The sequence below is a fragment of the Brassica napus genome, chromosome C4 (genome assembly GCF_020379485.1).
Source record: "Brassica napus cultivar Da-Ae chromosome C4, Da-Ae, whole genome shotgun sequence".
NCBI classification, from domain to species: Eukaryota; Viridiplantae; Streptophyta; class Magnoliopsida; order Brassicales; family Brassicaceae; genus Brassica; species Brassica napus.
The window spans coordinates 56,101,561-56,162,036 of record NC_063447.1 but is presented as its reverse complement, the minus strand read 5'-3'; the positions used below and the strand labels follow the sequence as shown (position 1 = coordinate 56,162,036).

The 60,476-nt window shown below is 39.3% G+C and overlaps 3 protein-coding genes, 1 long non-coding RNA gene and 2 pseudogenes across 4 annotated transcripts; 4 read left to right on the top strand and 2 right to left on the bottom strand.

The window, feature by feature from the left end:
* Positions 1–7,380: 7,380 nt before the first annotated feature.
* On the bottom strand, positions 7,381–12,432 carry LOC106427695 (annotated as a pseudogene).
* Positions 12,433–16,871: 4,439 nt separating this feature from the next.
* Positions 16,872–17,893, top strand: LOC106427693 (glycine-rich protein 23). The gene has a single exon (XM_013868409.3). It carries the CDS (start codon positions 16,969–16,971, stop codon positions 17,584–17,586), a length of 618 nt encoding a protein of 205 aa, XP_013723863.1. The 5' UTR covers positions 16,872–16,968; the 3' UTR covers positions 17,587–17,893.
* Positions 17,894–28,610: 10,717 nt separating this feature from the next.
* On the bottom strand, positions 28,611–30,537 carry LOC106427632. Its single transcript, XM_048754963.1, has 4 exons — positions 30,342–30,537; positions 29,694–30,265; positions 28,979–29,618; positions 28,611–28,897 (listed from the first exon to the last, which is right to left on the bottom strand). Exons 2-4 carry the CDS (start codon positions 30,186–30,188, stop codon positions 28,800–28,802), a joined length of 1,233 nt encoding a protein of 410 aa, XP_048610920.1. The 5' UTR covers positions 30,189–30,265; positions 30,342–30,537; the 3' UTR covers positions 28,611–28,799.
* A 5,126-nt stretch (positions 30,538–35,663) lies between these two features.
* LOC125574963 (receptor like protein 24-like) lies at positions 35,664–39,910 on the top strand. The gene has a single exon (XM_048754962.1). It carries the CDS (start codon positions 37,113–37,115, stop codon positions 39,756–39,758), a length of 2,646 nt encoding a protein of 881 aa, XP_048610919.1. The 5' UTR covers positions 35,664–37,112; the 3' UTR covers positions 39,759–39,910.
* Positions 39,911–44,095: 4,185 nt separating this feature from the next.
* Positions 44,096–46,213, top strand: LOC125585606. The gene is made up of 2 exons (XR_007322587.1): positions 44,096–45,866; positions 46,062–46,213. It is a non-coding gene; the product is annotated as an uncharacterized LOC125585606 (long non-coding RNA).
* Positions 46,214–47,365: 1,152 nt separating this feature from the next.
* Positions 47,366–51,148, top strand: LOC106427633 (annotated as a pseudogene).
* The last annotated feature ends 9,328 nt before the right edge of the window (positions 51,149–60,476 follow it).

Genomic DNA, 60,476 nt, shown 5'->3' with positions numbered 1-60,476 from the left:
TGATGAACACAGTCCTTAACATCCAAGGTAAAACGAAGGATAATTTGAAGTCAAGGTTGGATTTAGTCGATATTTGTGATCGTTCTGAACTTCACGTTGATGAGAACGGTACGCCCCTTTTCCCATTTATCGGCTAGATGGTGCTAGAAAAGAAGAGTTCTTTGATTGGATTACAGATAAAGTGAAATTTCCTGACGGATATGCATCAAATTTGGGGAACTGCGTTGATAGAAGCGAAGGAAAGTTTACTGGCTTGAAGAGTCATGATTGTCATGTAATTATGCAGCGCCTCCTTCCGTTTGCCTTTTCAGCATTATTGCCACGTAATGTTCATGAAGCAATTGCAGGGATTAGTGTTTTTTTCCGTGACTTATGCAGCAGAGTATTGACTGAAGAGGGTATTAATAATTTGAAGACAAACGCACCAGTCAGCATGTGCAACCTTGAGAAGATATTTCCTCCATCATTCTTTGATGTAATGGAACATCTTGCTATTCATCTCGCAAGAGAATTGGAACTTGGTGGTCCTGTGCAGTACAGATGGATGTATATTTTTGAGCGTTATATGCATCATCTGAAGAAGATGGTCAAAAATCAAAGCAGGGTGGAAGGATCTATAGTGGCACAGGTGATCAATGAAGAAACTGCAATCTTTGCTGAAAATTATTTTCCACCAGAAGTGCAAACAAAACACCGAAGACCTGCTCGGCATGATGATAGAGGGGAGAGAGCAACATATCATGTTACTGTCCCAAGCATGTTCAAGGAAATAGGACGACTTAGTGGAAAATTCACGAAGCGGAGACTTACGGACACTGAGCACGCTCATTTGCAAACATATTTGCTCACCAACTGTGAAGATGTTCTACAATATGAGAGGTAAAAATATTTATTCATTTATTGTTAGATTAATATTCAATAAATTTATTTCATATTGATAATATTTTTGTATATAGTGTATATATGGCGGAGTTGCGTATGACTCACAGGCATGCAACAGAAGATGAGCTTCGACAACTTAGAGATAACGGATTTGCTGCGTGGCTTCGTAGTTATGTGAGTCATATATCCTATTACCCTATGCAAATGATTAGTTTAAATTTAATATATATAAACTAATTAATTTTGCAATCATATATGTTTTTTTTTATAGGTGAATGATGGTTTGGCCAGAGGTCTTGTGTTCGATGATTGGATACGCGAATTTGTGCAGGGACCAAACTATGTGGTCAAATCATATCCTAAATTTTGTACGCGAGGATATGCATTCACAAGGAAAGGTCATTCTAAGACAACATATGATGCTGGTGTTTCATCTTCTTCTGGTGACGATGTCTACTACGGCAACATAAAAGAAATATTGGAAATCCAATTTCCTGGAATGGTTGGATTGCGTTGTGTAGTATTCTATTGTGATTGGTATGACACCACCCCAGATAGAGGAGTGAAGATTGATGCGTTTGGTGTTACATCAGTTCATTCGCGGCGGAAACTTCAATATTATGATCCCTTCATTCTTGGTTCGCAAGCTGATCAGGTATGTCAATCTATTCATAATTTTTTACCAATATAATTAATTAATGTTATATATTGAACTAATACTTTGTATAATTGATATGTATAGGTGTGCTACATCAGTTACCCTCGGGTGACGTACAGAGACGATCCATGGGTTACTGTAACGCAAATCAACCCAAGAGGACGAGTGGATGGAACTTCTGATGATGATGAACCATTGCAACCAGAGTCTACCAGCAACGCCCAGGCAGTTGAAGATTTGGAAAATGTTCAACTCGTTGAGAATTTGACTGTGTTTGGACATGATGCTGTCGTACATTCAGAGCCGGAAGCCGAGGTTGGGGAGTTTGATGAAGATTCAGAAGATTCTGATTAGTTTTTTTTTTTTTTTTTTTAATGGTCCGTCGGAAATCCCTCGCAATATACCGACGACATAGCGACGACAACGGGTTTCATTGAAAATTGGAAAGATCGTCGGTATTTCGTCGGAAAATACCGACGACATTCCGACGAACTGGACAAGTTCGTCGGAATGTCGTCGGTATTTTCCGACGAAATACCGACGACATGTTTTTCTATAAAGTTTCAATCATAAAAATCTATAAATTTAGATGCCAAAACTATGAAAACAACACATAATAAGTGTTTAGTATAGTATTTGATCTCAACCGTTCAAATATAACAACTCATTAAAATATTTATGTATGCATATCATTGTTTTCATAATATCTCATCTTAACATTATATACTTATACAATCATATTTATATAAGCTTACACTACAAAAAATATTGTTGTGTAAAATCGTGTTATAAAACATTTTTATTGTTAAATCTTTATGCAAATACTATATATATTATCAAAGATTTGGATTTTGCATTTAGAAACTTGAAAAGAACACCCTAAACACTAAGTCGTCGGAATTCCGTCGGAATATACCGACGGAATGTGTCTGTCGGAAAATACTGACGGACACGTTCCGTCGGAATTTCAATTAGCCCGGGAGAACCAAACCGCTTGAAAATTTTCGCGAATTGGCATTTGGTATATTTTAAATATACCGACGGAATACCGACGAACCCGAGTCCGTCGGAATCCACGGAAATAAAAACCCTTCTCCTTTTTTCTTCGTTATCTCCGCGGCCTCTCTCTCTCTCACAAACTCTCCGGCGATTTCGGCGATTTCGGCGACTCTCCGGCGATTCCGGCCTCTCTTCACCGGCGAATCCTCTCCTCACCCTCCTATCTCTTCCCCAAACCCCAAATCATGTAAGAATCATCCCAAACCTTCTTTTTTATCAATTGTTTAGGGTTTTGGAAGTTGATCTCGGATTTTAGGTTGTTTGATTGAACATTTTAGGATTGAATGGATAGTTTAGGATATATAAGTTAGGATTGTTGTTTTAGTTTTTTTTGGAACATTTTTTGATTTTTAAAAACGTTTTTTGATTTTTTAAAACGTTTTTTTTTATTTTTAAAAACGTTTTTTGATTTTTAAAAAACGTTTTCTTGTTTTTTAAAACGTTTTCTGATTTTTTAAAACGTTTTTTGATTTTTTAAAACGTTTTTTTTTATTTTTTAAAACGTTTTTTTAAAAAAAATATAAATATTTAACACTATTATTCGTCATTTATAAATTTTAACAACATTTTTTTATATTTATAAATTTTTTATAATTTTGTATACATATATATATATATATATATATATATGTAAATCATGTATAGTAAAAATTTTAAAATTTTTTATATATTTTTTTAAGTTTCCACTAATAAACTATGTATAATAACACTTTTTTTTTTAAAATATAAATATTTAACAACATTTTTCTTCATTTATAAATTTTTAACAACATTTTTCTATATTTATGAATTTTTTATAATTTTGTATACATATATATATATATATAAAAGGTTTAATAGTTTTTTTTAAAACGTTTATAAAACCTTTTGTAAATATATAAATGAAAATATGTTTGATGGGTTAATTTTTTTTTTTAGGGCCGAGGATGAAGCCCGCCCCGCAGCCCGTCTTCGACGTAGTTCGGTGAGCGGTTCCCGTGCATCGGTATCGTCTCATGAATCGGTTCCCACATATATTCCCGCTCCAGCTCCCTCTGCCCCTCACGTTGCCACTCACGCTGCTGCTCAACAGGATCCGGGGGTCATGCCGGTTCATCTATTGGTTCAACAACCAGGTCGAGAGCATCTCCCGTTTCTCGAACCCAACCCACGACGAGGCCATAGCACTTGGTTAGTATTTTTTTTTATTTGTACCGTTATATTTTTTCCTTTAATTAACTTGCTAACTTGTTTTTTTTTTTAAAGGTTCACCAAGTCGAAAAATGGCATTAGCCGGAGCATCAACCAGATGATGTACTCCATGCTCCGTTTTGGATATCCAAAGTGGAGTGTGATCCCTTCCGACGAACGAGAGTTGTGGTTTCGTCAGTTTGCGGTATAGTAACTCTTCATTTTTTTTAAAGTTTTTACATTTTTTTACATATATTTACTTATTAAATTGTGTTTGTTTTGTAGCAAGAGTTCAACTGGCACTCCGATCTTACGGAAACAGTCCGTAAGAAATTCAACGAAAAGGCCATGGACTCTTACACAAAGCAGATAAACGCGTGGAAGACAGTTTGGCAGAAGAACAAGAAGCCACGGTTCATCAACGGGACGGTGTGGGAGCAGTTGATAGCTCATTGGGAGAAGGAAGACACTGCAGAGACGTCTTCTAGGAACTCCAGGAACCGGAAGAGCGATCGTGGCGGGAAAGGTATGTATGTGCACAACCTCGGCGCTTGCTCCATGTCTACTAAGGAGGATGAACTTGTAAGTTTTTTATTATTATTTATCTTTATATTTTTTAAATAAATATTTTATATATTTCTTGGCTAATAATGGCGGTTTTTTTAGATCGAAGCAAATGACGGTAATCCCGTTGATCGTCTCCAACTCATTAAGGTGGCTCACACTAACAAGACGACGGGTCAAATTCAGGACCCCGTGATCAAAGGTGTAGTTGATTTGGTGGAAGCTGAGATAGTTTCTCAATCTCAGCCTCTCTCTGATGACGGCGACTCCACGGGAGCTTCAACCAACCTGTCTCTATTGCAAATCAATGAGATGGTTGAAAAGGTAATTTTTTTTATTAATATATTTTTTTAATAATGTCGATTACTTACTTGTTCCTATTTACTTACTTTAAATATTTTTGTAGGCGGTTCCTAAAAGGAAAGGAGGCCGTTTAGTTGGGTTGGCCCGTCGTGCTTCTTCGTATCCGGCATCTTCTTCGCAAGCTCCGTATGCCGATCCCATGATTCTCGAGGAGCTACATGACAAAGATGAACGGATTGGGGCATTGGAGGAGCAGAACACCACTATCCTTTCGGAGAATGCAACTATCTGTTCGGAGAATGCCACTATCCTTGCTGAGTTGGCATCCCAGAAGAAGTTCAACACCGAGATTATGCAGAAGCTAGATCGTTTGATGTCTTCGAGTTCATCTTAGTTTATTTCGGCTTTATAAAACTTTCGGAATGTTTTTTTTTTCTATTTCGGTTTGTATGAATGTTTTTTTCCTATTTCGGTTTTTATGAATTTAAATTTTATAATATTTTTAGTTTTAAATTTCCAATTTTTTAAATTTATTAATATCAAAAAATATATAAAAATGAAAATAAATTTGTAAAAAAAAATGGGTTTATACCGACGGAAACGGTCGTCGGAATATACCGACGGACATATATCCGTCGGAATTTACCGACAAACCATTTCCGTCGGAATATACTGACGAACGGGATTCGTCGGTATATTCCGACGAGCTCTGTCCGTCGGTAAGTTCCGACGCCCAAAGTTCGTCGGAATAAACCGAGGAACAAGGTTCGTCGGAATTGTCCGACGACCCTTCTTCGTCGGTAAGTAGTTTTCCGATGAACTCTGGTCTCGTGTATCCGCATCGTAATATCGTCGGAAGTTCGTCAGAATGACATTTCTCGGTATTCGTCAGAAAGTCGTCGGAAGTTCTGACGAAATTCCGACGAATTTTTTTTTCCGACGAAACGATACCGACGGACGGGTTCGTCGGAAATTCGTCGGAATCGGTCTATTCCGACGAATTTCCGACGATTTTGGCCATCAGAATCCCCCTGTTTTCTTGTAGTGTGTCCATGTTTTCAATAATTTCTCAAAACGCGTTCCTGCTATTTTTACTATACTTAATTTTTTCACATTTTCAAAATTAATTTCAGTTTCATCAATCCTCCATTTTTGTAAATATGAACTATCTTTTGGGTTTGAAAAATAGGAGAAATGGAGGTGATGATCTGGAAGTCTTGTGGCCGTGGGTTCTATGGTCGTTATGGAAGTCAAGAAACCTTTTGTTGTTTGAGGGAAGAAGAATTAATCCATCAGCTACTGTGATCAAAGGGAAACAAGACATGGAGGAATGGAGGATGGCATTAGAAGTGGAAAAAAGAGTTGATGAGATTGGAGAGGAGGTAAGGGTTACAAAGCAAAAGAAATGGTATCCTCCTCCACCAGGCTGGCTAATGTGTAACATAGCCTTTGATTGGAGTAAGTCTTCAGGTAATTTGGGAACAGCTTAGGTGGTTAGAAATGACAGAGAGGTGGTTCTTTTCCATAGTAGAAGAGCCTTTTCAAATATCAAATCCAAAGACATGGCTAAAATGCAAACAATCTTATGGGTTGTGGAAAGTATGAGGAGCATGAGATTAGAGCTGTTTGGTGCGATTAATCGTCCGGAAGCTTGGCCTTCCTTTCTTGCTCAAGTTGATGAAATTAATTTGCAGGCTCGAGTTATAATGGAGTCTAGATGGAAGGTGGTGCCTAGAGATCAGAACAGAGGTGCAACTTTCATTGCACAGAGCGTTATCAAGCAAAACCTATGGCAATCTTATGTGGCTAGTGGTCACCCGGTTTGGTTTTTTGAGCTTTTTGTAAATGAAAGTCGTGGTCTCTAATTTTTTGGAGTTACTTGAGGTTAGTGGCTATCTTGTTATATTTTGCTACTCTCTATTTTTGTTAAACAGAGGACTTGAGAGATAGCGGGTTTAGGAATTGTTGGTTTAAAAAGTTGTATCTGGTGACTAAAAGTTTCATGAATATATGGATTTTCGAGGGGAAAAAAATTAATTTCAGTTTTTTTTTATGTTAAATCTATATTTAAAGAATCAAAATATTAATAATCGAATAATATTAGTTTTCAGCGTTTTATAAATATTCTACAAAATGTTTATTCATTTATGTTGTACAACTATTATATTATAACCTGTAAACACAAAATATTGTTTTTTCTTTTCGCATGTGCGTTTACTTTTTTAATATTTACATTTAAATATATCATATTAACGTCACGGTTCAAATCCCAATAGGATGTAAGAAAACGTACACTCAATATTTAGACACGTTCAAAAAGAATTAAATTTGTCTTTTAATTTTCTCCTGTCAAACCCACTTTCAAGTGGAAGGAGTCGAACTCCTTTAGGTGCGAGGGGATGACAATAGTGGATCTCTAAATTAACAACTAAAGCCTACCAAGCTTGCAAAACTTAGAGCCCATTCATCATTAATGCTAATGTCAAAGTTATAACATAGTTGGTGTAGTTACAATGTGTGTGGAACAAGTATGTTTACAACGTCTGTGGAGTAAGTGTGTATGTCTGGAAGTTCTTTAGTCCAAGTGGTTTAGCTGTTCTTTAGTCTAAGTGGTTTAGCTGAAGGTTCATTAATGTTTCTACACCATGGAGTTCGGATTTCGAATCCCAAATGCAAGTAACTCCAATCAAAAGTGGATTTAAGACGGTTGAAGATGATGTAGTCTAACATAAATCCAGATAAGATAGATAGAAATAGAATCCGCTGTACAAAAAAGAGTTACATGTGTATGTTTACATTTTTGTGTAAAGGCCTTGGAACAAAAGGGGTTTAGTTGATTGAATATAGGACACATCTCTCTGAATCACTTTTAAACACTAGATCACAACAACAACAAGAAAACAAAGAGAAAGCCCAAAGAGAGTAGGATCATACAACAAAGATTGTAACTTTATCATAAGTCTCTTTGCTTTTTTTGATGCAAACAAACCCATTAAACAACTTATTGATGTGAACACTAAACAAAGAATTAGACTCAAACATAGTCCTGAGCTCTGCTTTTCTTTTTTACGTTTTTTTCTTGAAGAACGTAAAAATTTCTACTTCCAAATCTTCACGGATTTGTCATGACTTGCAGACGCCATCATTCCCGTCGAAGGTGACTGAGCTAAGGCAGAGATCACACACTCATGAGCCGGTATTGTCATACATTTGTTCTCCTTTGTATTCCACAGCTCCAGTGACTGCAACAGTTTCGTTTACCAAAAGTTAAAAGCAACTCTTAACAAGAAAATCATCACATCACGCAACATTAGAGGCTGACATAAAATGGTAAACATAGATTCGTTCTAAGCTGAATAAATTGTAACTAAGCTAATACCTGGTAGCCACCAATGGACCAAGAGATTGGGATAGCAAGGGTGAAAAACGCAAGAGTGGAACTTGTTTCCACTAAAACTGAGCTCGTGGATGCAATCCCCTGAGCTCGGAGACCATAGTTTAATAGAGTTTTCACTAACAGAAGCTAACAACTCCCCGCTTGTGTTCCAACAAACAGAATTCACATTTGATGAATGTCCCTGACAGAACAAAAATTAGAAAATCAAGCCATGACTCATGAGACATAAGCTCACTCCTGCATAGGTATTTTGACATCTAAGCATTGGATTTTGTCATACAAAAAAAAAACACATTGGACTTGAAAGATGCACAAGTCTTAACAATAGAAAACAAAGTCTTATGTGGAGTGAACCAGGGAGTTTAAACAAATCTTCGGCTTTTACCTTTAACAAGTGGACCCGTATGTCTTTTTCAACATCCACAAGTGAAACTGTATTATCCGAAGCTGCAGCAAGAAATTTTCCACTTATTGGCTGGAACCGTACTTGCGTGCTAGCCCCCTGTGCTTGGAAAATTCAAAAGATCAGAAAACAATAGTTCAATTGTTGGAGAAGCCATACGAGAGTACAGGGGGCTTGCCTTTGAAGCACGAATGTAATTAGAAGCGTTGATGTTCCAGAAGCGAATATCACTGTTGCCATCACAAGAGCAGAAGATCTCGGTTTTATTGGGGTGAAAATCAAGGGACATTACAGGTGCAGTATGACCAGAAATTGTTCGTCGGAAGTAACCAGGCTGCACAGCAAATTGGTAGTAGTAGTAAGTCGCAACAGAAGACAAAAAAAAATGGCTGCAACTAAAAGAGATGAATTACTATACATCAGAAGCATCCCAGATTTTGATAGTTTTGTCAAACGATGACGTAGCCAGTTGAGTTGTATTAGGTCTGAAGCGAACATCTGTTATGATATAACCATGCTCTTCCGGTGTGCTCTCAGTATGTAGTGTTTCCATGTTCCAGATAAAAACCTACTGACAAAAACACATTATCTGCTTTAACCGAACAAGAATCTGACATACCTATTAACGATCTACAGATGTTAAGGTCATGGCAGGTTTATAAAAAAACTGTATGTACCTTCTTATCATGCCCAGCGCTAGCCAACAACTTCCCATCAGATGAGAAACTACAGCAGATGACCTTACTAGCACTTCTTCTTATAGAACTAACCTCACCGAAACTAAACCCTGAAAAATGAAAAAAGGATCATGGTTACTATATCTGGTTTACTAGTAGCATGACGGGGCGAGAGAATACCCTTTGAGGTTTCTGCATGCTCAGAAGGGTGGTTCCGCTTTAGGGTGTTAAATATGCTTCCTCCATCTCCATCATCTTGGGACAAAAACGATTCTACATTATCTTCTAGGGCTCCCACATCTCCAAATGGTTCCATGTCATCCTGCAGCTATTGATCCTTGTCATAAGAAAGTTGAGTATAACACTGCTCCATAGGCTATGCAAGAAAATACTAAAGCCATTAAGATTCTTAACACTGGAACAAAGCTAGATTGTTGGTAGCATACTTCCGAGGAAATTTAAAAACATACCAGTTGGTTTGCTGACGATGCCAGACCACTTATTCCATCAGAACCATACATCATTGGCCCTTTTGGCATATTATTCACATGCTGCATGTTACCAGCTATAGCAACTCCATCGACAGGGGTATGCCTTGACGGAGTTGACGGCTGTGAGTTGGATGGGCCGACCGTGTTTCCTGTCCCTGTACTGTTAGCAGGACCAGAAGAAGAAGGTCCTTTTCTTTTGCGGTTGTTCTATCAATGACACGAGAATGAAGTTGTGTGGCTCAGTCATCTTACACACTGAAGAATATACTAATTTGAACGAAACCACATGATCCACATAAATGTACCTGCTGTGATTGCTGAGATAGTAATGGATCTTGTTGCTGTGAGGAAGATTGTTGTACTGGTGGCATATTGATATGCTACAGACCAACAAATAGCAACGGAAAAAGGGAAAATCAGAAAGACGTGCACAAAAAATTCTCAATAGAGGGGAGCGTGTGGTTAGGAACCAAGTTGTGTTCCCTAGATAGATCTACATTAGGATAACAGAACCACATTACCTAACAGGCTTTTCAAATGACAAGTTGCATGACATCATACACTAGCAATTACCGAAAAATGCATACAAAGACAGACGTATTGATCAATTTCACCACCTAACGAACAGATAGGCGAAACTTTTGATCTGAGAGAAGTCTTACTTTTGAAGAACTTGACTGCATAGGAGAACCTATGGATCCATCATTGGCATTTTGCTGGCCATCTTTCGAATTCAGGTTCCCTCTACGTAATCCTGTAAATCTTCGAGGGTCCATCTCGCCATATAGGTTAGTCATATTTCCTTGGTTCAAATTTCCTTGCCCTTGAACCTGAGCCAGGATCTGTTGTTGTTGCTGCTGTGGTGAGAGCTGAAATTGACTTTGATTTTGAAGGAAAGCTTTCTGAACTTGAGGGCCTAAACCTGGTCGGATTGTATCAATGCCCTGTAACATTTATCAAAAAATCTTTATGAAAGAAAAAACTGGGCTTAAAATGACAAACAGATAAACCCTGCAAAAGAATCCCAGTGACTTACAGTTAATGGTCATCCCTTTAAAGGAAGAGCACCTACTCCAGGGTTTAATCCTTCAGAACAAAATAGGGACGAATATGTTAGTTTTGGAGTCCAATGTCAATTAATTTCCATGGCGAGTGTATACTACGCATTCCCCATCCCAGGCTTTGATTGCAGAATTCCCTGGCCATAAACTGTAGACGGATCCACCGGCAGTTGTCTTGGAGATGCACCGAGATTCGATTCAATTTTGATTTCCTGCAAGTTTAAATGATTTAGATGCACACACAAAAAATTTGATTGGATACTTTTCTATAAGAAGATTTGGAGAATCATCAAGTAAGTTAATTACAGGGGCCTGCTGACTTCGTGGTTGAAGTTGCTGCAATGCTGCTGAAACACCTCCTTGATGATTTCCCTGGACCATTTGACTGTTTTAAGACAGAAAAAATAAAGTGTCTAACCGTGTGAGGACCGGAAATATGCCTGCAAAAACGAAGCTGCGACAATTTATACCCATGATGGTTCGCTCCTGACTTAAGAAGAGCCATCCTTACACCCATATGAGGTTGGGATGTCTCAGTGTTCATTCCATTTGGCTGCTTCATATGTTCCTCGTACATTTTAGCAGCGACTTGACTGGCATTTGACTGCCCAAGCATTGCTTCAGAACCAATACCATTCATTGGATTTGGACCCCCTAGAGAAGGATGATTGAATCATCTGCATTTGCTGCATTTGAAGTTGTTGCTTCTTCGCTTTACCTTGTTGTGCCTAAAAATCACAAAGCGAACTGGTCACCTACCAAACTCAGAATAAAAACATATCTCCAGAGTGGTAGATAGCCCACCTCGATATAAGCTGCAGCAGCCTCTGAATGTTTTTCATTAGTCCTTGCAATGAAAATGTCCCAGAACACAGACCACCACTCAAAAAGAAACCCTCCAGGCGCATCAATAGCTACATTGGAATAATCACATAGCTTAAAGCGCAGTTCCCAATGAAACAAAAACGGCTTAAACTCGGATCATTAATAAAAACTATATCCAAGAGCGAACAGGACTAAAAAACTCTGACAAAACATAAACTTCAGCAAATAGATAATTACTTACCAACAGGATCAGGAGAGACTTTGCCTTCAGTCATAAAAGACTTGGCAGTGTTGTGCAGTTTCTTCTTCACCAAATAATCATATATGTAAACGTCCAGCCTATATAGTGAACCAAAAAAAACTTTTAATTTTCTACTAAGAAATACAAATATGGGTGATTGAAAATGTTCTCACTTTTAAACTCAACTTCACTTACATCTTATCAGCTTCCCAATTACTCTGCGCCATAGCTTCAGCTCGAGCTCGAGCTATGAAGTAGTTAACTTAAAAGTGAGTCAATCTCGATTCAGAATGATTTGACTCTGAATTTCGATGGTTTGATTAAAAAGTAAGCTAACCTGAATAAGCCCTAACAAGTCAGAATCTTTCAGGATCCGTATCTTTAAAGATGAAGCATTTCCGCTGCACATACAGTGAAAATCAAGAATTGAAATCAGGAAAATTAAATCACTTTACCACGACTTGAGCGATTCGTGGAATTTAACATAGAAGTGATCCAATTCATAATTAAGAAAACAAAAATCAAGATATTAGGGTTTGGAAAAATTTACCAGTGAATTGTTATTCACCTGGAGCTCTGAGTAAATCGATCATGAAAGAAGTTTTGAACAGTTTATGAGAGAACAGCTGAAGTATTTTTTTTTTTTTATAACGCTGAAGAATTTAGAAAGAAATCTTTCATTATGCTTTTGGGTAAGCTTAGGATTCAGAATATTTTGTTTATTAATGGCCCTTAGTATTCGAGAGCTGACTAACAGGCCTCATATTGGGCCTTTTATCGATTTAAGCTTCAGGCAGTGTAATCTGAATTTCTATGACTATCGGTTCAATCCGGATATCGGTTCGGTTTTTTTTGGTTTTTCGGTATTTCGGTTAGAAAATACAACTATCATTCTAAATCCATATTTACTTCTGTTCGGTTCGGTTTATATACCGTATGTTTTCGGTTTATTCGGTTTTATACCAAAACAAAATTATTTAGTTTGAGATCATATTATATAAATTTTAGAATCATATTGTCATTGCCGCCATTTATTGAAAAATATTATATTTTAAAATAAAAGAACAAAAAATAAAAACGCTTATACCTTCGGATGAAATAATCAAATCTAGAATTAAAATCAAAACTCAAAATTTTGAAAATAAAAATAAAAAACAAAAGAGAAAAGTATGAAAGAAAAGTTTTTTCCACTCTTTCATATTTAGTGTTCATCAAAGTCATGCTTCTTCGAGTGAAACTCTGTTCGTTTATAAATAAAAAAAAAGTTGAGAATATTTTTTCTAGTTATTATCCATCAAATTTATAATCTTCACTTCAATTTAATCAATGCTAAAAGAAAGCAAAATGATTAAAAGAAGAAGCCTAAGTTTTGATAAATTGTTATTTAATTATATTTTAAGTGTTTTTGAAATTAGGATTCTTTATTACTATAAAAAATATGGTAGTATTTATTAACAAAAGAATAACTTATATAACAAATAGATTTTCATGTGACGTTATAAAATATATATGTACATATTTACATGTTTCTACTTTTGATTGGTTTTGTTCGGTTTATTCGGTTTAATCGGTTATAAACCAAACCATATCCAAATCCTACGGTTTTTATAAAATCATATCCATTCGGATTATATGGTATATACCAAAACCATATCATATTGTCTATTTCGGTTCGGTTCGGTTTTGTACGGTTCGGTTTTACCGTATTGGACATGCCTAATATAATCCCTTATATATTAATTGATAAACATTACAACATTGTTTGTTTTGTAGTCACGTGTCACCATGAGAATGAAATTAAGATTTCTTAGAGAAATCGGTTGGTCCATCTTAACTTATATTATACTTTTTATTAAACTAACTATTAAATTGATAAATAGTGTACAAAAGAATACTCTCGCATTTTCCTTAAATAAAAGCTACAGAATTGCCTAATGTGATTAACGTATATATGACAATTAATGATTATGAATGATAAATATTTGATAATAATTTTTGTATTTAGATATTTTTTTTTTAATTTTATATTATTAAAAGATATTAAACAACCATTTTAACCATATAAGAAAAAAATACATTTTTTCTTATATGTTATATTTTGAATTTTTTAAAACGATTATAAATTATTAAAAACGTTAAATATCTCACACTAAAATTTTGTGATCAATGGTTTATTTTTTTTTGTAATAACAAGATACAAATGATCATAAATCGTATGAAGTTTCATTTACTAGACATTCATATTATATATTGATATAGTTTAAAATTAAAATATATAACATAGAAAAATACTTGAATATGATAATTTCTAAATTGTATTGAAAAAGTATTGAAACCTTAATATTTTAATTTTGAAATTTTCATTAAAAAAATCGCGCATTAGAAATTGTGTGTTTATCATATGAGTATGAATTCTCAATAATAAATATTTATATTAAAATATACTATGTATCTATTTCCATGTCATTGAAATTTAGTTATATACCATATAAAATAAATAAAATGATTGCTTTGATTTATTTACCAAAAATATATCGTAAATAAAAAAATATATTGTTTTGATTTATGTCTTTACTCTAATTTAATTATATACATTATACGTAAATAAATACAAATATATAATAATAGATTAAAATTAGTTTTATATATAACATTCCTCCCGCTCAATTGCGCGGATCTTAAGTTAGTTGAGAGATAATTGGCATGCATAGACACATATATATAACAATAATTAGCAATTTACCATAATGGTGACCAAAATTATTTTGTTTCCAATTTTACCGTTCTAGCCTATGACCTAACTCCTACGCACTGTCGATAAAGTGTCAGTCTAAGGAGTCAGCAAATCATGTCTTTATCCAGCAAATAAACTAGTTAATTTAACTCTTCTATTTTTCTTGAAAAAAACGCAAACATTAGGCAAATAAATCATGTTAGTAATTTGAATTTGATATCAACTGATTTAAAAATATAATATTTAAATCTTCACTATTAAAACTGTTAAAAGCATAATAATAAAGTTTAACATGGTACATTGATAGATAGCTGATAATCAATTACTACATCCAAATATAATTTATGTTCCGATGGAAAACAACATGAGAATTAACAGCTAATATATATGTTACGTGTAAAAGAAAATATTATATCTATGTTAATATGTAAGTTTATTATATGTGTTACATGAGAAGTAACATTTAATACATATGTTAACAATTACTCTATTTTGTAAATGATAAATCAATTATTAACAACCTATAATAACAATCATTGCCTGTTAACTTTGATGTTTTACTCGTTAATTTAAATTTTAGTAACTAATTTATCTATTACAAGATGAATACTATATTAGATTAATAACTAATACTAAACTATAAAAAATGTTATTATGTTATTGATTTGTTTAACACGCTACAAATAACACTTAACTCAATAATCAAATAAGTATTTTAACAGATAGTATATAGTGTTAACATTTTTTACCTTTATAACATTTCTATAAACATATGGTAATACATGTGTTCTAATCATGATTCACAACTAATTTAAACATAAGAAAATTACTGAATTTCACTATCAATGAAATCATTGTCATGAAATTCAGTGGTTTTATCTAGATTTGGTATTTATTCATCTTTGAATTTTGCTGGATTTTAAGAAAATTAACATCTAAATTTTTTATGTATTATGAGAAAATGAAGAATCAATGAATATATTTGAGAGATTGAGAAAGTGAATATATCAAAAAAAGAACAAAAAAAAACGATGAGAATAAAAAAAGTAACAATAAGAAGAAAGGAATGAAGAGATGAAGAAAAAGAACGAAAGAGATGAAAATTAGAATAAAAAGAAAATAAGTGGAGATGAGATGAAATGAGTGGAGTAGAAACCATCCAGCTGGTAACCTACAACCTCAAACGCCTTTCTCCTCGTCTGACGCGCTTTCTACTCTCTATTGCGACATTGTACAGAACTGGAGTTTTCATTATCACGTCGGAGTATAATCGTCTTCTCGTGTACGAAATGGTATGAGCCAGACCCTTACTGTCAATGGATGTGTAGTTCACTAATATATACCTCATTTTGGTACATACAGCTAATTATCTCTATAATCAAACGAATCCAGCATTAAATTAACCTTGTTTTCTAAAAGTAAATGGTGCATGTACATAAAACCTTGCCTAACTGTTTTTCTTTCTTTGTTGGTTTGGAGTTTGGACAATGAAAAGTTAATACTCTATGTTTAGTTTGAATCATTAATGACACAATAAATGAGATCACTTCTTTTTCACTAAATGATATGACGCAAAAGGGTCCTTAAATTATTGAGGTGCTTATAGTAGATCATGTCCAACTATAAAAGGAAAACTAAAGCAGCCACGATTAGTCAACTTTTATGTTTTTATATGGTCACAATTTATTCATGTAGTAAATTATTTTTTCTCTCTTTGAACTTTTTAAATTTTGTGAGGAAGGTATATATGCGCTGCTAACTATAAGTCAGGAAATGTACATTTATTGGATACATTTCTAGCTGATTATTGCAATGAACATGAACCAATTATTAAACAATATATAAAATATATCCTTCAGTTTCAGGTATTCAATAGTATTTCACTCAAACATTCGGATACTGATATATACGTTTCACTTTCTATATATGCATATTTATATATCATAAATTTATTAATTCTTGAAATTATTTCAGTTTCTTGTTACGTTGGATGAGATCAGATCAGCTGTGCAGTTGGCAGACATAAATAAATTGTCCAACGACAGGTAGATTGTCATTTAATTTGATTGTTGTCCTCTCAACCAACTATATTATCTTTGGTTTTCTACAAGTTTGGAGTTTGAACACCCGGTTTATTCATTGCCGGTTTTCCTCACGGTTATATACGAGGCAACTTAACTCTGAATGCATATAAGTTTATTAACATTGATCCAGATTCAAATTATCAACAATCTCAAATGATTAGACGACCTATGCGGAATCTGTCAATAACAAAAAATCAGTAGAGAATACGGAGATAAATTAAATTAAACTAAACCGGACTTAACTAGAGACCAATAGAAAAAGATGCCAAACCGGTTATGTACCAACGTATTCACGAGTAAACGTTATGCCTATATAAAGAGACCAAGACTATGCTTCACTGACAACTGTCTTCATCCTTTCATACCCATCAAATAGAACTCGTGAAATTATTTTGTTCATTTAGAAAAAACGCTCAAGCATGGGTTTAATTTCCCGTAAGATGTGTGTGTTTATCTTTGTATTCGCCCTTGTGGCCGAGTTTGCATTCGGAAATGTCGAGGTTAATGACGACAAACACTTTTTTCACAAGCCTCGTCCATACTTCCACAAACCTCGTCCTTACTTCCACAAGCATGGCATTTACAAGAAGGGTTTTAGAAAGGGTTTGGGCGGCGGTGGCGGTCTTGGAGGAGGTGGCGGTCTAGGCGGTGGCGGTGGTTTGGGCGGAGGAGGCGGTCTAGGTGGAGGTGGCGGCCTAGGAGGCGGTGGTGGTTTGGGCGGAGGAGGCAGTCTAGGCCACGGTGGCGGTTTGGGTGGAGGAGGCGGTCTAGGACATGGTGGTGGTTTGGGCGGAGGTGGAGGTCTAGGAGGCGGTGGAGGTCTAGGTGGCGGTGGTGGTGTGGGGGGAGGAGCTGGAGGAGGATACGGTGGCGGTGCTGGAGGAGGACTTGGAGGCGGTGGAGGTGCTGGAGGAGGAGGAGGATTTGGTGGCGGAGGAGGATATGGAGGCGGAGGAGGATTCGGCGGTGGAGCTGGTGGTGGATTTGGTAAAGGCATTGGTGGTGGAGGAGGTTTGGGAGGCGGTGGCCATCACTGACGAGTGAAACAGAGAGATTAATTATTAATACGGTTATTCGTACGTTGTTGTTACGTAATTAAATGAAACAGAGAGATTAATTATTACAATAAAATGATAATTAGCAATTGTGTATGCCACTTCTGTTTTGTTTTGGTATTGTATGCTATTTTTTCATGTTATGCTTTGGTTGGTTTCAAGTTTGGTTATTAAAATGGTCGATTTGTGTGTCTTTTGTCAACAGGTACTGAGTGGTTGTTTCCAAACTATTATATGTTTACCTTTGTATTAATGACGAGATTCATCTTATAAACTGTCAATTTTTAAATATGGTAATTATTTAAATTTTACTTTGCCAAATATTTGAATTCCACTGAAAATGAGAAATGTTTGTAAAATATTTCAATAGGGTGAGAACCTAACCTATAAGGGATCAACCAAGGCAAAAAGGTTAAAAACAAAGTTGAGCCTAGACAATCCTTGGATAGGATGGAAGATTGGATTACTACTCATTTGCAACCCAAGCACATATGAGGTCACTGAATTTGGGTCGGTACCTCTTGCCAAGTATTGTGTCTCTGATTTGTCTATCGATTATTTTTGTTTTATCACAGAAAATGTAAAAAAGATTAAACCTAGTACAAATCCGCTAAAGGTGAATGGTTAATATCTATCCAGTAATGCACATATGGCTTAACATAGGAGAAAACACGGTTTCAAGTACGAGCGTTTTTTTTTTTGCAAATAAGCCCACTCGGTTATTATTGGTTCTACGTTCGTAAACTAGCTTGTTATCTTGATGATTTTCTTATAGCTCTGCAAATTCGCTTAGTTTTATTGCAAAAACTGGCCACTCTTTAGATGTTGTTACATTTTGACTAGTTTTGGTGAACCACTAACAAAATGGTTCGAAGCATTTAATTTAAGTGTCCATATCAGATATGAAGTTCAGTGTATGGAGGTGTGAAATTCCCTTGTGTAATGTGTACTCGGTAACAAAATGGTTGAAATAAATTCCCCGAATGTAGTAAATCTTAATCTATACTATTAAAACTGATAAGCAAACTCAAATGTTTATCTAAACTAAGCTTTCTGTTTTAACATCTAATTATTTACTAAGATTTTAATGATTGTGTTGGGTCCCTTCTAGACGGAGAGGACCAATTGGGGTGAACTTAAGAAATCATTAATGTTCCCCTTTTGTCACTAGACGCAATAATAGAGTTTTGACAAAAAGAAACAAGAGAGAGAAAGGAGAAAAAGAGAGAGAAGGAGAAAACTCGTAAGGTGATTTCAAAACTAGATTTGGAGGGTCAAACGGATCCTGATCGAGCTGATATTTTGTGGGAAGCTTCTTCAGTCAGTGGATTAGAGGTTCACCGAAGGGATTCGGATTTCAACGGTTGGATCTTCTATTGTCTGGGTTTTCTTGAAGCTGGTCGCCATAGTTCTTCAGCAGAGCAGTCTTGGGTGTTTGGTAAATCCAACGGTGAGATCTTCTCTTATTGAGCTGAAATTTGGCAGAGGTATTGTTGACTTGCTTATCTTGGATTTGTACGGTTGGATTAGTTTTGGGAAGCCGGAATCTTTGTGAGCTGAGGTCGTTTGGTTGCTGCCGGTTTTGAAGCTTTGTGTTGCTGCTCTCTTGTTGTTGTTGTTTGTGTTGGAGATAGCTATTTGTAGCTAGACTCTCTGTTTTGTTCAGGCTGTTGAACAGGGAGGACGTGGTTGTACTCATACCATTTATATAGTGGATTTTTGAGTGGACTACGGTCCCGTGGTTTTCCCTTCTCACATCGAGGAGGTTTTCCACGTAAAAATTGTGTGTCTCATTTAGTTATCGCAACTTTGATATCTTGCCATCGTCAAAGTATTTTCTTCACAGGTTCGAACAAGGTCAGGGGAACACGACCATTAGTATTTCCGCTGCGCCGTGTGACTTTCCCCAACAGAGTGGTATCAGAGCTTCTGGTTTTAGAGCTTTGGTTTTGATAACTTTGGGTTGTTATTTGCTTGTGTGAAAGATGGAAAATATGAGCAGGATGATAAGCTTGAATGGTGCTAACTATCATCTATGGAAGGGCAAGATGGAAGATTTGCTCTTTGTTAAAGAATTCCATGTTCCAGTCTTCGAGGAGCAGAAACCTGAGAAGAAGACGGATGAAGAGTGGAAGCTGCAGCATCACTAAGTGTGTGGGTTGATAAGGCAGTGGGTAGATGATAATGTGTTGCATCATATTGAGACTGAGACGGATGCTCGTTCTTTGTGGAAGAAGCTGGAGCAGTTATATGCTAGGAAGACCGGAAACAACAAGATGTACATGATCAAGAAGTTGATTGAGCTGAGGTATCAGGAGGGGAATCCGATGACGGATCACTTGAATGCGTTTCAGGGATTGCTCAACAAGTTGTCTGATAGGGGCATCAAGTTTGATGATGAGATTCACGGTTTGTGGCTTCTCGGTACTTTACCGGACTCTTGGGAGGTTTTCAGGATGTCTCTTTGTAACTCCGCGTCGGAAGGTGTTATTTCGATGGATTCAGTGAAGAACAGTGTACTTAATGAGGAAGCAAGAAGACAGTCGAATGCTAGCAGTTCGCGTTCAGATGTCTTTGTTACTGAGTCAAGGGGGAGAAGTACAAGTAGAGATCCCAAAAGAGACAAGAACATGAGCAGGAGCAAATCTAATAGATTTGCAAATATGGAGTGTTATTTCTGTCATAAGAAAGGGCACATGAAGAAGGATTGCTGGAAGTTGAAAAAGAAGCAGCAAGGAAATCAAGAAGAAAAGGTGGATCGGGTGACTCTCACCGAAGATCAGTTTCTCATTCTTCTTGAGGGTGATGCCATTAATGTCGCATGCCAGGACACCAGTTGGGTGATTGACAGTGGAGCTACTACTCATGCTACATCACAGCGGGATTTGTTTTCTACCTATACTACGGGTAATTATGGTTCTGTGAAGATGGGGAATGATGCGATGGCTCAGGTTGCTGGCATTGGTGATGTTTGCTTGGAGACTAGTCTTGGTACTAGGCTGGTGCTTAAGGATGTTAAGCATGTTCCTGATATTAGGATGAATCTGATATCGACGGGAAGACTTGATGATGAGGGCTATTTCAGTTTTCACGGTGGTGGTAAATGGAAGCTCTCTCGCGGTTCTTTGATTGTGGCTCGAGGTGAGAAGTCTTCATCTTTCTATTGGATGCAGGCTAAGGTCTCCAAAGATGTTGTTAATGCGGTGGAGAATGATAATGCCATGGAGTTATGGCATAAGAGACTCGGCCACATGAGTGAGAAAGGAATGGTTGTGTTGTCTAAGAATGAGGTGATTCCAGGAATCTATGGTTTGTGTTGGACCCGAATATGACCCTCAGGTGAGGTACCGATAAGCGTGAGCTAGCATGTGGGTTGCGATAAGCCCATCATAACAAAGGGAGCTGAAAGCCGAGCTGACGACTGGACCTGGGAGACATCATAGCAGAGGTCACGACAGAAAGTGAGCTAACACCTTAAGAGACTCGGTCAAGAGGAGCCTAAAGCGAGTTCAGTAATTGAAGCCGAATATCTCGGAGAACAGTTGAAGGGTTGCCAACGAAACCTAGACTATATAAAGACGGAGAAGATAAAAGACAAGCCATCTCTTTTCCATATATCAACTTTTGTACTAGATTAAAAGCATTACGTATTCTTTAGTAATCATCTCAAGATACATTCCTTTGTATTCATCATCTTTCAACTCATCAATAAAATCATATTCATTCTTCAAGTTTATTTACGGGATTCAGCCCACGATTCTCATTCATCTCTCTTGACCTAACCTAAATCTAAGAAGTGAAACCTTGTCTCTCACAATTGGCGCCGTCTGTGGGGACAAATAATCGAATCCCTTTCTCTAAAGCTTAAAGGATGAATCCATTAGACGGAACGAATCCATCTAACCCCGATCAATCGAACCAGAGCAATAGCTCACCGAATCGCACTGCTCCGGGGGCAAATAACCCGAGAGCCTCCGGAGGGACCAACTCTGGGTCCTCAGCCCTCAATAACCCATCGCATCAATCCGCTCCGAACCAAACGGAAGATCAGCTTTCTGAGATCCGTCGGATGATGCTCCAGTTAGTGGACAAAGCTCAAGAGACCGAGCGAACGGTGCAACAGTTAGCCGAACGGCAGCAACAGTTCGAAGAGATAACCAGATCTCAATCCGCAACGACCCAACCGTCCGTCCACCAGGGAAGAGGAGTCACTTTCCATGAACGGTTAGCTGACCCTTCCTTCCCTAGAGAGCGCCTGAACTTCTCCCCTGATAGCCCAGGTGCAGAAGGGCAGGAACCTGCTTTCCAAACGCCTCGCGCTAGGACAGCTCCTGCGTTTACCCCTCCTATCACCAGCACCATGGGGAGCAATGTAGCTACAACTAGCTCCATGCCTGATCGAAACACCGGTGGGAGCACCCGTTTGCCTCCACCGCCACCTCCTTCCGGGTCTGGAGCAGGAACCAACATACCGTCCGGGGCCAGAACATCAGCTTCAGTGTTTCAAGCTAGGGTTTCAACCCCAAGCACAGACGAATACCAAAGGACGGATGCTGATCCTGCAGCTCTCCGCACTAACCTCGCTCGGAGCCTAAGGACCAATGAGCGACCTATTTCGCCAGCTAGCTGGGAAGACGACCGAGCTCGGTCTCACCAGGAACCTGCTCGCCGAGTATCTGATAATGACCCAAATGTCCTTCCCTTCGAGGGACCTGACGCAATTCGCAGGTACATGGAGCGAACCCACGCAGCTCTCCAGAAATTGGGAGCTCAAGTTCACAAGGTAACGAGCTCAGCTCCCGAAATCGAGAGCTTAATTGAGGAGACTCGTGGAACTCCGTTCACCGATAGAATTGCCAACTCTTACATAAGAGATACTCGAAAAATTAAGATTCCTGAATACGATGGGAACGCAGACCCAAAGGCCTATTTAAGAGCCTTCCGATTAGCTATCGTTAAAGCTCACTTCACAAAGGAAGAGTGTGATGCAGGATATTGCAGAACATTTGCCGAAAACCTGATCGGAACAGCTCTCGAATGGTTCTCCAGCCTCGAGCCGAACTCTATAGACAGTTTCGATCAATTGGCTAACGCCTTTATGAAGCAATATTCAACTCACATCCTGAAACAAGCGTCTGAGGCTGACCTCTGGAAGATCAGACAAGGACTGGGAGACTCACTGCGAGTCTACATCGAAAAGTTCAGAGCAGTAAGAACTAAACTCTCGAATCCCAACGATCAGGTAGCCATTGAGGCTCTTAGGAGAGGTCTCTGGTATAAATCAGGTTTCTTCTCGGAGCTAACGCTAAATCCCCCTCCAACTATCGATGACGCCCTCCATAAGGCCTCTAGATACATTACCTTGGAGGAGGAAATGGCAGCATTAGATAAGCTCCACAGAAAACCCCAGAGTCACCCGAAAGGCGAAGCCTCCGATGGAAAGGGACCTCACAAAAGAGGTAGCTCCCGAAATAATCAGACCCAGGGAGAACATTCTTACGTAGTCGAGGAAGACAAGGAAGAAAAACCTGTCGCCGCGACAGCTAAAGCCCCCTGGTCCAAAGGTTATGACGAGAGCAAACATTGCTCTTACCACGATCGAAAGGGACATTCAACCGAAGAATGTTGGGACCTCCAACGACAACTGGCTGCTAAATTCGCAGCCGGAGAAATAAAAGATGTGGACCTCAAAAAGCCACAACCTTATCAGAAGAGAGGTCCCAGAGATAGCTCTCCAAAACGCGAGAGGTCACCTGAAAAAGAAACAGACTCACCACCCCCAGCTCCCAAAAAGAGAGTCGATATGATCCTTGGAAAGTTTCCACAAGGAAAAAGCCTACAAATCGAGGCCCTCTTGAGTAAACCACCTCCCCAATCGAGCCCTGGCTCAAGGATCGATTACATCCTTGGAGGGTCCGATGTGTGTCAAGACTCCGTTAACTCTATTAAAAGTCACGTACGGAAAGCTGTGTCAAACACTCAGTCCAAACCGACCAAGCCTGAGTCTAACACTAAGATCTCTTTCTGGGAGAGTGAGACATTAGACCTCGATAGACCTCATGACGATGCCCTTGTCATAACATTAAATATAGCAGGGTACGAGGTACCTAAGCTCATGATCGACACCGGAAGCTCCGTCGATCTTATTTTCTACAACGCACTAAAGGGAATGGAAATAGACGACTACGAAATTGTCGACCAGAAATCCAACCTCGTAGGTTTCTCAGGTGAAACAGCCACCTCATTGGGAACAATTAAGCTCCCAATTATAGCTGGCGGAGTCATGAAAATGACCAACTTCATAGTTGTCGACAAACCATCCCCTTTCCACGCAATCCTCGGAAGGCCTTGGATTCATAAGATGAAAGCAGTAGCTTCAACTTATCACCAATGCGTGAAATTTCCAACAACCAACGGAATAGCTACCATACACGGTAGCCAAAAGATTTCAAGGATCTGTTACCTGGGAGGATTCGAGATCATAAAAGAATCCCCCCAATAGCAATTACAGATCCAGGAGAGTCGCGAAATGCAACGAAATATCCGAGGTCCCCCTAAGAACCTCACCGAAAAAGTTAGCATCGACGACTCAAATCCTGAGAAACAGGTGAGCATCGGATCCGAGCTACCTCTCGAAACCAAAAAGGAGCTCGTCGAATTCCTAAAACAGAATATCAAAACCTTTGCATGGACCACCAGCGACATGAAAGGCATAGATGCAAATGTCACCACTCATAAGCTCAATGTAGACCCTACTTTTAAACCGATCAAACAGAAACGTCGTAAGCTAGGTCTAGAAAAAGCCCAAGCTGTCAACGACGAGGTCGATCGACTAACAAAGGCCGGGTCCATCCGAGAGGTACAATACCCCGATTGGCTAGCTAACCCAGTGGTAGTAAAAAAGAAGAATGGGAAATGGAGAATCTGTGTAGACTTCACCGATTTAAACAAAGCCTGTCCTAAGGACAGCTTCCCGTTACCTCATATCGATCGTTTGGTCGAAGCAACGGCTGGACACCAGCTCTTGTCCTTTATGGATGCCTTTTCAGGATATAACCAGATTATGATGGATCCTGAGGATCAAGAGAAAACCGCATTCATAACTGAACGAGGAACCTATTGTTACAAGGTCATGCCGTTTGGTTTGAAAAACGCGGGAGCTACCTATCAAAGGTTAGTAAATAAAATGTTCGCTGGACAACTCGGAAAAACCATGGAAGTCTACATCGACGACATGTTAGTCAAATCCTCAAAGGGGGAGGACCACATCTCCCATCTAAGAGAATGTTTCGAAATCCTCAACAAATACGACATGAAGCTAAACCCAGCTAAGTGTACCTTCGGAGTACCTTCCGGCGAATTCCTAGGTTACCTCGTAACCGAAAGAGGCATCGAAGCCAACCCGAAACAAATAGCGACATTCCTGGAAATGCCATCACCTAAAACGACCAGAGAGGTACAAAGATTGACCGGACGGATCGCAGCACTAAATCGATTCATCTCCAGGTCCACCGATAAATGCCTTCCATTCTATAAACTTCTGAAAAATAATAAGAAGTTCTTATGGGATGAAAAGTGCGAAGAAGCCTTCAAACAGCTGAAGGCTTACCTCTCGGAACCTCCGATACTATCCAAACCTGTAGTAGGAGAACCACTGTACCTGTACCTCGCCGTGTCGGCAGCTGCAGTCAGCGGAGTGCTAGTACGAGAGGAACAAAACGAACAGAGACCTGTCTATTATACTAGCAAAAGCTTAATAGACGCCGAGACGAGATATCCCACCATGGAAAAACTAGCCCTAGCAGTCGTGACAGCTGCCAGGAAGCTGCGACCTTATTTCCAATCGCACTCGATCATCGTAATGACCTCACAACCATTACGGACGATTCTGCATAGCCCTAGCCAATCCGGACGATTAGCCAAATGGGCTATAGAGCTCAGCGAGTACGACATCGAGTACAGACCCCGAGCAGCAGCAAAAGCTCAGGTCCTCGCCGATTTCGTTATTGAGCTAGCATCCGAACATCTAGACCAGGAAACAGAGGTTCCGAAATGGAGCCTATACGTGGACGGAGCCTCGTCAAGGCAAGGCTCCGGTGTCGGTTTAAGACTAACCTCCTCAGCCGGAGAAACCATCGAACAATCCTATAGCCTCGGAATTCGGGAGCTAAACGCCTACAGCGACTCGCAGCTGGTAGCTAGCCAGTTTCACGGGGAATACGAAACAAGGGACGAAAGAATGGGGGCATACCTCGAGGTCGTCCTAAACCTCACAAAGCAGTTTGACAAGTTCGAGCTAACGAGGATCCCATGAGGGGAGAACTCCTCAGCAGACGCGCTCGCCGCATTAGCTTCCACATCCGACCCTCTCGTAAAACGAATTATACCCGTGGAAGGAATCAAGAAGCCAAGTATCGACATAGCTACCAAGGCTGAGATGGATAGCAAACCAAAGGAAAAAATAGAGGATAACAGCCTCCCGACGGTAGCTACCCAAGTTTTCACGACATTCTGGTTCCCGAAAACTAGAACACGCAGCTTTAGAAAGCACACCTCCAGGAAAGCAACCCAGAACCCGGAAAACAACGACAAAAGTGAAGGTACTCACCGAAGTTCAGACTCCCTAGAGCCTAACTCTACGAGTACCTCCGGGGGCACCATCCAGACCTCGGAGCCACTTGTCTATAAAGTCCAAACAAGAAGCCGCACCGCTCTTAAAAACGCATCTAGGAACGCTACACAAACCACAGGGGATAACGAGGAAATTGGAGATATTCCTCAGAACCCAGAACCTACTCCAACGAATATCTCCGGGGGCACCACGGCACCAGGTCCCGAACAGGAATCTCCCTCCTCTCTTCACAACAAAGTTGTAGGGAGAGAAGACTGGAGAATACCGATCATGGATTACATCCTAGAGGGAAAAATTCCACCCAACAAGTGGGAGGCTCGAAAACTCAAAGCTTTAGCAGCAAGATACTGTATAATCGAGTCAGCCCTCCACAAACGAAGTGTCTCCGGACCTTACCTAAAATGCGTTCACGGCCTAGTAGCTATGAAACTCATGAAGGAAATGCACGACGGTTCCTGTGGAAACCATTCCGGAGGCAGAGCCTTAGCCATCCGAATAAAAAGACAAGGCTACTTCTGGCCTACCATTATCGCAGATTGTGAGGTCTACTCCTCATCGTGCGACAAATGCCAAAGGCATGCACCGATCATACACCAACCAGCGGAAAAGCTGTCTAACATATCAGCTCCCTACCCATTCATGAGGTGGTCTATGGACATTATAGGTCCATTAGTACCTTCAGGGAAAGGAAAGAAGTTACTAAACCTCCTGGTCCTAACCGACTACTTCACGAAATGGATTGAAGCTGAAGCTTTCCAACAAATAAACAGATTCGAGGTCGAAGGATTTGTTTGGAAAAACATCGTATGCAGGCATGGCGTCCCATACGAAATCGTAACCGACAATGGAGGACAGTTCATATCCCACGACTTCAAAAGTTTCTGCGATAAATGGAACATCCGCCTCACCTTCTCATCACCTCGGCGACCTCAAGGGAACGGACAGGCGGAGGCTGCCAACAAATCAGTTTTAGCAAACCTCAAGAAACGCCTAGGAGCCCAAAAGGAGCTTTGGTCGGAAAAACTACCCGAAGTACTATGGGCCTGCCGAACCACCCCACGAAAAGCTACAGAGGAAACTCCCTTCTCCTTAGCTTATGGGATGGAAGCTGTCGTCCCAGCAGAAACCACCGCAGGTAGCCTCAGACGGGAGCTCTGCACCTCAAATCCCGCAGCTAATAACCAGCTCCTGATGGATAGCCTCGACTTGATCGAGGAAAGACGAGACCAAGCCTTGCTTCGCATTCAAAATTATCAGCAAGCAATGGCACGACACTACAATTCCAAAGTAAGGCCCCGACAGTTCGCCGTAGGGGACCTAGTGCTTAGGAAAGTGTTCGAAGGAACAAAGGAACCGGGAGCTGGAAAGTTAGGAACCAACTGGGAAGGACCCTACCGAATTATCCACATAGTACGACCCGGAGTTTACAAACTCCAGAAGGTACGAACCGGGGTACCTGAAATCCGATCGTGGAATGCCACGAACCTCAAAAGATACTATCATTAGGTACCTAAAACCCCTGAACTACGTTTGGCTTGATCCCTTGACTGGGTACGTAGGCAACTCCGTCATGAGTGCAGCCCCAACCTCTTCTCACCAACCTCCTCACCTAAGCCAAAGGGGCAGGTGTTACCAAGAACACTTAGCCTAAAAATAGTTACTGTGTAAATAATCTGAATCATGTATTCTCTGATATCTGATATTAATAAAACGATTGATTCAGTTTCATAAACATCAAAGGTCTTAAAACCCTCCAAGAAAATTTAGGTCCCCCTAAATCGGGACCTAAGCTCAACAATCTCGAATACATTCAGGTCCCTGAAAACCTGAACCTAAGGTCTTAAAATCCTTAATACACCCAAAGGTCTTAAAATCCTTAATACACCCAAAGGTCTTAAAATCCTTAACATAAACTAAGGTCTTAAAATCCTTAACAATCAGCAAGGTCCTAAAATCCTTAACAATCAACCAGGTCCTAAAATCCTAATCAAAACCAAAAGGTCTTGAAACCCTTATCAAAATCGAAAGGTCTTAAAATCCTAAAGAATCAGGAAAATCCCGAAATTCCTCAATTCCATCCGTTAAACTTCAAAGGCCTCGAAGTCCTTCGAATTAACTCAGGTCCCTATGAATCTAAATCCAGGTTCCTACGAACCTGAACAACCAGGTCCCAGAACCTTTCGAATCGGACTCAGGTCCCCGAGCTAAAATCAAGAACTTCTCTTTAAGGTTATCACGACCGAATATCCATTAAGCTAAATGCTTATCATAAATTAAGACTAAAGGTCCTAATCCGACTCAACGATGACAGCACACAACTCATCTGAGATTCGCAATCACTATGATTAAATGAAACGAGGTTAAGTTCAAAAACTTAAAACAGAAATAATAGCCACGATTTAAACATAAGAAAGGGTTTAAAAGCCTCCCCAGGCTATTGAAATCCAGCAAGTGTTAAGGTTTAAAGGCCTCCTCAGGCACTAAGTCATAATGCATAACGAAACAAAGCCCTTAGGCCGAAGTCTTAAAAACACAAAACATAAAGCTAAAAGAGCCGTAGCTCTCAATCTTCCTTCTCTTCCTGAATCGGATCACCAGCACCGGCAGGAACTCCCTCATCGACCACATTGCCATCACCTCCTATTGCTGCCTCGACTGGAGCTAAGTCAGGAGCCATCAAACCCAAATTAGAGCCATACTCCCCAGAAAAGGATGGATTAAACATGTTAATCTCGAAAGTACCTGAACTCTCCGAGATCTGGGGAAGAGGAAGCTTGCTGACCGAGAAGTCAGAGACTTGAGCCTTCTCATACGCAGTTGTCGCTTCTGGTAATAAGGCCACCAATTGGTTGTACTCCTCTTCAACGCTTTGGATCTTGTTGTTCAGCATATCCTTCAAGAGGTCGGCATTAGCTTGGAGCTCCTGAGCGTACACCAAGGCGTTGACCTCATCTTTCTTCCTAGCAAACTTCTCCTTAACACAGACCAGGATCTTGCCGTAAGCTTCGGCGACTTCTTTCTTCCCTTCCCTGACAGCCAGCTTGACTTCAGCTTCCTTGTTCTTCTGGCTATCCTGGGATGAGGCAATGAGCTCACGTACTTGATGCTCAGCTATCTTTCGAGCAGCCTCCAAATCATTGATCCTCCTGCTCTTCACCTGGATATCGAGCTTTTGACTCTCGATCTCTCCTTGCTGAGCATCGGCCTTCGAGCCTAGCCTCGTCACTTCGGCTTCGAGTTCAGAAATTCGAACCCGGGCTTGGTCAAGATCGGCTTTGGCTGCCTTAACCATCTCGGTAACCTCAGCAAGTTCACCAGCATTGGGGGCAGCACACAGAGCATTCTCAAACCTGAGCTGGGCCCTGTTAACAGCCCCAGCCAACTGCAATAAATCCAAAAAAAATATATATCATCGTCTCCAAAGAATGTAAACAAAGAACAGATAGAGATCACGTACCTGACCCATACAGTGAGCAATATCGAGATACTCATCTCGGTTAGTCAGGTCCTTGAGCGCTGGAAGGGGACATCCCACGCTCTTCAGGTGCCTCATTATCGCAGCTAGGCCCCAAGAGTCGTCCAGGATCGACCCAGGCTTCGAATGGGTAAAGCTCCACCCAACAGTCCCTCCTCTAGAGGACGAGGAAGAAGAACGGGTGGGAGCTCCGCCCTGATCGGTCCTGGGCCTCTTGTGTCTCGACGGCTCGACCTCAGAGGTACCCTTCGGAGCCTGGTAGTCAGCCTCCGGCACCTGGACCTCAGGGAGAGGAGCAGCATCCTGAGCTACAACCTCAGTTGGAGTAGTCTCGACAACAGGTTTGGATCCTCCGTCGTCCAAAACTTCCTTCATTGAGATAAGGAACGATCCTCCTTGGTTCCTGTCGCTTCCACGAGAAGCACTGGCAGCTTTAGAGGGGTTACCCCTAGAACGGAATGATGGTCGCAGAGTCATGTCACCTGGCTGAGACTTTTCAGTTCCCGAAGCACTAGCACCAGTTGAGATCGATACAACTGAATCGCCTGCCGAAACTGGAACAATGGAAATCCTTAAGTTTAAAAACTTCAAAGCGATAAAATCATTAAAAAGGTTCGAACAAGAACTTACTCTCAAGGTTCTCAGCAGGAATGGGATCTTGGAAAGGGGCGTTGTAGGTATCTGGGAATCTGGCTGCACTTATTCGAGAAGTGGTGTAGGCTACCCAGGTACAGGGACTCTGCTGCAACTTGCGGTATAGAGCCCTGGTGAGCTTGGTAGAGAGCTTCGGAGGATCTTCAATTTCTGCAAGTAAATCAGAGCAAAAAGGTTACTCGGCCATAAATGAATAAAACGGAAAAGCATATCCCTAGAATTCCTAACCAGATGGATTAGTCCAAGTGACCCTAAGGTTCTGACCCACAGGAACCGTCGAAGGATCAACTTTAACGTAAAAATACTTCTTCCTCCAGTCATCATCACTACTAGAGAATCTGAAGATAACATGATTGGGACGACTAGGGAGGTAGTAGGTCCCGGTACCACCCTCCTTAGAGGCGCTTTCCTTCAGGGAAAAGAGGCTCATAAGTTCGGTAAGACCGACGCTAACCCCCTCCTCTTTGGACCTAGTGATAAAGCCGTTTATCACCCGGATAACCGAGGGACAGAGTTGGGAAAGGGCTAACTGATAATGATCTAGTAGATCAAGCAGTAGGGTCGGAAGAGGAAATCTCAAGTGAGACTTGGAGATGTACTTCTCATGGCAACAGAACCAACCCTCCGGAGCGGTCTCGGGGGTTTCGTCGGAATTACAGGCACGGCCAAGCTCCTTTTGGCCGAGAGCTTGAACCATGAGGTTAACCACGTCTTGATTTTTCAGCAACGAAGGCGAGTGAGGACTGCTCCCGCTAGAATCGTCTTTCTTCTTCCGTTTAGAAACTCTGGTCGCGATTGCCTCCCTGGCTGTCTTTTTCCCCTTCCTCATCTTGGCTCCGACTTCTTGCTTAACTTTCAGTAGTTTAGCTCCAGAAGCAGAGGGAGGCATCCCGGATTCCCCGGAACCTTCTTTCGGATGATCCATAGTATGGGAAGGTTAAGGAGAAAATCGATTGCAAGGTTTGGGAGAGAATTTGCAGAGAAAAGTAACGAGGAAGATAAAAAAATCGCAGTAAAATAAAGAGAGAGGAGAGAAGTTACCTTGAAAACCGAACGGAGGCGTGGAGAAAGTGGGAGGCTAGCAGTTAATGTTCACCGCTTTATATCCCATCACCTCTCGAGATTCGGAAAAGTCATTTCAAACCCTCTCCATCTGAACCGTAGATTCTGCCAAACGTAATAAAGACCGTTAGATCGAGTAAGCTGAATCTAAATAGGATAAGAACTAATCATTATCTTAACGAAAAGATAAGATCGATAGCTAGATTCTAGCTTCCGAGACAAAGGATTTTATTCGGAAGCTGGGGGCAACTGTTGGACCCGAATATGACCCTCAGGTGAGGTACCGATAAGCGTGAGCTAGCATGTGGGTTGCGATAAGCCCATCATAACAAAGGGAGCTGAAAGCCGAGCTGACGACTGGACCTGGGAGACATCATAGCAGAGGTCACGACAGAAAGTGAGCTAACACCTTAAGAGACTCGGTCAAGAGGAGCCTAAAGCGAGTTCCGTAATTGAAGCCGAATATCTCGGAGAACAGTTGAAGGGTTGCCAACGAAACCTAGACTATATAAAGACGGAGAAGATAAAATACAAGCCATCTCTTTTCCATATATCAACTTTTGTACTAGATTAAAAGCATCACGTATTCTTTAGTAATCATCTCAAGATACATTCCTTTGTATTCATCATCTTTCAACTCATCAATAAAATCATATTCATTCTTCAAGTTTATTTACGGGATTCAGCCCACGATTCTCATTCATCTCTCTTGACCTAACCTAAATCTAAGAAGTGAAACCTTGTCTCTCACAGTTTGCACCTACAGAAGTGTTCGCATTGCTTTGCGGGAAAACAACACAGGGTATCTTTCAAGTCTTCCGCACCTTCTAGGAAACCCGAGGTACTGGATTTGGTACACTCAGATGTGTGTGGTCCAATGAAGACAAGATCTCTTGGTGGCGCATCATATTATGTGACTTTTATTGATGATCATTCAAGGAAGTCGTGGGTATTTCCTATGAGGACGAAGGATCAGGTGCTGGGATATTTCAAGCACTTTGTGGCATTGGTTGAGAGACAAACGGGGAAGAAGCTGAAGTGTATCCGCAGTGATAATGATGAAGAGTATCTTGGACCATTTGATGCTTATTGCAAAGAGCATGGAATAAGGCATCAATTCACGCCACCTCATACTCCACAGTTAAATGCGTTGGCTGAAAGGATGAATCGAACGATTGTCGAGAGGATGAGATGTTTGATCTCACAGTCAGGCTTATCGATGACTCTCTGGGCAGAAGCTTTGAACACGGTGGTTCATGTGCTGAATTTGTCACCAAGTGCTCCATTGGATGGTGATGTTCCAGAGAGGGTTTGGACTGGTAAGGATGTTTCTTACAGTCACTTGAGGGTCTTTGGGTGTAAGGCATTTGTTCATATTCCCAAGGTTGATAGATCGAAGCTTGAGATGAAGTCGCGACAGTGTGTGTTCATCGGTTATGGTCATGATGAGTTCGGGTACAGATTTATGATCCCGTTGAGAGGAAGCTCGTAAGGAGCAGAGATGTTGTGTTTATGGAAGATCAAACGATTAAGGACATTGACAAGTCCAAAGACCCAACTCAGATTTTTGAGGGTTTGATCGATACAGAGGCTACTCCTTCTACATCGGTTCACGGTGAGGTTGAGGTTGAGGTTCAGGATAATGCACCCAGTTCAGGATAATGCACCCAGTGCAGATGCTCCCGCACATGAAGATGGTAGTGGTGATCATGGTGACGATCATGGTGAGACACCAGCTGCGGAGAACCAACCTACTATTGTTAGAAGATCCGAGAGAGGTCTTAAACCGTCGACAAGGTATGATCCTAGTGAGTATGTATTACTTACTGATGGAGGAGAGCCTGAAAGCTATGATGAAGCTTTGGAGGATGAACACAAGGATAAGTGGTTTGGAGCCATGGATGAGGAGATGGATTCTTTTGAGGAGAACCATACTTTTGAGTTGGTGGAATTGCCTAAGGGCAAGAAGGCTCTGCTTAATAAGTGGGTGTACAGAATTAAGCATGAGGATGATAATTTGCCACCTCGACACAAGGCTAGATTGGTTGTGAAAGGCTACAACCAAAAGAAGGGAATTGATTATGATGAAATCTTTTCTCCTGTTGTGAAGATGTCATCCATTCGGGTTGTACTTGGATTGGCAGCGAGCCTTGATCTAGAGGTTGAGCAAATGGATGTGAAGACTGCTTTCCTTCATGGTAATTTGGAATAAGAGATCTACATGGAACAACCGGAAGGCTATGTGCAAAAGGGTAAAAAAAAAATTTGGTTTGCCGCTTGAAGAAAAGCCTTTATGGATTGAAGCAAGCACCAAGGCAGTGGTACATGAAGTTCAAGTCTGTTATGGGGGAGCATGGTTATGCAGAGACTGATTCAGACCATTGTGTATTTGTGAAGGTGTTCAGCGAGGATGATTTTATCATCTTGTTGTTGTATGTCGATGATATGTTGATTGTGGGCAGGAACATGAACAGAATTAAGGAGCTGAAAGAGCAGCTAAGCATGTCCTTTGCCATAAAAGATATGGGTACAGTGAAACAAATTCTCGGTATGAGAATTATTCGAGATAGAGGTGAGAAGCTGATTCACTTATCTCAGGAGAAGTACATTGAAAAAGTACTTAAGCGGTTTCACATGGACAAGTCTAAAGTGTTGAGTACTCCTCTTGCTCCACACTTAAGACTGAGCAGTCAACAAAGTCCGAAGACATATGCGGAGAAGGAAGATATGATGGAGGTTCCATATGCTTCTGCAGTGGGTAGTTTGATGTATGCCATGGTCTGTACAAGACCGGATTTAGCCTACGCCGTTGGAGTTGTCAGCAGGTTTCTCTCCAATCCGGGAAGAGAACATTGGAATGCTGTGAAGTGGATTTTGAGATATCTCAGAGGGACTTCTGATTTGAAGATTACATTTGGAGGTAAGAAGTCATTGCTTGTCAGTTACACTGATTCTGACATGTCGGGAGATGCTGATTCTAGCAAATCTACTTCGGGTTACTTGGTAACATTTGCGGGTGGAGCTGTGGCATGGTAGTCAAGGTTACAAAAGTGTGTTGCACTATCTACCACTGAGGCAGAGTTCATTGCTGCAGTTGAAGCTTGTAAAGAGCTGTTGTGGATGAAGAACTTCTGTGAAGAGATCGGTTTCAAGCAAGAAAAGTATGTGTTGCTTTGTGATAGTCAAAGCGCTATTTGTCTCGGGAAGAATTCTACATTTCATTCGAAGTCAAAACACATTCAGAGGAGGTATCATTGGATACGTGATGTGGTTGCTTCTAAGGAAGTGGAACTTGCAAAAGTTCATGCGGATGATAATGGAGCTGATATGATGACAAAGTCCTTGCCGAGGGGGAAGCTTGAAGTATGCCGAGGGATAGCCGGAATGGCTGTCTCTTCCATCTAGTCGGAGGGGGAGTTTGTTGGGTCCCTCCTAGATGGAGAGGACCAATTGGGGTGAACTTAAGAAATCATTAATGTTCCCCCTTTGTCACTAGACACAATAATAGAGTTTTGACAAAAAGAAACAAGAGAGAGAAAGGAGAAAAAGAGAGAGAAGGAGAAAACTCGTAAGGTGATTTCAAGACTGGACTTGGAGGATCAAACGGATCCTGATCGAGCTGATATTTTGTGGGAAGCTTCTTCAGTCAGTGGGTTAGAGGTTCACCGAAGGGATTTGGATTTCAACGGTTGGATCTTCTATTGTCTGGGTTTTCTTGAACCTGGTCGCCATAGTTCTTCAGCAGAGCAGTCTTGGGTGTTTGGTAAATCCAACGGTCAGATCTTCTCTTATTGAGCTGAAATTTGGCAGAGGTATTGTCGACTTGTTTATCTTAGATTTGTACGGTTGGACTAGTTTCGCGAAGCCGTAATCTTTGTGAGCTGAGGTCGTTTGGTTGCTGCCGGTTTTGAAGCTTTGTGTTGCTGCTCTCTTGTTGTTGTTGTTTGTGTTGGAGATAGCTATTTGTAGCTAGACTCTCTGTTTTGTTCAGGCTGTTGAACAGGGAGGACGTGGTTGTACTCATACCATTTATATAGTGGATTTTTGAGTGGAATACGGTCCCGTGGTTTTTCCTTCTCACATCGAGGAGGTTTTCCACGTAAAAATTGTGTGTCTCATTTAGTTATCGCAACTTTGATATCTTGCCATCGTCGAAGTATTTTCTTCACAGGTTCGCACAAGGTCAGGGGAACACGACCATTAGTATTTCCGCTGCGCCGTGTGACTTTCCCCGACAGATTGTTGATCCGTCCCGATGTTTAAAAGTAACAAGAAGTCAAGCACATGATTATGGGACTTAACGTACGTCTCGGTGCTGGATTCACCGATAAAGAAAGAAGAAGAAAAAGTATAATAAGATTATGTCCTTATCTAATATTCAGCCTATACAATTATTTCCCCTGTTCAAAATTACGCTAGGCGTTAGTCGGGCGGTGAGTATGGGCCTAGCGAGTTAATAAAAAATTGGGGATTAAACGGGGATTAATCGGGGCCTAGTTTTTAAGCTTTTACGTGTATATATATGATAAATACTAGGTATGTAATGAAAGTTCAATAAGTTTCCTCGGCTCAGGTGGTAAGTGGCCTGTTTTGGATATCAATGAGCCCGAGTTCGAACCGATTTGTTGCGTATTTTGTTTATTTTCTTTATTTTTTAAAGGAGGGGCAAACTTGTAATTTCTGCATTGTCTCCTTTTCTCTGACCTACGTTTTCAGAAGTTCCAACAATGGCTGCCTCCACTTTGTTCCCCAGATTTTTCACTCAGTTTCATCATTTATTTAATCATTTTATCTTAAACTTTATAGATCTAAGTTGGATTCAAAATTTTATAAGATTTGTTGCATCAACCGAGTTGGATAAACGGCAAAACGCAGTCGTCCGCCTTGGAGCTCCGATTTGCTTCACCTCGCCACGGCAAAGCTCCGACCACCGCCGACGCGGCCGATTACTCGGTTAGGCGGCCGCGTTTTCGAACATGGATTATTTCTATGTTTTACTCCAAATCGGAAGCATTCCTCATCTCAGAAAATCTCATTATGTATTTTGATGAAAAGTAATGATCACGACTCATCATCTTCTTGTATTTTAAGGCCCATACTACTTGGCCCAAAAAAGCTCCAGAAATCTCAGAAAACACATCCGCTAATTCACACATCTCCACACGACACTACACAGACCTAATGAAGATTCTAGTTCCCTTAGCTGATAATGATGGGCTTTAGTGTGTGATACATGTAAGGTCTTCTGTTAGCTAAACCAATATATACGTGACCACTTTGTCTGTGACCGTCCTTCACGTTACCCGGTCTGCAACTTGACACTTGACAAACATTATGTGCATATCGTTATATGCTAAACCGATTTATGTAGTTTTGAACATTTGTGAGAAATTTCGAACCGATGTGTTTCCAATCCAACTTTTTTTTCTTGTTAAACAATTCCAGTCAGAGTTATACGCTAGAAAAATCAACAAACGTGGATTTCCCTTCATGATTTGAATGGAAATTAGCCCCTTAGCCATATTTTCTTTTCCATGCTACAATACAAAGACTGGACTTAGCTCTACTTTTTCCAAGTCAAGTTGCCTGGGTGACGTTATGTCACAGACGTAGCTCAAGTATTTATACCACCAAACTTCTCTCACACTTTTCTTCAACCTAAACAATTCTTCTTCAATACTTTTCATGACGACCATGTCTGAATCCCGTATGCGTTTGCATTTTCTCTCGCTAGTCTTGCTCTGTTGTGTCTCCCCTTCAAGCTCCTTCACTTTCAAATACGATTATAGTAGTTTTGTTGCTTGTGGCCCCCATCAGAGTCAAGCTCTCACTGAGTTCATGAACGAGTTTGATAGCAGCCACTGCAACCTCAGTGATCCCTTCAATGGAGTCTGGTGCGATAACTCGACCGGTGCAGTCACAAAGCTACGACTCAGCGACTGTCTCAGTGGAACTCTAAAGCCCAACAGTAGCCTTTTCAGGTTACATCATCTTCGTTTCCTTGTCCTCATTGATAACAACTTCATCTCATCTTCACTTCCTTCTGAATTTGGCAGTCTCAACAGGTTAGAGGTCTTAAATCTTTCCAATAATAGCTTCGTCAGCCATGTCCCTTCCTCGTTTAATAACCTAAGCTTTCTTTTACTTTTTGACCTTTCCCATAATGAGCTGACCGGTAGTTTCCCACTTGTACGGAATCTAACAAAGCTTTCGCTTTTAAAGATTTCTAATAATCACTTGTCAGGAGCTTTAAATCCCAGCTGTAGCCTCTTTGAATTGCCTCACCTCCGTTACCTTGATCTAGAGTACAACAATTTCAGTTCGTCATTCTCTTCTGAGTTTGGAAATCTCAACAGACTAGAGGTCTTGTCTCTTTCCTCCAATGACTTTTTTGGGCAAGTTCCTCCCACAGTTAGTAACCTGACCTCGTTAACCGAATTGTACCTTCACCACGACCAGCTCACTGGTAGTTTCCCACGTTTACAAAATCTAACCATGCTCTCTGTTCTCCATCTTAATGATAACCATTTCTCTGGAACCATTCCTTCTTCTCTAGTCAATATGCCTTTCTTATCAGATCTCGATCTGAGAGTAAACGATTTCACTGGATCTATTGGATTTCCTAACTCGTCTACCCCATCTAGGCTTGAGTACTTGTACCTTGGGCAGAACCATTTTGAAGGAAAAATCATTGAGCCTATCTCAAAGCTCACCAACCTCAAGATTCTTGAGCTTGCATTCCTTAACACAAGTTACCCAATTGATATAAGCTTCTCTTCCTCGCTAAAATCTTTGATGCACCTGGATCTTTCCGGTAATAGCATATCATCGGACAGTTTAGGTTCAAAGTCAGTCATCCCAACAAACTTGGAGATTTTGTTGCTACCAGGCTGCGGCATCATCGAGTTACCAAATATCTTAAAGAAACTTGAGAAGTTGGAGTTTATAGATTTCTCCGACAATAGAATCAAAGGGAAAATCCCGGAGTGGTTATGGAACCTTCCTCGTCTTACCTCTGTGTTTGTTCCAAATAATTCCATTACTGGTTTCAAAGGTCCAATGGACGTTTTGGTAAATTCATCGTTGAAGAATTTAGATATCGAGAAAAACTGCTTTGAAGGAGCAATTCCTATTCTGCCACTCTCTATCAACTTCTTCGAAGCATCATACAACAGATTCACAGGGAGCATACCTCTTTCAATTTGCAATTATAGGTCTCTGACGCTTTTGAAGCTATCTAACAACAACCTCACTGGTCCAATTCCTCAATGCTTGAGTAACTTGACTGCTGTGAGTCTTCGGAAGAACAACTTGGAAGGAAATATTCCTGAAGCCTTTTATACCGGTGCTTCTCTACAGACACTTGACGTTGGACACAATCTACTCACCGGGAAACTTCCAAGATCTCTTCTAAATTGCTCATCTCTGGAGCTTCTAGTTGTTGACCACAACAGAATCAAAGACACATTTCCTTTCTGGCTCAAGGCTTTACCGAATTTGCAAGTCCTTATCCTTAGTTCAAACAAGTTCTATGGCTCTATATCTCCTCCTGGTCGAGGTCCTCTCGGTTTTCCAGAGCTTCGCATATTTGAGATATCTGATAATAAGTTCACTGGAAGCTTGCCAACAAGTTACTTTGTCAACTGGAAAGCAACGTCCCTTACTATGAATGAAGATGGTGGTCTATATATGGAATACATAAAATTTACTTCCAGTAGACTGTACTATAACAGTTTAGAGGTTATAGATTTGCAATACAAAGGTCTACGAATGGAGCAAGAGAGGGTGCTTACCTCATACGCAGCTATTGATATTTCTGGGAATAGAATTGAAGGACAGATTCCTGAATCCATTGGTCTCTTGAAAGCTTTGATTGCATTCAACTTCTCAAACAACTTCTTCACAGGTCATATTCCTCTGTCTCTAGCCAATCTTAAGAAGCTCGAGTCACTAGACCTATCAAGAAACCAACTCTCAGGGACCATTCCTAGTGGACTTGGGACCCTCTCCTTCCTGGCGTACATAAATGTGTCTCACAACCATCTCAAGGGTGAAATACCACAAGGAACACAGATTACTGGTCAACCTAAATCTTCCTTTGAGGGGAACGCAGGCCTTTGTGGTCTTCCTCTCCAAGAAACTTGCTTTGGGACTATTGCGCCACCAACACGACAACCTTCAGAAGAAGATGAAGAAGTGTTGAACTGGAAAGGCGTGGCAATAGGGTATGGAGTTGGAGTGTTGTTTGGATTAGCAATAATGCAAGTCATTGCTTCATACAAACCAGAGTGGCTCGTCAAGATAATTGGTCCGAACAAGCGCAGAAATTGATAGGATCGTTTTCAGTTTGAGTATGATCCTTCAATGTATGTCAAGTGTTTTTATGTGATTCCTCTTGTATGGAAGCATCTATTTATGTTTGTTGTATGATTATCTGATGCTTTGTTTCTATAAAGTAAGAATGGTGAATGTTTTGTAGTCAATTTCATGTGCATCTCTTTTTTTTCTGCTGAGTAAAATGGCAAAAGCAAGGAAGATGGTGAAAGGTGTTCGTAGTGGGGTTAGTTATATTCAAATATTAGATCGATCACACTCCGATAAGAAGAAGCCAAGAAACGTCTAAGACCTAATGGGATATAGAGACAACTAATACAAAACTTTAAATTTCACACACAAACTATTAAAATGCGGTTAATTACTCATAATCGAAATTAATTTCGGTTTATTTTTCCACATATGCTGAAGTGTAAATTGGTTTGGTTTAGAATTAAACTAGTTTTATTTATCTTGATCAACCGAAATGTATCAAAACGAAGTCGTTTTGATACTAAAATTAAAACAATAAACTGATCCTTTAATGGAGTCTGGTGGGATGTTGAAACGCTATTACCATTGGGAAGGTATGAAGCGGGATGTTGCCATTTGGACTTTACAGTGTCAGACTTGCCAGATGGTTAAAGCAGAAAGACAATTACCAAGCGGGCTTTTACAAGAGTTACCATTACCCGAATGGAAGTGGGATATGGCGACAATGGATTTTGTTACTGGGCTACCAATAACAACTGAGAAGAAGAACGAGATTTGGGTGATTGTGGATAGATTCACCAAATCTGCACATTTACTAGCTATCAAAAAAACTGATGGAGCAGATCGTTTAGCGCAAAAGTACCTGGAAGTTGTGGTACGATTGCATGGAGTGCCAATAAGTATCGTATCAGACCCTGATCCAAAATTTACATCAGCATTCTGGCAGACATTTCAGAAGGCACTAGGTACAAAGGTACACCTTAGCACGGTCTATCATCCACAGACCGATGGACAGTCTGAGCGGACGATACAGACGCTTGAGGACATGCTAACACTACAGGAAATGTGAGTATTAATAGCTGCCGTTAAACGCTATGAGTTCGATATAATAGTGTTCCCTAAAACGCTCTGACAACGCCCGTTATAATAGGTCCGCCACTTTTGATAGCGGATATGTCGTATGCTATAGTTAAATAAACAACAATAGCGTTAATTTCTATGCAATTGTTAATTTTTATAATAATAAATTGATTTTATTTTTTAAAATGTAATATTTATTTCGAGTTTTTATAATAAAAATAATTAATCATATTATAACAACTAAATATATTTAAATGATTAAAACAAAAATTAAAAATTAAATTTTATTTATTAATTAAATTTTGTTTACAAATAAAATCAGTTTATACATTAACCAAAATATTAAACCAAAACCTAATTAACCAAACCTAAATAAACAAAAAAATTGAACCAAACCTAATAAACCAAAACCTAAAGCTCTAAGCTGCGGTCTCCCTTCCATCGCAGTTCCGTCGTCTCCTTCTTCCTGGCACTTTCTTCTCTTCTTCTTCTTCTTGTTTGGCTTCACCTACACCACCACCACTAGCTTTCTCTGCCATCTCCGACTTAAGCCTCTGTTCTCTTACATCATCTGAGATGTCACAGCTAAAGTTTTTGTACCTCTCTTTCTGGAAAGTCCAGCATTAGCATCAGACAAGGTCTGAAGAACCTCGGCTCGGGACTAACCCTTTAGCATGATACATAGAGGAGGTCCACACTTGCTGGTGTTATCGATGTCTGTTGTAGTAGATAAACCATTAAATTATGACCAACCTACAAGTAATGGAACTTGGATATTAATACTCTAAACTCGAAGATTAGAAGTAAATCATCAAAAAAGTTTAACAACATACCCGGCTGAGTAGAAACTCCCAAGAAGAACTTGTCAACAACTCCATAACAGGGCAAGACTGGTCATACTGAAGAAAAAAAGATGAAAGATCAGAGCAATCATTAATCACAACCAGAGTCGATCATTTCAATCATCTTCTCCACAATCTGAAAAATTTAATTTGTATTGAAATCAGCAACACCATTCAAAAATAGAGAGCCATCAACGTTCTCGCAAGTAGCTATGTCTTATAATCCCTCAAATCAAGAACTCAAAGCAATACATAGTACAATGAGACTGCAGAACCCTACCTCTCTCTGTGACCACCAAGACGTCGGCCAGAGATGTAGCGACCAGTCATGCCCTTAGCTATGTCTCCGTCATCTTGCTCTCTCGCCAACCACTAACTCGTCACACCACCAACTTTTAGTTATCACAGTACCATTTTCGCAGATCTGGAAACAAACAAAAACAAAACTAAAAATAGATGAGTAGAAGAGACGAAAAAAATAACATTAAATCTTACCATCGGTGATTGATATCTTTGTTTTTCATTGATGGAGATGAAAAGAAGCAGATTAGAAGAGAAGAGAGAAGATGAAGAGATGAAGTCTCGAATTTTTTTAGCCAAAGAGATGAAGTCTCGATAGAGGAGAGAAGGAAGAAAAAAGATTAAAAACAATTAATTAAAATAGATTAAGTTCAGCCTTTAGATCGACACTGATCAACGATCAGGATTAAATATGATTGATCCCCTTTTTTCTAAATGAACCAATCAGAAGAAAATGATTGTGGACCTTTAGATTCGATTTAATGAGTGGTTAAGATTGTGATCCACGCACTTATTTTTAATTGGCTCATATTTGCTAACATTATTTATGTATTAACTAATTAGATTTTTTCCTTTGTTTTTGTAGTTTTTGTTTCTTGCTCTATGGTTTAGTTTAAAATTTTGGAAGTTACAATATAAAAATGATTTGTAATTTAAGCTTTAGGATTAAAAATATATATACTTTAACTTAAAAATTAAAAGATACACACCTTTGTGAAATGAACCAATAGGAAAAATAATATGATTTGTGGTTTATGGTTATGGGTTTGATATTAAAATGTATATGTTCATAATATAGAGTTGTAGAGTTAAGGATTTGAGTATGAATGTTAAAATTATTAAGTATATATTTTAAGTATGGATATATGGTTTGAAGTATGTATATATAAGGTTTAGAGTTTGAGGTTATACTTATGGTTTTATATTCAAGTTTGGAAAAGTATACATCTTGAATTTAAATTATTAAAGTTTTAGTGTTAGTGTTTAGATTTATAAACATGATTTGAGTTTTAGAGTATATTTGGAGTTTAAGTTTAAAATTTATAATATAAATTTGAAAAACTTAGATTTATGACTTTGTATGTAGAGTTTAAGTTTGAGGTTTGGGGTTTAGGGTGTAGATTTAAGATTTAGTGTTTGAGGTTTAGATTTAAATTTGAGATAGATTTTTAAAATGATTAAGTTTAAGTTTTTGATTGAAATGAATAGATTGAAATTTTAAATTTATGTTCAGGGATTTAAACCCTATAATTATATATAAATCTAAATACGGTTTTGCCTGCCACTGCCCTAAATGTCTTGATGATTCATCAATCTCCGAAATACTCAATTTCGCATTATTTTATTCGTTGTTCCTTGGTTTTGTAATGGTTTTTTCGTTTTGATATTTAAAAACCTTAGTTCTCCTTGAGCTTAATTAATCCATATCCATAAACGAAGATTCAATATATATTTAAAGAGATAATCATGCACGCATTCTAAACTTTGTCACAAAACAAAATATAAAGTTTCCCAGGCATATAATACTTAAAGAACGTCTAGAAAGTTTTGAGGTTATGGATCCATATGGAATTTCAACGTCATTGGCTTTCTTTCTGTTCAGTCAAATCACGTTTACATCATCCTCGTCTCCCTGGACACACACACACACATCCTCCTTGTCTCCCTGAAAGATTAAACTTTAAAGAATCAGTCAGCTTGATTCCCCAATGTCGTTCTGCAACAGAAGAAGAAAATAAAACAAAAAGATGTATTACCTTATTGCTAGAAGAGGTTCCAGAAGAAAGCCTTCTTCCAGCTTTCAAACCACCACCATAATCACTTCGTTCATCATATCTGCGGTTCTCCATGTAGTCTACATCTCTGTAATAATAGAAGATATAAAGCCACAGTTTAAAGCATGGAGAAACCATCAAATTACTGAGTGAAGGAGAAGGCATACCTTCCCTTCTCAAAGACTTAAAATTATATAGAGCATAGAGATGAAACAAGCACATGGAAAAAGCCAAACTTTAACCCAAAACAGGGCAAAAAGATAAACTTTAGCCAAGAATAGAGCAAGACAGAGACTTTGGTGTTTCTAAGACTTGGAAATGTATTAAATTATCAAACTGAGATATGGAAGATGAGAGAACAAACCATGATCATTGTCTTCCGGCCAGACTTAGAAACTAGCAAGCTGTCTCCCGAGAGGATGAATTGGTGAAGTTGAAACGCTCCAGGAACTGTTGCTTCTCTCTAACCAACGGAGGTGACGGCAGATTTGATGGTGAGGCGAGGAAGTGAGGAGTGACGGCGGCGAGGGGGAGGAGGATTCGACGGTATAAAGTTCGGCGAGACCTGTGTAGACCCAGAAAAAAATAGTCAAGACAAATCGAAACCCAAACCTAAAAACCCCCAAATCAAAACCCTAAGAAAGAATTAAAAAGAGAAAGTGAACGACGAAGATTGGAGGTTTGTCAGGTGGAAGCCATTAAAAAATTGACCGGCAAACACGACGGAGGAGAGATGGAGCTGAAGAGAGGATGAGTTCGAGAGAGAGAGTGGAGAAAAGACTCCAGTTTATGATTATGAGAAACAATACAAAGCCGTTTAGGTGAATCTGACAAGTGTTTTGGTGGCAAAATATTTATTTTTTCCAAGTGTTGGAGTCTACGCCTAGCAAATTAATATGGCAAAAAAAAATATTTTCCCACAGTAACAAATATAGCGTTTTAAATTAACAAACGCTATAGAAAAAGTAAGTGTTGGTATACAATAGCAGAACTGTCATAAACGCTATAATTTGATGCTATTAATACTCATATTTCATGTAATGTAAGAGCCTGTGTACTTGATTGGGAAGGAAAATGGGGCCAGTTTCTACCATTGGCAGAGTTTGCCTACAACAATAGCTATCATTCGAGCATTGGAATGTCTCCATATGAGGCTCTATATGGGAGACCATGTCGAACTCCACTATGTTGGACATAAGTGGAGGAGAGACGAGATTTAGAGCCGGACATGGTTAAGGAAACCATAGAGCAGGTGGAATTGATCAAGTCTAGACTGAAAGAGGCTCATGATCGGCACAAGAACTATGCTGACCAGAGGAGAAAAGCTTTGGAGTTTGAAGTAGTAGATGAAGTATACTTCAAAATGAGAACCTACCGAGTACCGCAAGTTGAAAAATTTGAAGCCAAGATTTTTAGGACCGTATCGCATCATTGAGAGGATTGGAGCAGTAGCATATCGACTTGAGTTACCGCATGAGTTATCGGATATCCACAATGTGTTTCATGTGTCAGTTCTAAGAAAATTTGTTCGGGAACCAGAGTTGATTTTACAGCAACCACCATGTTAGTCGCAATTTAACAGCTCAAAGCAAACCAGTTAAAGTTTCAGAGATTAAAGACATGGATGTCCAAGGGAAAGTGACCATGATGATCCGTGTGAGCTGGGAAAGAGATGGAATATGTGAGGAGACTTGGGAGCCAGAGTCACAGATGAGATCATTTTACCCAGAGTTGTTTTCGAGTGTTGAGGTACCAGCGGAGGTTGACGTGAATTCGGGGGCGAATTCTTGTTTAGTGGGGGAGAGTTGTCATATCCCGGGCCCGAGCCCAATTTTTAATGACAAGGCCCGCAATGATTTGGCCCATGTAGAGAAAACCCTAGGGTTTTCCCCTTCCTCTTCTATAAAAAGGAGGCCGCCCTTAGGTATTTCTCCACAAAGTCAAAACACAGCGAAGCCCTACCCATTTGGAGAGAGAGCAGCCGCCGGCCACCTAACCTCCACCGGAGCCACCACGAGTCACCGGAGCACCGCCGGCGACCGTGTAATCTCACCGGAGAGGAGATCTCGCCGTGTTTCGATCCCTTATCGTCGTTTTCTTGACTATTTTTCTTCTAGATCCAGCAACTAGTGAGGGTAAGGAAACCGTAAACACTCTCTTTTAGATCTCTCCTATCTCTTTCTTCTTCTTGATCTCTGATCTAGGGTTTGGGTGGAAACCAACCCTTGTTCTTGTAGATCTGGTTAGTAAGGACCCGTAGAACTCAGATCTACATCAACTCTCATCTCATCTCGCAGATCTAATAAAACTAAACTTTTATATGATTGCAGATGAAATTGAAGATAACTTGATTACACAGGCACAAAGCGTAATCCACACAGTGATACATAACAAATATAATATGCAATTTATGTGAACAATATGCAATTTTTTTCTCATGGGTTTGCTTAATTTAGAGAAATATGCAATTTTGCTAAAGAAATCAAGTTCAAAAAAATCAATTTATATGAACAATAGGAATCGAAGGAGAAGAGAGTAGTTACCGATCTAGAGTTGGGAGTGGGTTTCAGAAACGGAACTTGATCGGAGACGATGGGTTTCAGAAGTTGAAGCGGTGGAGATTACGCTTCAGCGGAAGTTTCAGAAGTTGAGAGGCAGTGGAGATCGGAGGCGATTTGATCAACGAAGGAGAAGATGAAAATGGAAAAAAAAACTTTAAGGTCCTTAACCAAACGACAACGTTTAAAATACAAAAAAAAACATTAATGGGTTAAACGGATTTTCAGTTTATTTTAGCGAAAACCCATTTAATAAATGGGTCTTAAGAGGGTTACCCATTTAAAACCCGACTAGTTAAATGAGTCTAAATGGGCATTTTTTTTTTTCAGAACCCTTTAAAAACTTGCGAACCTAAACCCATCTTAACATCCCTACAATAGGGTATGGACCTGGAGTGTTGCTTGGATTGGCAATAGCACAAGTTATTGCTTCGTACAAACCGGAGTGGCTTGTCAAGATAATTGGTCGGAACAAGTTCATAATCCGTTAGGAATGTTTTCAGTTTTGAGTATGATCCTTCAGTGTATGTCAAGTGGTTGATGTTTTTTGTATGATTATCTGATACGTTGTACTATTTCTTTTCGTATAAAGTAAGAATAGTGAATGTTTTGCAATCATTTTCGTATGCATCTCTGTTTTTTTTTCTACTAAGTAAAATGGCAGAAGCAAGAATGGTGACGAAAGAAGATCTTTCAGGTTTCTACGTGTTAACCACCACAGAACAAATACAAGTTTTCTTTTTGGCTCAAGTCCTTACAAAATTTTGCAAGTCTTTCTGTCCAAACAAATTCTATGGCTCTATATCTCCTCCTTGTCAGGGTACTTTGGGGTTTCCTAAGCTGTTGATACTTGAGATATCTGATAATGAGTACGATGGAAGCTTGCCATCAACTTATTTTATAAATTGGAAAGCATCATCACTTACAATGAATGACGATGGGGGTTTATATATGAATTACACTAACAGTGTCTACACCCAATATGATTTATGTATGTGGAATACTAGAGATTTTCATTAAATAGGCATATTTATGGAGGCACACATGTGTCTTTACTTTCTACGCCGCCAAAACAAACTTGAAGGACAGATTCCTGAAACCATTGAAGGAGTAGTGGTTACACTCAACTTGTCGAACAACATTTTCACAGGCCATATTCCCCTGTCTTTCGCCAAGCTTGAGTCACTAGAGCTTGCAAGTTGCAACCAACTGCCAGGGACTATTTGTCAAGGATTATTCCAGTTTTGAGTTTGAGCTTTATGTGCTTTTCAAGTAGCTGATCTTCCATTGAAGCATTTCTTTGTGTTTTTTTTTTGCATATCTTTAAACTGTTTCAGTTTGAGTCTGAAATTTCCTTGAAGTTGTGGTCTTGTATTAAAGCATTACCATACGATCTGTTATAATATAATACTTTGTTTAATTTCGTCTTCTATCAAATAAGTAGAGTGAATTTTCTATCACCATGAGCACAAAGATCTAATATAATGTTTTCCCCCTAATAAGAAAATTTAGGAGATTGAAGGAAACAGCAAAAACCCAACATTCGATTCAAGATTACAAAAAAAAACATGTGATCACCAAGAGCACAAAGACCAAGCCTATATATAAGTAAACCCCAACATCATGGATTTACTCATGTTTGAGACTCTCTTATTTTTTTTGAGCAAATCTTAGAGACTCTTATTATTCTTGTATTTAAGGCCCATACTACTCAGTCCACAAAACTTCCAGGAATCTCGAAAACACCATAGGAGAAAGAAGAATCACAAAAGATGTACTGCGTTAAATTCACCATTATAAGGAAGACAAGAAGTTTGAAGGAGGTATGCGTTATCGGTTTAGCACAAAATAGAAGAAAGCTTAATGGAGGTTGGGATATAGTTATAAAAGGATATAATTTATTTTGAATTCTATAGAAAGGTCACACTTGATGTAAAAAATAACTTTTTCTTTTGAATTAAATTTAAGATCCCTTAAATTTAACATTTAATTAAAAAAAAAATAAAAAAATATATATATATATACTGCGTAAATCCACACCACATTACACACGTAGGATCTTCTGTTAGCTATACGCCATAATGGCTAAGTTTGAAAATATGTGAGAAAATTTCAAACTGATGACTTTCCTCAGCTCTATCTTTTTCCAAGTAAAGTTGTGTGGTTAACATAGCTCCAGTTGAAACCTACATATCATTATTTATTCAGCTAACCTTCTCTCTCACTTTTCTTAAACCAAAATAATTCTTCTTTAATACTTTTCATAAAGACAATGTTTGAATCCCGTTTGCGTTTGAACTTTCTCTCGCTAATCTTGCTCGGTTGCGTCTCCCCTTCAAGCTTCTTCAATTTAAACACAGATGATAATAGCTATGTTGCTTGTCCTCCCCATCAGACTCAAGCTCTGACTGAGTTCATGAACGAGTTTGATAGCAGCCACTGCAACCTCAGTGATCCCTTTAATGGAGTCTGGTGCGATAACTCGACCGGTGCGATCACAATGCTCCAACTCAGTGCCTGTCTCAGTGGAACGCTAAAGCCCAATAGTAGCCTCTTCAGATTACATCATCTTCGTCACCTTGACCTCAATCAAAACAACTTCATCTCATCTTCACTTCCTTCAGAATTTGGTAATCTCAACAGGTTAGAGGTCTTAACTCTTTCCAATAATCGCTTTGTAGGCCAAGTTCCTTCCTCATTTAATAACCTAAGCCTTCTTTCCATTTTAAACCTTTCCCAAAATACGCTCACCGGTAGTTTCCCACCTATACGGAACCTTGTAAAGCTCTCGGTTTTAGACCTTTCTAATAATCACTTCTCAGGAACTTTAAATTCCAACAGTAGCCTGTTTAAGTTGCACCACCTCCGTCACCTTGATCTAGGTTCCAACAACTTGAGTTCCTCAATTCCTTATGAATTTGGAAATCTCAACAAATTAGAGGTCTTGTCTCTTCTCTTTAATGACTTTTTCGGGAAAGTTCCTCCCACAATTAGTAACCTAACCTCGTTAAAGGAATTGTACCTTCACCACAACCAACTCACTGGTAGTTTCCCACTTGTTCAAAATCTAACAATGCTCTCAGTTATTGATATCAATCATAATCTCTTCTCTGGAACCATTCCTTCTTCACTCTTCACCATGCCTTCCTTATCACGTCTTGATATGAGGGTAAACAATCTCACGGCCGGTTCTATTGAAGTTTATAACTCCTCTACCCCATCTAGGCTTGAGTACCTGTACCTTGGGCATAACAATTTTAAAGGAAAAGTCATAGGGCCTATCTCAACGTTCAACAACCTCAAGGTTCTTGAACTTTCATACCTTAACACAAGCTATCCAGTTGACTTAAGCCTCTTCTCTCTCAAATCTTTGCAGCGCCTTGATCTTTCGGGTAACATTATATATCCGGCCAGTTTAGATACAAATTCAAAAATCCCAACAAACTTGGAGATGTTGTTGTTACAAGGTTGCGGCATCAACGAGTTCCCAAATATCTTAAAGAAGCTTGAGAAGTTGGAGTTTATAGCATTGAACAGCAATAGAATCAAAGGGGAAATACCGGAGTGGTTATGAAACCTTCCTCGTCTTACCTCAGTGATTGTCACAAATAATTCGATTACTGGTTTTGGTAAATTCATCGGTGAAGATTTTAGTTATGGGGAAAAACTGCTTTGAAGGAGCAATTCCTATTCTGCCAGTCTCTATCAACATCTTTGATGCGTCAGGCAATAGATTCACAGGGAGCATACCTCTTTCAGTCTGCAACTATAGATCTCTCACGCAATTGATGCTAGGTTAGAACAACCTCACTGGTCCAATTCCTCAATGCTTGAGTAACTTGACGGCTGTGAGTCTTCGGAAGAACAACTTGGAAGGAAATATTCCTGAAGCCTTTTATACCGGTGCTTCTCTACAGACACTTGACGTTGGACACAATCTACTCACCGGGAAACTTCCAAGATCTCTTCTAAATTGCTCATCTCTGGAGCTTCTAGTTGTTGACCACAACATGATTGAAGACACATTTCCTTTCTGGCTCAAGGCTTTACCGAATTTGCAAGTCCTTATCCTCAGTTCAAACAAGTTATATGGTTCTATATCTCCTCCTGATCAAGGTCCTCTCGGGTTTTCGGAGCTACGAATATTTGAGATATCTGATAATAAGTTTACTGGAAGCTTACCACCAATGTATTTTGTCAATTGGAAAGCAGCTTCACTTACGATGAATGAGGATGGTGGTCTATATATGGTACAAGAAGAATTTGATCATGGGATGTTACACACTACCACTATAGAGACTATAGATTTGCGATACAAAGGTCTATCAATGGAGCAAGAGAGGATCCTTAATTCCTACGCAACCATTGATTTTTCTGGGAATAGAATTGAAGGACAGATTCCTGAATCTATTGGTCTTTTAAAAGAATTGATTGCACTCCACTTTTTAGACAACGTCTTCACAGGTCATATTCCTCTGTCTCTAGCCAATCTTAAGAAGCTCGAGTCACTAGACCTATCAAGCAACCAACTCTCTTGGACAATTCCTAGTGGACTTGGGACCCTCTCCTTTCTGGCGTACATAAATGTGTCTCACAACCAACTCAAGGGTGAAATACCACAAGGAACACAGATTATGGGGCAACCTAAATCTTCATTTGAAGGGAATGCAGGCCTTTGTGGTCTTCCTCTCCAGGAAACTTGTTTTTTTTTTTATAAAGGAGAGAGCTTAATTGTTTTTTTAGTTTTGGAATATTAACTAAATTAATTGTTTGGTTAATATTAATTATGACTAGGTAAGGAAACCGTGCGATATCGCACGAAAATTCATTTTATAAAAATAAATTTGCCACATTTTATATAATTATTTTTGAGAAAATACATATGTTACAAAATCATTGTACGTTATATATTTTTTTTTAAATTATAAGTTAATTGTAATAAAATTTCAAATATGTCAGTACCAATTAGTAAAGGCGCACACATTAAAATATCTATGTATTTTTAATTATTATCCTGAACTAATTTTATTAAAAAACATATGCCAATTTGTAGAAATTACTTTTATATAAAACATCTTTTTTCATGAACTTAAAAATGTATAATATAAGTAAAATGAGAAATAACCACAAACCATATCAACAAAAAATATTCTAAATGAAAAATACGTGATCCACAAACCATAGAAATGTAGATTACAAATGTTACTTTATTTTATCCCCAGATTTTGATTATGATCTATTTTTCTACAAATATTAAGATTTTTCATGTATTGTATACATTTACAAATTTCATAAACAAAGTTTATTCAAAAAAAATCCAATGGCCATTCAAAGCAATTTACTTTCTTTTCTTTTTTTTTTTGTCAACATCAATTCACGCTTTTCATGCATCTACATTCCAAACAAACAATATGTATATAACTAAATGAGTTCCAAAAACTTATATGGAACACTCTTTTTTTTTTTTGCTAAAATGTAAATATCATAGATGAAAGAAGTTCTTACAAAGCAAGATCTAAAATTTGAACCATCTTGGCAAAAAGAAATAAAAAACAAGATGGATCATGGACAACACACTTAGAAACTTATCTTAACCACTTGGCCATAAGCAAACTGAAGGCCTTTCTAACCCTGTTAGCCGAAATAATGTTTCTCATCTACTTATCAATGCCACTGAAGACTAGAGCTGCTGGGAGAGATATCTGATTATGCCTTAGGTTGTTCCTTTGTTTCCAAAGGTGGAAGATAACAAGTTGTACAGCCAGTTTCCTAAGAAGCTTTAGACTTTTAGACAGTGGCTCTCGTATCCAAGACAGGAGCTCCTGCCAGTTTGTGAACATTGTGAATGTTGTTGAAGACGGGTTACATCTAAGAAGCACCTCTGTCCAGACGTCGTGGCTGTAATCGCAAGACAGCATCAGATGGTCTCTTGTTTCATCAAACCTGGAGCAGAACGCACAGGTAGGAGAGACCGGAAGTCCCCAAGCTGCGAGACGCGCCATTGTTGGAAGTATGTCATAGTTCGCTATCCACATCGTGAAAGTGAGCTTCGGTACCGCCCCCTTGAACCAGACCACGTCCACCCAATCTTTTGTCAGCTGCCTCGGCCTCAGAACATCCCATGTGGTGGCAGAGCTGAAAACAGTCAAAGAATGATCACCAGCAATCCATTAACAAGCATCAATTGTATCATGAGATAAAGGCAAAGAAAGAGTAGTGAGATGAGAATGAAGGTCAACTTCCTGTTGTGATCTTGGGTGAGGCAGGGACCATGTGGAATCTCTAATCACATCAGCCACCACCGCATTTACCCTGATACGGAGGGCTCTCGGACCATTGAAACCAATATAGTTGATTAACTGACCCAAAGGTGTCCATGGGTCGAACCAAAAGCTCGCGGATTGGCCGTTCCCCAACTTAGTTCTACAGAAGCGAAGAGCGAGTGGTCTGAGATCCAGGAGCTTTCTCCAGGCCCATGAATCATTTGTACTCGGTAGTAAGGACCAGAAAGATTTATCTTGTAAGTGAATGTTCCTGTGCCAGTCTGCCCACAGCGACTCAGAGTTGGACAGCAGTATCCAAATGAATTTAAGACATAGCACTTGGTTCCAGACCGAGAGGTTCCGAAGTCCGAGACCTCCTTCTTCTTTTGGAAGGCATACAGTAGACCATGCCACCTTAGCGATTCCTCTCTTATCAATGTTCTCGGACCATAAGAACTTTGCACTAAGCGACTCAATACTCTTGATGCAACCTTTTGGTAGAATGAAAGCGGAGATCCAGAAACTAACAGTTCCAAAAATTACAGACTTTAATAACTGCAATCTGCCAGCGAATGATAGCAGCTTGGCGGACCAGGATTGGAATCTGGCATGTATCTTAGTCATCAGCGGCTCATACTCTGAAATCTTAAGCTTACGACTCATAAGAGGAAGTCCAAGATACCTAATAGGGAGCTTACCAGAAGAGAATCCATAGCTCACAATAGCTTCGGATTCTCTTTGGTCTACACCCGAGGTGAAGAGTTCAGTCTTTGTCGTGTTCGTGTGTAATCCGGACCAAGACGCAAAGTCATCAAGACATTCAGAGATCCCATGCAAGCTGTTACTTGTTCCATCAAAAAAGACCATTACGTCATCTGCGAACATCAGATGTGAGATTTTAAGCTGTTCCGTTTTTGGGTGGTAGCCAATACTACCAGATTCGAAGCGCGAGTAGAGCAGGCGGGACAGACTTTCCATGGCTAGGACAAATAGATAAGGCGACAGCGGGTCACCTTGACGGATCCCTTTAGTACTCTGGAAGAAACCCCCTGTTGCCCCATTAACCGAGATGAAGAAGGAAGCCGTGGATAGACACTCCTGAATCAGGCTGATATAACTTTCCAGAATGGCTAGTGCTCGAAGAGAGCCGATTATAAAGTCCCATCTTACGCAATCGAAAGCTTTCCTTAAATCAACTTTCAGCATACCTCGGGGAGACTGGAATTGTGTGTTATAACCGTCTACCAGATCAGTAGCGAGAAGCACATTCTCTGCAAGCAGGCGACCGGGCAGGAAGGCAGACTGCGCTTTAGAAATCATCAGTGGAAGGATCTCCTTGAGCCTAGAAGCAAGCAGTTTCGAAATCACTTTATACACACAGTTTAGACAAGAGATCGGTCTGAAGTCAGTTGTGAGGGACGCGTTGGGTATCTTGGGGATAAGAACCAAGTTTGCACAATTCCACTGCTTCAGAATAGAGCCAGACCGAAAGAATTCCCTGATCGCTTCCGTAACCTCTGGACCAATGATGGACCAAGAGGCTGTGAAGAACTCTGCAGAGTAACCATCGGGTCCACCCGTTTTATTCCTTGGCAGAGAGAAGAAAGCATTTTTTATATCCTCTGTCGAGAAGGGCTTTTGAAAGCTAGCGACCTGCTGCTCTGTGCACTTGAAGTCGAATAGAAGATCTAGATCATTCTGTTCGAACAGAGGCGGAGAGACCGGGCTTCCCAGAAGCGAAGAGAAATAGTCTACACACAGCTGCTGAATCCCAGACTGGGATTCTACTCGCTCACCAGAGTCCGAAGTGAGAAAGTGAATATGATTTAGCGCCTGTCTTGAAGCAGCATACCTATGGAACAACCTCGAATTACCATCACCAAATGAAATCCAATTTATTCGTGACCTTTGATAGAAGAATGCAGTCTCAGCCGTTGATAGCTCTTCCCATTCTTTAAGCGCCTGAAGCTCAGACAAAGCATTAATCGTGGAGGGAGAGGAAAGCATTGTCGTTTGGGCAGTCAACAGCTTATCGTGGGCAAGAGAAGTCTTCTTTTCAATGCCTGAGTAATTCTGAAAACTGAAGTTTCTGAGAACATTCTTCATCAGCTTTAATTTCCTGGAAACCCTGAACATGGCTGAACCGGTGACATTGAAGGAGTACCAACTTTCGCAGACAGTAGACAAGAATTCCGGATTTAGAGTGAGGAAGTTGTAGAAACGGAAAGGTTTTTTTATCCTTAACCTTTCGGGCTCTAAGGTGATGGATAAGACTGCATGATCTGAGAAGTCCGGACAGCCGACGAAAGTAACGGACGACGGGAAGACGTTGCACCATTCATCATTTACAAGGCTTCTGTCAAGCTTCTTAGCAACCGGAGATGACTTTCGTTTGTTCCACCAAGTAAAGGTAGTGCCCCTGAAGTTCATATCCTCAAGATTAGCATCCAAGAGGCACTGGTTGAGGTCCCTAATCCTCTTATCCATATTCAGCGTATAAGGTTTTGAATGCTCCTTGGGATCTCTGATTTGGTTGAAGTCACCCATAACTAGCCAAGGTTTCGAAGCCAACCCGTGGGAGGAAGCCAGCGAGATAATCTCAGACCATAAAGTGGATCGTTCTTCAGCATTATTTGAGGCATAGATAGTAGAAATGTAGATTATGGTCTGAGAGGAAGGCCAGACGATCTCAGCCGTAATCATCTGCAGTGACTTAGATATGATGGTAACTCGCAAGGAAGGATGCCAAACAATCCATATCTTACCAAGTGGAGAAAAATTATAATTATCCTCCGCAGACCATCCAGGAAAAAGATCTGAGAGAAAGTTATTCTTCTTGAGTTGCTTGACGTGGGTCTCAAGAATTCCGCCGAAAAAGGAAGAGTTTTTCCTAAACCATTTACGTAATCCGCTGCGGTGGTTGAATTTGTTCAATCCGCGTACATTCCAGCAAAAAATGTCAATCGACATAACTTAATTATTTTTGGGGCCCTTGCCCCGACTTCCTTTCAGACCTGAGAACATCTTTTTGGGCCGCACCAGCTCGAAGTCTGGCTCGTGATGACTAAATTCTCCTTCTTCCAATTCAGAATCCGAGGACTCCACATCAGAGGAGTCAGGTTGAACATCAGACTGCGAGGATCTAGAAATTCCTGAGCTGCTTCTCGGTACCACAGGGTTAAGATAAGCAGGAGCACCACTAGATTCACCTTTCGCTTGATCCTTCACGGTTCCCAGTTTAGACTGCTGGATGATCTCAGTCCGAGAGAGCCCTTTCAGGCCAGGAGGTGGAGTAGACACCACTGGAGTTCTTAAAGCTAGTTGAGAGTCCGATGGTGGAGGCTCCACAACAATCCACTTCTGCTTATCTTTAGATCTACCCCTCCTTGTCTTCCTACCTGAAGGGTCCAGCCTACGGCTTGGGCATTTTACTTCCAGATGAGACGAAGAGTTACAGATGATACACACTTTAGGAACAGTGGGACAACGTTTAGATGCATGACCAATCTCCTTGCATATGCCACACACAGGCGGCATCCACGGGCTGGAGACCAGCACTCTGCTTATTGCCCCGGAATCGAACTGCACGTTGACTGCTTCGGGCAGAGGTTTCCTTGGATCAATCACTGTGAACACCTTTGCGACCTCCAAATTCGTTTTGTTTGCAGTCGCTGGGTGTAGGAACTTGGGATGCCCTACTAAACCTGCAATGCGCTCCAAACCGTCCTCGTTAAAGAATTGGAAAGGGACATTCCTAAGCTCCAGCCAGATGGGCGCAGAGGTTAGCTCCGGTTTGGTTGGGATGATGCCCGGTTCCCACTTGTCAACAAACATCGTCTGGCCTTCAATTTGCCATAGTCTCTGGTTAATAACCCTGCTCCTTGTTGCCGCATTAGGAATGCGGAAGAGAAACGCAAAACCTTCCATTTTTGACACTACTATATCCCTGTGAAACTTGCTCCAGATGCCATTCACAATGTTGTGTAGTGTGTCCTGAGACGGTGGATCGGAATAGAATTGTCCCAATACAAAGGGTTCCCAAGATTTCTTATTTTTTTCAATCACTGAGTTGGGAATCTTGATGCAAGCTTCACCCGAGGGTAGAGTGAAAGCTTCTCCCTTTTTAGATAGCCGCGTGCCAAGACCTTTTGCGTGCGCACACCATGTATCTGCCGTCGCAGACTGAGGAGGGTCTGGAACGCTGCTTTTTCCCGTAGTAGCCACCGGAGTTGTAGACTCCACGCACCTTACGGACCTAGTTTGTGTTTCCTGAGGACCGACTGGAACTGGAACTGACTGAGCAGAACCTGCATCAGAGCCATTGGTCTCGGTGGTGTTTTCCCTACCCAACGGTAGAGTAGATTCTTTAGCATCCTGCGAGCTCAAAGATCCCATCTTGGCTACAGCATTCGCTTCTTGTATGGAGATGCTAGGCATATCCATTACATTTGTGTTGTCTGAGACCACCGCCACCAACGGAGCATTAGGACTAGACATCGCTATGGCTGACTGGGCATTAACTGGAGTTGAAGCTGGATCTGCCGAATTGACGGCGATCACTGTCTCGCGAACTACGTTTTCTGCTTGATCAGGTGACAGATAATGGTCACGTGTTTTTAATTTTCTTCTTGATCACTAAACCAACAAACACTAAATGTTTTACCGTGAATTGAAACTCAATCATCTTATCACCCACGTCCTTTTATTCTCTATGTATATTACTTAAAAACTTTAAAATACTATATTATCTATACGTTTATATAAGGGTGAGTTTTCGTAATTTTTTTGGTGACCTTTCACAACAACACAAATTTGTACCTGTCACATAAGGTTTCAGCGTAAACCGTATCCATGCAAATCATTAAACTTATTATGCATGCACATGTTGACAAAACAAAATTCCAGAGTAAACTGCATGCATGCATTCATTCAGGCATGCCAATCCACTTACGCTTCCACAAATTTATTAAACTATCATATTCTAATCTCAAAGTCGTTACAAAGGATATTATGTTACCAAAATTTACCGGCTTTTGTAACATGATCACAAATGAAAAATTTATAAGAAAGAAAAACACACTGTTCATCTAGTAGAAGAAAATTTAGACGAATAACTTTCTTATTTCGTTTAGGATTTGTTGCTAGCTAAACCTGATAACTCTTCTTACAATTATTTATTAATAACATTTCATTTGAATATCTTCTAAATATTTTTTTTGTCATCTAATCTTCTAAATATTTAGAACCAGTTAACTGCATAGAACTTTTCTTCTTCATCGTTTTAATAATTTGCGAAAGATTTACAATAAGAAACTCATGAACATGGACTATTTATAGTTTTTTCAAAGCTATATATAAATACTTACAACTTTTCAGATTAAAGGTGTTCATTTTAAAATGGTATATTTACAATATTTTTTGAAGTTACAGATCATTACAAAAATACCCTAATTAAAAAACATTCATCTGATCAAAAACATATTTTAATTAACTATGAAAGATTTGCAATAAGAAACTTATGAACATGGTCTATTTATTGTTTTTCAAAGCTATATATATATATATATATATGAATAGCTACAACGTTTTAGATTATAGGTAGTTATTTTAAAATGGTGTCTCTCCAATTATTTTTTGAAGAGATACATCATTACAAAAAATACCTTAAATTAAAAACATTCATATGATCAAAAACACATTTTAATTAATTGTGAAATATTTAGAATAAAAAAAACTTATGAATATGGACTATTTATAGTTTTTCAAAAATATATATGAATAGTCACAACTTTTCAGATTATAGGTAGTTATTTTAAAATGGTATCTCTACAATATTTTTTAAAGAGACACATCATTACAAAAATACCCTAATTGAAAAACATACATATGATAAAAAAATACATTTTAATTAATTGTGAAAGATTTACAATAAGAAACTCATGACCATGGACTATTTATAGTTTTTCAAAACTATATATGAATAATTACAACTTTTCAGATAGTGGATAATTATTTTAAAATGATATCTCTATAATATTTTTCGAAGACACATATCATTACAGAAATACCCTAACTAAAAATATTCACATGACAAAAAAACACATCTAAATTTTTTTCACAACCATTTGATATAGTTACATATTGAAAAACCACAAATTTCACATTAATTGAGATTTCAAATATATATTTTTTTTCAAAATGACATATCTAAATATTTTTTTCTCAAACACTTTCAATAGTTAATTACCGTGTTGACAAGACACAACCTTTCACTATTGATCGTTGTTGATAATTAAAACCAATACGGTGAATTTTATCACTGGTTTTTAATGGCTTTTGAGAAATAGACGCTGCGAATCACTGAACAGGTGTTATACCTGATGGGTTGCCACTTGCCCTTGGATCCAACCCTTGGAAGACTTTGGGTCACGACATATTGTTTATTTTTAAGGTGCAATCAAGTGATGATTCACCACCTGTTTGACAGACATGGATGAAGGTGAAGATGCTCCATAACTCTCTTTTTCTTCTCCCTTCCGGCGAAGTCACCGCCCAAAGTCTATGATCATTGAAACTAATACTGTTCGTTAGTTAATGGATTTGACACCAACACGTGGAACTGTAATGTGCTACATTTCTTATTATAATTTTCTATTGAATATCGATATTAGAAAGTCTCGTAATAAAAAATAAGAAAACAGCAGCCGCCACGTAACTACTACATCTTAAGATTCTAGTGGTTCTTATAATTATTAAATAGAGTGAATTGGTCCACTATTTATAGAAGATTTTGGCAAATTAGAAAAATACCTAACAGAAGAATTGTGTGGACCGAAAATTGCAAGTGGAAGATGCGAAATGACCAAGCCATCCTTAGATGCATAGGAAAATAAGACCGGTACGTAGGTTAGAAGCTAGAAAGATAGTTTGGGCGAATCAAATTGCAGAAGATTGTATGGGGGGAAATAGACAAAAATCTATGATGAAACTCATGGTGAAAATTGTAGAAAATTTTTCACAACTAAAAGAAGAAGACGAGTTATTTGCTGTTTTGTCATTCATTAAACTAGTTTTTTTAGGGATGCAAACACGTGAAATGATGGATTTAACTAGTTTGCTTTCCACCTAACTATGCTACGTTATTGAATTAAACACTAGAACTAATTCGATATAGTATTTACATTACATGTGATGGATAAACTAATTGTTAAACAGTATTATGTATATTATCAGTCTAACAATGAATTTAAAAGACTAACCTAAAAGATAAATTAATATAAATTATTAGATATACCATATATATAAATTGCTATATGTTATTCAATATGTTAGCTGCATAACAATAAATCTCGAAGGTTAATTCGAAAATACATGAAAAATAGTTATAACCATATTAAAACATTTTGACTTTTTTATATCAAATAGGACGGAAAAGTTAATTGTTATACAGTATTATATATATTTTAGCTAGCCAACAATAAATTTAAATGACTAAAATAAAAGATAAATTGTTACAAATAATAAATATATTGGATACATGAATTGTTATATGTTATTAGATATGTTAGCCGGTTAAAATATCTTATATATTAAAACAGAAGTCACAACCTTGATTCATGTGTGATTTTTTTTTTTTTAAAATGGACCTAATGGACATATTCTTAAAAAGTCATGTTACATTTAATCTCTAATCTTATCATTTAAATTTTGGGCCTACCAAAATTTTTTATTGGGCTATCAATAATTAGATTTAAAGAATAGATGATTCATTGGATTTATAGATAATATAAATTAAAAAGATATAATTTAATGTTGTAATACTATACCTCCATATGTTAAATATTTAAATATTTGTCGATGTTAACTTTTAAAATTATAAAGATTTTTTTTGAAAATAACAAAAATCATATTATCTAACAATGAT

What these genes read in the sequence shown, in the direction of transcription:
- LOC106427693 (XM_013868409.3), top strand. Translation starts at nt 16,969, where the DNA reads ATGGGTTTAATTTCCCGTAAGATGTGTGTGTTTATCTTTGTATTCGCC.
- LOC125574963 (XM_048754962.1), top strand. Translation starts at nt 37,113, where the DNA reads ATGACGACCATGTCTGAATCCCGTATGCGTTTGCATTTTCTCTCGCTA.
- LOC106427632 (XM_048754963.1), bottom strand. Translation starts at nt 30,188, where the DNA reads ATGACTCTGCGACCATCATTCCGTTCTAGGGGTAACCCCTCTAAAGCT. An exon ending in TTGCTCACTGTATGGGTCAG is followed by an intron (nt 29,619 to 29,693) that starts GTACGTGATCTC and finishes GATTTATTGCAG; the next exon opens with TTGGCTGGGGCTGTTAACAG. An exon ending in CCAGATCTCGGAGAGTTCAG is followed by an intron (nt 28,898 to 28,978) that starts GTACTTTCGAGA and finishes CTCCTGACTTAG; the next exon opens with CTCCAGTCGAGGCAGCAATA.